Source organism: Zea mays, chromosome 3 (genome assembly GCF_902167145.1).
Source record: "Zea mays cultivar B73 chromosome 3, Zm-B73-REFERENCE-NAM-5.0, whole genome shotgun sequence".
Taxonomy (NCBI): domain Eukaryota; kingdom Viridiplantae; phylum Streptophyta; class Magnoliopsida; order Poales; family Poaceae; genus Zea; species Zea mays.
This window is the reverse complement of record NC_050098.1, coordinates 212204251-212276339: the sequence shown is the minus strand read 5'-3', so window position 1 is coordinate 212276339 and position 72089 is coordinate 212204251. Positions and strand designations below refer to the sequence as shown.

The 72089-nt window shown below is 47.2% G+C and overlaps 2 protein-coding genes across 4 annotated transcripts; one reads left to right on the top strand and one right to left on the bottom strand.

Annotated features, from left to right (window-relative positions):
- Nucleotides 1-44352: 44352 nt before the first annotated feature.
- LOC100191626 (uncharacterized) lies at nucleotides 44353-51341 on the top strand. 3 transcript variants are annotated; one of them, XM_035965616.1, is made up of 10 exons: nucleotides 44353-44772; nucleotides 44874-44951; nucleotides 46452-47120; nucleotides 47207-47309; nucleotides 48669-48769; nucleotides 48864-49038; nucleotides 49858-49961; nucleotides 50496-50596; nucleotides 50689-50835; nucleotides 50939-51341. In XM_035965616.1, coding segments are annotated over exons 1-7 (1443 nt in total). In that variant the 5' UTR covers nucleotides 44353-44457; the 3' UTR covers nucleotides 49860-49961; nucleotides 50496-50596; nucleotides 50689-50835; nucleotides 50939-51341. The 3 variants fall into 3 exon arrangements, with proteins under 3 accessions (XP_035821509.1, XP_020405022.1, NP_001130527.1); NM_001137055.3 differs by having other exon boundaries at nucleotides 44364-44772; nucleotides 49791-49961; nucleotides 50939-51259; XM_020549433.3 differs by lacking the exons at nucleotides 49858-49961; nucleotides 50496-50596; nucleotides 50689-50835; nucleotides 50939-51341 and adding an exon at nucleotides 49138-49668.
- Nucleotides 51342-55264: 3923 nt separating this feature from the next.
- On the bottom strand, nucleotides 55265-59872 carry LOC100281993 (uncharacterized). The gene is made up of 5 exons (NM_001154908.2): nucleotides 59261-59872; nucleotides 58665-58838; nucleotides 55885-55980; nucleotides 55655-55804; nucleotides 55265-55540 (listed from the first exon to the last, which is right to left on the bottom strand). Exons 1-5 carry the CDS (start codon nucleotides 59720-59722, stop codon nucleotides 55409-55411), a joined length of 1014 nt encoding a protein of 337 aa, NP_001148380.2. The 5' UTR covers nucleotides 59723-59872; the 3' UTR covers nucleotides 55265-55408.
- Nucleotides 59873-72089: the final 12217 nt, after the last annotated feature.

Genomic DNA, 72089 nt, shown 5'->3' with positions numbered 1-72089 from the left:
TTGCCCAAACCCGTACCCATCGGGTTAGTGGGTACCCACGGGTTACCCGCGGGTTTTATCTCCAATAAGCTTATTCTTTTTATAATCAATAAGTATCGCAATGATTAATGAGATCATGGTTCAAAATTTATGTAATGAACAACGAGTTCATGATTTGGTATAAAAATATTAGTAGAGAGAGAATTAAATACAAATAATAAGTTGTATAATCAAGTTACCTTGCACTAAGTTATACATCCACCACATATATAACACTAGTAATAACTATAATAGCAAGCAAACAACACTTTCACCAACTACTTATACATTCACTATTTGATAAAAATTAGGAAGTAAATAGGTAGATAACAAGTTTGTTGTTCGTTTATAAAATAAAATGACAATATGCACTAGGTTTGGCTGGGTTTAAAAAACCCACGGGTTCACGGGTTTGGGTACTATAGGAACAAACCCGTACCCATGAACCCGTCGGGTATACATTTATGCCCATTAACAAACCCATGGGTATGAAAATTTACCCAAACCCGTACCCTAATGGGGTAAAAACTCATCGGGTTTCGGGTTTCGGGTACCCATTGCCATCTCTAGGTGTACCAGGGCACTTGAAGCTGAACTCTTCACCTTCGGGTTTCCCAGGCGTAGCTCCGCTATAATTCACCGGACTGTCCGGTGCACCAGCGGAGCAACGACTATCTGCGTGCAACGGTCGACTCTGCAAAGTGAACATGGGAGTTCAGATGTCAGAGCAGCAAGTCAGAGAGGCACCGGACTGTCCGGTGTGCCACCGGACTGTCCGGTGCCACATGAGGACAAAGCCTCCAACGGTCGACCAGCTCCAACCCTAACAGATAAGATGACGTGGTGGCGCACCGGACACTGTCCGGTGCGCCCTTCGCCAGCAGACTTCACCAACGGCTAGATTTTGGTTGGTGGTTATAAATACCACCCCAACCGGCCACTTCAAAGTGTGGGAGCCCAAGCAACATTCCAAGTCGTCTAGTTGACATACTCAAGTCCTCCCAACCACATATATTCATTGATCCATCCTATACACAAGATTTAGACCACTACAACCATCACAAGTGCCACAAAAGAGAGAGCAAGCAAAAGAGAGCTACTCATTTGAGTTTAGCACTAGTGCCTTGTGAGATTCATTGAGAGATAGTGTGTGCTACATCTTTGTGTTCATTTGTGCGTGGAGTTTTGACTCCCATTGAACTTCCTCCAAAGTTTTGGAGGCTTGTAAAAGCTAGCAAGAGACACCAAAGAGTGTGGTGGTCCTTGCGGGGTCTTAAGTGATCCTTGAGAAAAAGAAGAGCTCGCCGATCTTGAGTGATCGGTGGAGAGAGGGAAAGGGTTGAAAAGACCCGTCCTTAGTGGACTCCTCAACGGGGACTAGGCCTTCGAGGGCCGAACCTCGGTAAAACAAATCACCCGTGTCTTGTGTGCTTATTGCTTGTGATTTGTTTGTCCTTTCCCTTTCTAAGTTTCTCTTGCACTACTCTTTGCTAATTATATTTGGTGTTGCTTTAAGTTAAATTCTTATTTAGTGAAGCAACACATTGCAAGAGAGAACTTGTGTTATTGCTCTTCTTTCCTAAGCCTTCTTGCTTCATTCTCATAGAATTATTAGTAGTATTGATTTATCAATTCCACATTATTTGAAAGCAATACTCTTTACAAGCAAGGACTTAGTTTTTATTCTCCGATAATTGTATATCTTGTTCTAACCACTAATCAAGGGATCTAGTTGGGGGATAAAGTTTTAACTTTCAGGTTTCGCCTATCCACCCCTCCTCTAGGCGACTTTCAATTGGTATCGGAGCTAGGCACTTCAAATTGAGTCTAACAACTCGAAGTGATGGCTCAAAGAAGATCCCAAAAGAACAAGAACACAACTCGGAAGGAGGTAACTCTTGAGATATTATTTTCCGATTGTTCTAACTATGATTCATGGTGTACTAGTGTACTAAATGCTTTTAGAACTCTAGATCCACGATTAGAACAAATTATAGACAAGAGTATCATACCCTCTGATTATGATGCTTCTGAGGAACATCAAAGATGTATACGCTTAAACCATCTAGCTCTTGACATCTTAAGTAATTCTCTTAGCGAAGAAGATTAGCATGCCTTCATTACAAATTATAATGAACATATTCCTGATGCGCATGATATTTGGACTAGGATTAAAAGTAAATTTGATGAGTCCAATTATGATAGTTCATTTTGTGCTTCTACTTCCTTTGGTCTTTGTGATACTAACCCTTGCAAGGAAGAAGAAGAAAATGACCGATGGAGACCAAACGACGAATCCACCTCTCTAGGAGGTTTGTCTTCCCATTTCGATTCCCACATGTGTTGTGTGGCTAATAAAAATGATAGCGGAAGAACAAACGAGGGTGAGGAGGAAGAAGGAAGCTCCGTGCAACTCTACGCTCGCCTAAGCCAAGAAGATAAGGTGGTCATGCTCAAACTTCTAGAAAGAGCGAAAGAGGAAAGCAAAGCTCGTCAAATGCTAGAAGATATTCTCTCCATCAAAATGCAATACGTTGACGAGTTGACTAAAGAACATGAGGAGCTAAAGTGATCTCATATTGATTTGGTCCAAAGGTATGAGACTATTTCAATTGAGCAAGATAACGCTTTACATTGTATCGCTCAATTAGTAAATAGTAATACCTTGCTTAAGGACCAAGTAGAGAAGCTAAAAGTTGAAAATCTAGCTTTTCAAGATAAATATGATATGCTCCTATGCTCTCATGAAAATCTTATGGATGATCATATCATATTAAATATTATTCATGAGGTTGTGATAGAAAACTTAAAATCCCAACAATCTCACTCTTGCACATGTATTCAAATTGAAACTACATTACCATGTGCTAATGCTTGTTGTCCGTCGACAAGCAAATCTTCCTTTGAGCTAGAATCTGCAGGAGCAAACGATGATACATATCAAAAGCTCAAAGAAGAAAATGAGAGGCTAAAAATGAGCTTGACACAACTAAAAGGGAAATGCATTGCTCAACCTTCTCAAGATAACCGTGATCACATGGTGAAGAAGCTTGAGACGGGAACAACCGTGGCATGCACTAAATCCCTTGAAGAAAATGTCAAGGACTTGAGGATTGCCAAGAGGAGGGAACAAAAGAAGAAAATCAATACCTCTTCCAAAAGCCTCAACCATGCCTCCATAAAAGGTAACATCCAAGGTAACAATCAAGTCACATTTCATACAAATAGAAATAAGAAGTGTAGTGAATGCTTTGAAAAGGAGCACTTGATTAGATCATGTCCCTATATTAAAAATGGCTTGATTATTGACAAGGATGATAAACTTTGTTTTAAATGTTCAAAGAAGGGACACTTTATTAAATCTTGTCCCTATTTGAGACAAAAAGGCATAGGGCTAGAAAAGAAAATATTTGCTAACCATGTAGCAAGCAAGAAAACAGGAAGGAAGAAATCTTCAAGACTTGAAGATCGCCTTTGCTACATATGCCGAAAGAAGGGACATCAATGCAAGGATTGTCCCATTGGTAACTATTCCACTCCTAGCTTGTCAATTAATTCTCATGTAACTAGGCAACCCAAAATTGCAACTTGTGCTAGAAAGGTAATAAGTTTACCAAGCGCTAACACAAAGGATTTTTTGGATCCTATATCTTTGTTTACTAACCATAATGGACCCATCAAGCGATGGGTACCAAAACATGCTTGACAAGCTTTGTAGGAGAAGGAGATGGTATGAAGCTTTGGGATGCTTGAGAGAGTCAACTCAATTTTTATTAACTCAAGCTATCAATCTTTAATGATCTATATCCAAGATTGACCCGAGGTTATTTTGAATTGTTATATCTTAACTCATATCATCTCGAGGAAAATGTTGATGTTGTAGGAAATAAAGAATCATCCTATGCCGAAAAGTCAAGGCCTACAACTTGGAGGAAAGTCAAAGGATGATAACATTTATGCTTTTAAGTGCAAGTATTTTAGAATATCATTTCTTATGTGTCTTGTGTAGTCACATAGAAAAAATGAAGCACTTCAAATATCTTTAAATTATATCACCATTCTTTGAGGAAATTCCTCTCATATGGTAGATTGTATATTCATCATTTCTATACCACAGCAATCTACATGCTTTAAAATTGTTGTAAGTTCCTCATGGCATGCCTTTCTCGGATTATCTTATTATTGCCATGTTCTAGATATAGAGAGTTATTCCATGTTCTTAAAATAATAAGGTGTCAAGCAAGGAATTCAAATCCTTATGACACTTATAAAAGGAAAATTCTCTCTATAAATAGAAATCGTGAGACTAATGTGTTTATCTAAATAACCTAAGTAGTCTCACATCTAGAGAATGAGTTCCTATTTGGAGATGCGTAATCTAACATAAAAGGAAAAATCAATCCAATAGTTTATGTTGTTTTGCTTCTTGCTTCTTATATTGGATATGATTCTTCTCCATATTCGCTCTCCATGTTATGAATTAGATTTATTCCCATAACCTTAAAGAACTAACTATGCTTGTTTTATAAGTTAAAACTGAGCACACTTCAAGGAATAATCTAGTTTATATTATAAAGTTTCCATGCTTTAGTAATCCACTTTTCATTCCTTATCAAATGATTACACAAGGGAAACTAGTGCTTGTGTTGCTATTAACATTTCTCTTGAGTTTACTTATGAAAATCTACAAGAGAGTAAGTGCAAGTTTAAAGCCACAAGCCTCAAAAGGTACTCTTCACCCAAAGGAAGAAAGGTAAAAGCAAAGGTATGGGAACTCATCTCCTTAATCAAATATAGTTCCCATCAATGATTGTTTACTCTAATTATCATTCTTGAAGAATAGATTCTTTATTTGACTAAATTTGTCTAGATGTGCATTCAATCACATTCTCAAAATGCACCTGTCCACTAGAATCTATTTCATGCCTTTGTTGTACATATTCTCATATTGATGTGCTTTTAAATGATGATCAATAAATTCAATATGAAGAAGTAAATTTCCTGTGATTGATCAAAATGTTTAGAGAGTGCACATTTCTTTTGATGTGCACTAATGTTAAGAAATTTACATCATGTCTATGTGACTTATGGATGATGAATTGTTCTTATTTTCTATCTAAATAAACCATCATTCATCATTTACTCCTTTGTGCTATTAACATCTCTCTTGAGTATTTTCAATAAGTTTGGAAGGAAAAAGAGTCGACTATAAAGGGAGGACACTCAAATGAAAAAGGAAGACATCAAGAGCAACAACACCTACTTGGATATGAGATCTCCACAACATTCAATGGTGTGGTTGTACGCATTCTAAATCTTTTCATTATGAGAATACTAGGCAAAAATTGTTTATTGCAAATCTTTTAAGCCTTGGTCGAGATAAATAGTGCTTCTCCCTATTTGCCTTTAAAAGTGAGTGCATCCACCCATTTCCTTCATTCTTGATGCATATCTCTAGGGGGAGCCTATTTCTATATCTTGATTATATTGAGACTAGCACGTTATCTTAGTAATCTCATATAGTCTCATGTATGAGAACAAGTTTCTCATAAGGAATGCTACTTCATTTCAATCCAACTTGGTAAAATAATGTCACCTTTATCAAGGATTGTAATTGTCTATATTAAAGTAGCATATTTATTGGATTCTCCTATTTTTGAGCTTGTTTGAAAATCTAATGCCTATGTTGTTCTTTTGATCGCATCTGTTGTTTGATCATTGAATAACTTCAATTATCACTTATGCTTCTTAGTGCCTCATGTAATTTTTCAATCGACATCTATCTTGATATGCACTAAGTTAAAAGGAGAATTCATGATATATTTATGCAATTTGTGATCTACTTGATATCTAAAGATAATGACTTAGAAAAGGATCACTAGTTGTAGAACTTTCTCTTGTGCAAAATATTTCCATATATTGTCTTAAGTATAGGTCTTAAGCAACTAAGACTACAGACAAAGCACAATGAAGAGAGCATCTGTATGCGAAGGTACAAAAGGGTAAAACAACTCCTCAATCTCATTCATACATGTACCTAAATTTTCCTACATTCCTTGCATATCTTGTATAAAATGAAGAGAAAGCATGTTCATGCATTAACCCTGCTTCATACCTAGTTTAACTTCTCAAACATTCATTCGTGCATCTTTGTTTAAACTGGGTGAAGTAATTTTATTGTCAAAGAGCTTAAAACTTAACCTTGTAACGAGGATAAGTTGCCTTTGTTCCAAAGGTGGATGATCCTTAAGCCTCTTTGAAATCCTTAAGGGTAAATACTTGAGATATTCACAGCATGCTTTCATAAGTGCATCAATTGTCATGTGCATCACACTTATACTATGACACAATGCACTTCATATCCTCTATGATATAGACATGATCTCATTAACCTAATTATGTGCACTTGGCGTTTAAGACCAAAATTTGTATTCCTCTCAAAGCACATATTTAGGGGGAGCAATCTATATTATATAGAATTGTTTAAAGCTTAATTGACATATCTTTTTAATCATGTCTCTTCCCTTTGGTACATTTGCATATTTCTTATCTCTCTTTGTGCCAAGGCTAAGACTAATATGTTTTCATGAGCACCTCATGTATCAAGTCTTAGATTGAAAGGGAAATGGAGTATTCGGCAAAGACATCGCTTCCACTCAACGCATTTCTTCCTTGCCGGTATTCCGCCATTCCTCCAAATTTGGTATAATCTTCACTCATATATTGTTTGCCAAAGAGGGAGAGAAAGTAAAAAGGGCTTATATTTCACTCAAAGTATCCGTTTTTGGCGATTCATGCCAAAGGGGGAGAAAGTATTAGCCCAAAGCAAAAGGACCGCACCACCACCTAAATTTAAAGTAATAGTTTTCAAATTGGTATCTTATTGTGTTCAAAAGGGGGAGAAAGTAGTATTTTGAAAACTAATATCTTAAAACCCTCTTGAACACTAAGAGGAGGATTTTATTGAGGGGGAGTTTTGTTTAGTCAAAGGAAAAGCATTTGAAACAGGGGGGGAATTTCAAATCTTGAAAATGCTTCTCAAAATATTATTCATTTACCTTTGACTATTTGAAAAAGGACTTTGAGAAGAATTTACAAGAGAATTTGCAAAAACAAAACTTGTGGTGCAAACGTGGTCCAAAATGTTAAAATTATAAAGAAACCATCGATGCATATCTTATGAATTTCTATTGGCTCAATTCTAAGTAACCTTTGCACTTACATTATGCAAACTAGTTCAATTATGCACTTCTATACTTGCTTTGGTTTGTGTTGGCATCAATCACCAAAAAGGGGGAGATTGAAAGGGAATTAGGCTTACATCTATTTCCTAATTGATTTTGGTGGTTGAATTGCCCAACACAAATAATTGGACTAGCTAGTTTGTTCTAGTCTATAAGTTCTACAGGTGCCAAAGATTCACAATAAGCCAATAAAAAGACCAAGAAAGGGTTCAAACAAAGAGAGCAAAAGGCAACCCAAAGGCACCCTGGTCTGGCGCACCGGACAGTGTCCAGTGCACCACCGGACAGTGTCCGGTGTACCAGGGCACTTGAAGCTGAACTCTTCACCTTCGAGTTTCCCAGGCGCAGCTCCGCTATAATTCACCGGACTGTCCGGTGCACCAGCGGAGCAACGACTATCTGCGAGCAACGGTCAACTCTGCAAAGTGAACAGGGGAGTTCAGATGTCAGAGCAGCAAGTCAGAGGGGCACCAGACTGTCTGGTGTGCCACCGGACTATCCGGTGCCACATGAGGACAAAGCCTCCAACGGTCGACCAGCTCCAACCCTAACGGATAAGATGACGTGGCGGCGCACCGGACACTGTCCGGTGGCGCACCGGACTGTCCGGTGCACCCTTCGCCAGCAGACTTCACCAACGGCTAGATTTTGGTTTGTGGCTATAAATACCACCCCAACCGGCCACTTCAAAGTGTGGGAGCCCAAGCAACATTCCAAGTCATCTAGTTGACATACTCAAGTCCTCCCAACCACATATATTCATTGATCCATCCTATACACAAGATTTAGACCACTACAAACCATCACAAGTGCCACAAAAGAGAGAGCAAACAAAAGAGAGCTACTCATTTGAGTTTAGCACTAGTGCCTTGTGAGATTCATTGAGAGATAGTGTGTGCTACATCTTTGTGTTCATTTGTGCGTGGAGTTTTGACTCCCATTGAACTTCCTCCAAAGTTTTGGAGGCTTGTAAAAGCTAGCAAGAGACACCAAAGAGTGTGGTGGTCCTTGCGGGGTCTTAAGTGATCCTTGATAAGAAGAAGAGCTCGCCGATCTTGAGTGATCGGTGGAGAGAGGGAAAGGGTTGAAAAAGACCCGTCCTTAGTGGACTCCTCAACGGGGACTAGGCCTTCAGGGCCGAACCTCGGTAAAACAAATCACCCGTGTCTTGTGTGCTTATTGCTTGTGATTTGTTTGTCCTTTCCCTTTCTAAGTTTCTCTTGCACTACTCTTTGCTAATTATATTTGGTGTTGCTTTAAGTTAAATTCTTATTTAGTGAAGCAACACATTGCAAGAGAGAACTTGTGTTATTGCTCTTCTTGCCTAAGCCTTCTTGCTTCATTCTCATAGACTTATTAGTAGTATTGATTTATGAATTCCGCATTATTTGAAAGCAATACTCTTTACAAGCAAGGACTTAGTTTTTATTCTTCGATAATTGTATATCTTGTTCTAACCACTAATCAAGGGATCTAGTTGGGGGATAAAGTTTTAATTTTTAGGTTTCACCTATCCACCCCCCTCTAGGCGACTTTCAGTACTCCAACACGATACATGATCAATGGCCAAAAGATGATGACATGGCATTGGGATAGATTCTAGATGGTGAATTGTTCTATGTTTTGCATTGATTCCGAAAGAAATTTTGAAGGAGCCCAGTTGGGATGGAAATCTTATCTCCTTTTTTGTGCATTCTATCCATCAATTATGGTGTGGTATATTCCTGGAGTCCGAAGTGGAGTTGGAGTCGAGTTGGTCTTGGACTCCTATGTCCTATGTGATGTATATGTCCTACCTGGTCCTCTTTGATTTGTTAGACTTTTCTGTCTTTTTTTGGTACACGATAAGGTTTGCAATCAATAAAATGTTTGATCCACCAACTGTGAGGTTAGAAAAATAATTTACTTGGAAAGAGTGCACCTGAATATTCAATTGATGCGCTCATGCACTTATAACCATACGTTGCAATGTATCAAAGGAAATGATGTCCTCCTCATCACCATCCTCTTGAAGTGGAATCATGCTCGATTCAAGCTCATCTTCCTTACCTAACTCTGGTTTAAAATCTAAAATACCAAAGGTGGGACTAATCCCAAAATCTAGGGGAACTCAAGTTTATATGCATTATCATTGACCTTTTCAAGAATTTTAAAAGGTTTTGTAGCACATGGCATGAGTTAGGGCTTTCTCAAATCAAGAAACATATATTTCCTTAAATAAACACATGCCAAATTGAAAGGGAATTAGGCTTATACCTATTTCCTAATTAATTTTGGTGGTTGAATTGCCCAACACAAATAATTGGACTAACTAGTTTGCTCTAGTCTGTAAGTTATACAGGTGCCAAAGGTTCACACTTAGCCAATAAAAAGACCAAGAATTGGGTTCAACAAAGAGAGCAACGGATAACCGAAGGCAGCCCTGGTCTGGCGCACCGGACTGTCCGGTGCACCAGGGACTTTACGCTGAACTCCTCACCTTCGGGAAAATCCAGAGGCGCTCCGCTATAATTCACCGGACTGTCCGGTGCTACACCGGACAGTGTTCGGTGCCCCAAGACTCAGCGTCTCTGAACTCGCCAGCTTCGGGAATTCGCTCCGCTTTAATTCACCGGACATGTCTGGTGTACACCGGACTGTCCGGTGAGCCAGCGGAGCAACGTCTACTTCGCGCCAACGGTCGCCTGCAGAAGCATTAAATGCGCGCCAGAGCGCGCAGAAGTCAGGCACGCGCGAAGTGGCGCACCAGACACTCTACAGTACATGTCCGGTGTGCCATCGGACATCCAGGCGGGCCTAGTAGTTAGAGCTCCAAAGGTCGGAACCCAACGGCCTGGTGACGTGGCTAGGCGCACCGGACATTGTCCGGTGTGCACCGGACTGTCCGGTGCACCATGCGACAGACAGCCCCACCAAACGGCTAGTTTGGTGGTTGGGGTTATAAATACCCCCAACCACCCCACATTCAAGTCATCCAAGTTTTCCTACTTCAACCACTTACAAGAGCTCTAGCATTCAATTCTAGACACACCCAAGTGATCAAATCCTCTCCAAATTCCACACAACGCCTTAGTGATTAGTGAGAGAGATTTGCTTGTGTTCTTTCAAGCTCTTGCGCTTGGATTGCTTTCTTCTTTGATTATTTCTTGCGATCAACTCAATTATAACCAAGGCAAGAGGCACCAATTGTGTGGTGGCCCTTGCGGGGAAGTTTTGTTCCCGTTTAATTGAGAAGAAGAAGCTCACTTGGTCCGAGGGACCGTTTGAGAGAGGGAAAGGGTTGAAAGAGACCCGGTCTTTGTGACCACCTCAACGGGGAGTAGGTTTGCGAGAACCGAACCTCGGTAAAACAAATCCGCGTGTCACACTCCTTATTCGCTTGCGATTTGTTTTGCACCCTCTCTCGCGGACTTAATTATATTTCTAACGCTAACCCGGCTTGTAGTTGTGATTAACTTTGTAAATTTCAGTTTCGCCCTATTCACACCCCCCCTCTAGGCGACTTTCAATTGGTGTCAAAGCCCGGTGCTTCATTAGAGCCTAACCGCTAGAAGTGATGTCGGGAGAACACGCCAAGAAGGAGATGGAGACCGGCGACAAGCCCGCTACAAGCCACGGGAAAGCTTCATCGGGAGAGTCCCGCAACAAAGGGAAGGGGAAGGAGAAGAAACCCTCTTCCCACAAGTCGCATCGGAGTGGGGACAAGAAAAAGAAGATGAGGAAGGTGGTCTACTACGAGACCGACACCTCATCACCATCTACCTCCGGCTCCGACGCGCCCTCCGTAACTTCTAAGCGCCATTAGCGCAAGAAGTTTAGTAAGATCCCCTTACACTATCCTCGTACTTCTAGACATACTCCATTACTTTCCGTTCCATTAGGCAAACCGCCAACCTTTGACAGTGAAGATTATGCTAGGTGGAGTGATTTAATGAAATTTCATCTAACCTCACTCCACAAAAGTATATGGAATGTTGTTGAGTTTGGAGCACGGGTACCATCCGTAGGAGATGAGGATTATGATGAGGACGAGGTGGCCCAAATCGAGCACTTCGACTCCCAAGCCACAACCATACTCCTCGCCTCTCTAAGTAGGGAGGAGTACAACAAGGTACAAGGATTAAAAAGCGCCAAGGAAGTTTGGGACGTGCTCAAGACCGCGCACGAGGGTGATGAACTCACCAAGATCACCAAGCGGGAAACGATCGAGGGGGAGCTCGGTCGCTTCCGTCTACGCCAAGGGGAGGAGCCACAAGACATGTACAACCGGCTCAAAACCTTGGTGAATCAAGTGCGCAACCTCGGGAGCAAAAAGTGGGATGACCACGAGGTGGTTAAGGTTATTCTAAGATCTCTTATTTTCCTTAACCCTACTCAAGTCCAATTAATTCGTGGCAATCCAAGATATACACTAATGACTCCCGAGGAAGTAATCGGGAATTTTGTGAGCTTTGAATTTATGATCAAGGGCTCACGAAAGATTAATGAGCTTGACGGCCCCTCCACGTCTGAAGCACAACCGGTCGCATTTAAGGCGACGGAGGAGAAGAAGGAGGAGTCTACACCGAGTAGAACACCCATCGACGCCTCCAAGCTCGACAACGAGGAAATGGCGCTTGTCATCAAAAGCTTCCGCCAAATCCTCAAACAAAGGAGGTGGAAAGACTACAAACCCCGCTCCAAGAAAGTATGCTACAAATGTGGTAAGCCCGGTCATTTTATTGCAAAATGTCCACTATCTAGTGACAGTGACAGGGGCGATGACAAGAAGGGGAGAAGAAAGGAGAAGAAAAGATACTACAAGAAGAAGGGCGGCGATGCCCATGTTTGTCGCGAGTGGGACTCCGACGAAAGCTCTAGCGACTCCTCCGACGACGAGGACGCCGCCAACATCGTCGTCACCAAGGGACTTCTCTTCCCCAACATCGGCCACAAGTGCCTCATGGCAAAGGACGGCAAAAAGAAAAAGGTTAAATCCAAATCCTCCACTAGATATGAGTCCTCTAGTGATGATAATGCTAGCGATGAGGAAGATAACTTGCGTACCCTTTTTGCCAACCTAAACATGCAACAAAAAGAAAAGTTAAATGAATTAATTAGTGCCATCCATGAGAAGGATGACCTCTTGGACACCCAAGAGGACTTCCTAATCAAGGAAAACAAAAAGCATGTTAAGGTTAAAAATGCTTATGCTCTAGAAGTTGAAAAATGTGAAAAATTATCTAGTGAGCTAAGTACTTGCCATGAGACTATAGACAACCTTAGAAATGAGAATGCTAATTTGTTAGCTAAGGTTGATTCTATTGCTTGTAATGTTTCAATTCCCAATCTTAGAAATGATAATAATGATTTGCTTGCTAGGATTGAAGAATTGAACATATCTCTTGCTAGCCTTAGAGATGAAAATGAAAAATTGCTTGCTAAGGCTAAAGATTTTGATATTTGCAATACTACCATTTCCGACCTTAGAAGAAAAAATGATATATTGCATGCTAAGGTTGTAGAATTAAAATCTTGCAAACCATCTACATCTACCGTTGAGCACACTACTATTTGCACTAGATGTAGAGATGTTGATATTAATGCTATACATGATCATATGGCTTTAATTAAACAACAAAATGATCATATAGCTAAACTAGATGCAAAAATTGTCGAGCATGAAATTGAAAATGAAAATTTTAAATTTGCTCGTAGTATGCTTTATAGTGGGAGACGCCCTGGCATTAAGGATGGCATTGGCTTCCAACAGGGAGGCAATGTCAAACTTAATGCCCCTCCTAAGAAATTGTCTAATTTTGTTAAGGGCAAGGCTCCCATGCCTCAAGATAACGAGGGTTACATTTTGTACCCTGCTGGTTATCCTGAGAGCAAAATTAGGAGAATTCACTCTAGGAAGTCTCACTCTGGCCCTAATCACGCTTTTATGTATAAGGGTGAGACATCTAGTTCTAGGCAACCAACCCGTGCTAAGTTGCCTAAGAAGAAAACTTCTAGTGCATCAAATGATCATAGCATTTCATTTAAAACTTTTGATGCATCTTATGTTTTAACTAACAAATCCGGCAAGGTAGTTGCCAAGTATGTTGGGGGCAAGCACAAGGGGTCAAAGACTTGTGTTTGGGTACCCAAAGTTCTTGTATCTAATGCCAAAGGACCCAAAACCATTTGGGTACCTAAAGTCAAGAACTAAACATGTTTTGTAGGTTTATGCATCCGGGGGCTCAAGTTGGATCATCGACAGCGGGTGCACAAACAACATGACAGGGAGAAGAAAATGTTCTCCTCCTATGAGAAAAACCAAGATCCCCAACGAGCTATCACATTCGGGGATGGAAATCAAGGTTTGGTCAAAGGATTGGGTAAAATTGCTATATCACCTGACCATTCCATTTCAAATGTTTTTCTTGTAGATTCATTAGATTACAATTTGCTTTCTGTATCTCAATTATGTCAAATGGGCTACAACTGTCTATTTACTGATATAGGTGTCACTGTCTTTAGAAGAAGTGATGATTCAATAGCATTTAAGGGAGTGTTAGAGGGTCAGCTATACTTGGTAGATTTTGATAGAGCTGAACTCGACACTTGCTTAATTGCTAAGACTAACATGGGTTGGCTCTAGCACCGCCGACTAGCCCATGTTGGGATGAAGAATCTTCATAAGCTTCTAAAGGGAGAGCACATTTTAGGATTAACAAATGTTCATTTTGAGAAAGACAGGATTTGTAGCGCATGCCAAGCAGGGAAGCAAGTTGGTGCTCACCATCCACACAAGAACATCATGACGACCGACAGGCCACTGGAGCTACTACACATGGATCTATTCGGCCCGATTGCTTACATAAGCATCGGCGGGAGTAAGTATTGTCTAGTTATTGTGGATGATTATTCTCGCTTCACTTGGGTGTTCTTTTTGCAGGAAAAATCTCACACCCAAGAGACCTTAAAGGGATTCTTGAGACGGGCTCAAAATGAGTTCGGCTTAAGGATCAAGAAAATTAGAAGCGACAACGGGACGGAGTTCAAGAACTCTCAAATTGAAGGCTTCCTTGAGGAGGAGGGCATCAAGCATGAGTTCTCTTCTCCCTACACCCCTCAACAAAATGGTGTAGTGGAGAGGAAGAATAGAACTCTATTGGACATGGCAAGAACCATGCTTGATGAGTACAAGACTTCGGATCGGTTTTGGGCCGAGGCGGTCAACACCGCTTGCTACACCATCAACCGGTTGTATCTACACTGAATCCTCAAGAAGACATCATATGAACTCCTTACCGGTAAAAAGCCCAACATTTCATATTTTAGAGTCTTTGGTAGCAAATGCTTTATTCTTGTTAAAAGAGGTAGAAAATCTAAATTTGCTTCTAAGACTGTAGAAGGCTTTTTACTAGGATATGATTCAAACACAAGGGCATATAGAGTCTTTAACAAGTCCTCCGGACAAGTTGAAGTTTCTTGTGACGTTGTGTTTGATGAGACTAACGGCTCTCAAGTAGAGCAAGTTGATCTTGATGAGATAGGTGATGAAGAGACTCCATGCATCGCGCTAAGGAACATGTCCATTGGGGATGTGTGTCCTAAGGAATCCGAAGAGCCTCCAAATGCACAAGATCAACCATCCTCCTCCACGCAAGCATCTCCACCAACTCAAAATGAGGATGAGGCTCAAGTTGATGAAGAGGAAGATCAAAGAGATGAGCCACCTCAAGATGACAGCAATGATCAAGGGGGAGATGCAAATGAGGATGAGGAACCAAGGCCGCCACACCCAAGAGTCCACCAAGCAATCCAACGAGATCACCCCGTCGACACCATCCTCGGCGACATTCATAAGGGGGTAACAACTAGATTTCGTGTTGCACATTTTTGTGAGCATTACTCTTTTGTTTCCTCTATTGAGCCACACAGGGTAGAGGAAGCACTACAATATTCGGATTGGGTGGTGGCGATGCAAGAGGAGCTCAACAACTTCATTAGGAATGAGGTATGGCATTTAGTTCCACGTCCTAATCAAAATGTTGTAGGAACCAAATGGGTCTTCCGCAACAAGCAAGACGAGCATGGTGTGGTGACAAGGAACAAAGCTCGACTTGTGGCCAAAGGATACTCCCAAGTCGAAGGTTTGGATTTCGGTGAAACCTATGCACCCGTAGCTAGGCTTGAGTCAATTCGTATTTTATTGGCCTATGCTACTTACCATGGCTTCAAGCTTTATCAAATGGACGTGAAGAGTGCCTTCCTCAATGGACCAATCAAGGAAGAGGTCTATGTTGAGCAACCTCCCGGCTTTGAAGATAGTGAGTACCCTAACCATGTTTATAAACTCTCTAAGGCGCTTTATGGGCTCAAGCAAGCCCCAAGAGCATGGTGTGAATGCCTTAGAGATTTCCTTATAGATAATGGCTTCAAAGTCAGAAAGGCCGATCCTACTTTATTCACTAAAACTCTTGAAAATGACTTGTTTGTATGCCAAATTTATGTTCATGATATTATTTTGGGTCTACTAACGAGTCTACATGTGAAGAATTTAGTAGGATCATGACACAAAAATTCGAGATGTCAATGATGGGGGAGTTGAAGTACTTCTTAGGATTCCAAGTGAAGCAACTCCAAGAAGGCACCTTCCTAAGCCAAACGAAGTATACTCAAGATATTCTAAGCAAGTTTGGGATGAAGGATGCGAAACCCATCAAAACACCCATGGGAACCAATGGGCATCTCGACCTCAACAAGGGAGGTAAATCCGTCGATCAAAAGGTATACCGGTCGATGATAGGCTCTTTGCTATATTTATGTGCATCTCGACCGGATATTATGCTTTCCGTATGCATGTGTGCAAGATTCCAAGCCGACCCTAAGGAAGCTCACCTTACGGCCATAAAACGAATCTTGAGATATTTAGTTTATACTCCTAAGTTTGGGCTTTGGTATCCTAGGGGATGCACTTTTGATTTAGTTGGTTATTCGGATGCCGATTGGGCGGGGTGTAAATTAATAGAAAGAGCACATCGGGGACTTGCCAGTTCTTGGGAAGATCCTTGGTGTCTTGGGCTTCAAAGAAGCAAAATTCCGTAGCTCTTTCTACCGCCGAAGCCGAGTACATTGCCGCAGGCCATTGTTGCGCGCAACTACTTTGGATGAGGCAAACCCTTAGGGACTACGGTTACAAACTAACCAAAGTTCCTCTTCTATGTGATAATGAGAGTGCAATCCGCATGGCGGATAATCCCGTTGAGCATAGCCGCACTAAACACATAGCCATTCGGTATCATTTTCTAAGGGATCACCAACAAAAGGGAGATATCGAGATTTCATATATTAACACTAAAGATCAATTAGCCGATATCTTTACCAAGCCTCTTGATGAACAAACCTTTAACAAACTTAGGCATGAGCTAAATATTCTTGATTCTAGGAACTTCTTTTGTTGATCTGCACTCATAGCTCATTCATATACCTTTGATCATGTCTCTTTCGTATGCTATGACTAATGTGTTTTCAAGTCTATTTCAAACCAAGCCATAGGTATATTGAAAGGAAATTGGAGTCTTCGGCGAAGACAAAGGCTTCCACTCCGTAACTCATCCTTCGCCGTCGCTCTGGGCAAACTCTCGATCTTTAGGGAGAGAGAGCCTAAGTCCAAAGCAAAAGGATTCCGTCTTTGGTGTAATCTTCACTCATATGTTTTTATTTGCCAAAGGGGAGAAAATTGTTTAAAGAGGGCTCTAATGATTCCGTTTTTGGCGATTCATGCCAAAGGGGGAGAGAGCATGAGCCCAAAGCAAAAGGACCGCACCACCACCTAATTTTAAAATGATTTTCAATTGGAAATTTCAAATTGGTATCTTATTGATGTTTCAAAGGGGAAGAAAGTAGTATTTCAAAATTGATATATCAAAACATCAAAACCCTCTTGAACACTAAGAGGAGGATCTCATTTAGGGGGAGTTTTGTTTAGTCAAAGGAAAAGCATTTGAAAGAGGGGGAGAAAATTTCAAATCTTGAAAATGCTTCGAAAAATCTTATTCATTTACCTTTGACTATTTGCAAAAGAACTTTGAAAAGGATTTACAAAAGAATTTGCAAAAACAAAACATGTGGTGCAAGCGTGGTCCAAAATGTCAGAAATAAAAGAAACAATCCATGCATATATTATAAGTATTTATATTGGCTCAATTCCAAGCAACCTTTGCACTTACATTATGCAAGCTAGTTCAATTATGTACTTATATACTTTCTTTGGTTTGTGTTGGCATCAATCACCAAAAAGGGGGAGATTGAAAGGGAATTAGGCTTATACCTATTTCCTAATTAATTTTGGTGGTTGAATTGCCCAACACAAATAATTGGACTAACTAGTTTGCTCTAGTCTGTAAGTTATTGTCGGGGACCATAATTAGGGGTACCCTCAAGACTCCTAATTCTCAGCTGGTAACCCCCATCAGCATAAAGCTGCAAAGGCCTGATGGGTGCGATTAAGTCAGGGATCAGTCCATTCGAGCGACTCGATCATGCCTCGCCCGAGCCTAGCCTCGGACAAGGGCAGCCGACCCCGGAGGATTTCCGTCTCGCCCGAGGCCCCCTCCAACGGCGGACACATCTCCGGCTCGCCCGAGGCCCTGCCTTCGCTAAGAAGCAACCCTGACTAAATCGCCGCACCGACCGATCGAATCGCAGGAGCATTTAACGCAAAGGTGGTCTGACACCTTTATCCTAACGCACGCCCCCGGCAGAGCCGAAGTGACCGCCGTCACTTCACCGCTCCACTGACCGACCTGACAGAAGGACAGCGCCGCCTGCGCCACTCCGACTGCAGTGCCACTCGACAGAGTGAGACTGACAGGCAGTCAGGCCCTGCCAAAGGCACCATAGGAAGCTCCGCTCCGCCCGACCTAGGGCTCGGACTCGGGCTAAGTCCCGGAAGACGGCGAACTCTGCTCCGCCCGACCCAGGGCTCGGACTCGGGCTAAGTCCCGGAAGACGGCGAACTCCACTCCGCCCGACCCAGGGCTCGGACTCGGGCTAAGTCCCGGAAGACGGCGAACTTCGCTCCGCCCGACCCAGGGCTCGGACTCGGGCTAAGTCCCGGAAGACGACGAACTTCGCTCCGCCCGACCCCAGGGCTCGGACTCGGGCTCAGCCCCAGAAGACGACGAACTCCGCTCCGCCCGACCCCAGGGCTCGGACTCGGGCTCAGCCCCAGAAGACGACGAACTCCGCTTCGCCCGACCCCAGGGCTCGGGCTCCGCCCTGGCCTCTGCCGAACGACCTCCGCCTCGCCCGACCCAGGGGCTCGGACTCGGCCTCGGCCACGGAAGACAGGCTCGACCTCGGCTTCGGAGGAGCCTCCACGTCGCCCAACCTAGGGCGCAGGCCAGCCACGTCAACAGGAAGCGCCATCATCACCCTACCTCGAGCTGACTCGGGCCGCAGAGAACAAGACCGGTGTCCCATCTGGCTAGCTCCGCCAGATAGGCAATGATGGCGCCCCACAAGCTCTGTGACGACGGCGGCTCTCAGCTCTCTTACGGAAGCAGGAGGACGTCAGCAAGGACTCAACCGCTCCGACAGCTGTCCCTCCGCCAGGCTCCGTCGCTCCTCCGACGGCCACGACATCACACCAGCTGGGTGCCAAGATCTCTCCGGCTGCCACATCGGCATGTACTTAGGGCGCTAGCTCTCCCCCGCTAGACACGTAGCACTCTGCTACACCCCCATTGTACACCTGGATCCTCTCCTTACGCCTATAAAAGGAAGGACCAGGGCCCTCTTAGAGAGGGTTGGCCGCGCGGGGACGAGGACGGGGCAGGCGCTCTCTTGGGGCCGCTCGCTTCCCTCACCGCGGGACCTGGGCGCGGGACGAACACGAAGGCCGCGGGATTTCCACCTCTCTCAGGCCCATCTCCGGCCGCCTCACTTCCCCCCTTCGCGCTCGCCCACGCGCTCAACCCATCTGGGCTGGGGCACGCAGCGACATTCACTCGTCGGCTTAGGGACCCCCCGGTCTCGAAACGCCGACAGTTGGCGCGCCAGGTAGGGGCCTGCTGCGTGTTGACGAACAGCTTACCGTCAAGCTCCAGATGGGCAGTCTCCAGCAACCTCTCTGACCCGGGACGGTGCTCCGTTTCGGGAGTCTTGAGTTCATGTCCTTCGACGGCAGCTACGACATGATACTCCTTCCACCGCCGCGCGACAACGACAATGGCGGCCGACAGCCCGCCCGCCAGCGGCGGAATCGACAACGTCTTCCCCGCGTGGCGGAAGAACAACATTCGAGTTCGCCCCGTCCTCTCCCCCGCCAACGGAGGAGGAGGCGGGGCAACCAAGGCCAAGCGGGAGGCTGCGCCTCGTCGGCTGTCGAGCGAGTCGACGTCCCCGGCGCTCCAACGGGGGGCGCGTCGGGCGTCGACCTCGCGTTTGAGACGAAGGCGAGCGCCACCTCCCCGCGACACGCCAATCCCGAGCAAGCGGACGACGCCAGTGCGCTCGCGGAGAGCTTGTAGGACGTCGCCCTCGTACCCGAGACGGCGGTGCAATCAGTCCCCGACGTGACTATGTCGCTGCTCGTCGACCGAAAGGTACCGACCGATTCCCATCCCACGTCATTTGGACTCAGCCACAACCCGCCTAGCGACCTTGCTTTGGCGGGCGCTCTCGTAGAGGCGAGTTCAAACCCTCTAGGGTTTCGCATGCGGTCGCCTTGGGACCGGCTGATAGACGTCTCGACCTACGGGCCCTTTGGGTCCGAGGAAGATGACGACCCCAACATCTGTTGGGATTTCTCTAGATTTGGCAACCCCAGTGCCATGCGGGACTTCATGACCACATGTGACTACTGCCTCTCCGACTGTTCCGACGGTAGCCGCAGCCTCGACGACGAGGACTGCGGCCCAAGCCGCGAATGTTTCCACGTCGAGCTAGGGGATCCCTCCGAAGGCAACCATCTCGGCATGCCGGAGGACGGTGATCTCCCTAGGCCGGTGCCTCGCGCTGACATCCCGCGGGAGCTAGCTGTGGTCCCCGTTCCGGCGGGGGGTCACGACCCACAGCTCGAGCAAGTCCGCGGGGCGCAGGCCAGGCTCGACGAGGGAGCAGGAGCGCTTGAGCCGATCCGCCGGGACGTCGGGCAGGTATGGGCGGGCCAACCCCCGGCCGGAGAAATACGTCACCTGCCCCAAGGTTTCTAGCACCGCGTCGCCAACGACGTCAGGGTCAGGCCGCCACCCGCATCCAGTGGGGTCGGTCAGAACCTGGCTGCCGCAGCGATGCTTCTCCGCGCGATGCCGGAGCCATCAACCACCGAGGGTCGGCGAATCCAGGGAGAGCTCAAGAATCTCCTGGAAGGCGCTGCGGTCCGACGGGCCGAGAGCTCTGCCTCTCGAAGGCAGGGATACCCCTCGGAACCTCATGCCGCGACTTCCCGATTCATGCGGGAAGCCTCGGTCTACACCGGGCGCACGCGCAACACCGCGCCTGCGGCCCCGGGCCACCTCGGCAACGAGCACCATCATCGCGACCGTCGGGCCCATCTCGACGAGAGGGTGCGCCGAGGTTACCACCCCAGGCGTGGGGGACGCTACGACAGCGGGGAGGACCGGAGTCCCTCACCCGAACCACCCGGTCCGCAGGCCTTCAGCCGGGCCATCCGACGGGCACCGTTCCCGAACCGGTTCCGACCCCCGACTACTATCACAAAGTACTCGGGGGAAACGAGACCGGAACTGTAGCTCGCGGACTACCGCCTGGCCTGCCAACTGGGTGGAACGGATGACGACAACCTCATCATCCGCAACCTCCCCCTGTTCCTCTCCGACACCGCTCGCGCCTGGTTGGAGCACCTGCCTCCGGGGCAGATCTCCAACTGGGATGACCTGGTCCAAGCCTTCGCCGGCAATTTCCAAGGCACGTACGTGCGCCCCAGGAATTCCTGGGACCTCCGAAGCTGCCGACAGCAGCCGGGAGAGTCTCTCTGGGACTACATCCGGCGATTCTCGAAGCAGCGCACCGAGCTGCCCAACATCACCGACTCGGATGTTATCGGCGCGTTCCTTGCCGGCACCACATGCCGCGACCTGGTGAGTAAGTTGGGTCGCAAGACCCCCACAAGGGCGAGCGAGCTGATGGACATCGCCACCAAGTTCGCCTCTGGCCAGGAGGCGGTCGAGGCTATCTTCCGAAAGGACAAGCAGCCCCAGGGCCGCCCATCGGAAGATGCTCCCGAGGCGTCAACTCCGTGCGGCGCCAAGAAGAAAGGCAAGAAGAAGTCGCAAGCGAAACGCGACGCCGCCGACGCGGACCTTGTCGCCGCCGCCGAGTACAAGAACCCTCGGAAGCCCCCCGGAGGTGCCAACCTCTTCGACAAGATGCTCAAGGAGCCGTGTCCCTATCATCAGGGGCCCGTCAAGCACACCCTTGAGGAGTGCGTCATGCTTCGGCGCCACTTCCACAGGGCCGGGCCACCCGCGGAGGGTGGCAGGGCCCGCGACGACGACAAGAAGGAAGATCACCAAGCAGGAGAGTTCCCCGAGGTCCGCGACTGCTTCATGATCTACGGTGGGCATGCGGCGAATGCCTCGGCTCGGCATCGCAAGCAAGAGCGCCGGGAGGTCGGCTCGATGAAGGTGGCGGCACCAGTCTACCTAGACTGGTCTGACAAGCCCATCACCTTCGACCAAGCTGACCACCCCGACCACGTGCCGAGCCCGGGGAAATACCCGCTCGTCGTCGACCCCGTCGTCGGCGACGTCAGGCTCACCAAGGTCCTTATGGACGGGGGCAGCTGCCTCAACATCATCTACGCCGAGACCCTCAGGCTCCTGCGCGTCGATCTGTCCTCCGTCCGAGCAGGCGCTGCGCCCTTCCACGGGATCATTCCCGGGAAGCGCGTCCAGCCCCTCGGACGACTCGACCTCCCCGTCTGCTTCGGAACGCTCTCCAACTTCCGAAGGGAGACTCTGACGTTCGAGGTGGTCGGGTTCCGAGGAACCTACCACGCGGTACTGGGGAGGCCATGCTACGCGAAGTTCATGGCCGTCCCCGCAACTACACCTACCTGAAGCTCAAGATGTCGGGCCCCAACGGGGTCATCACCGTCGGCCCCACGTACAAACACGCGTTCGAATACGACGTGGAGTGCGTGGAGTACGCCGAGGCCCTCGCCGAGTCCGAGGCCCTCATCGCCGACCTGGAAAGCCTCTCAAAAGAGGTGCCCGACGTGAAGCGCCATGCCGGCAACTTCGAGCCAGTGGAGACGGTCAAGGTCGTCCCTCTCAACCCCAGTGGCGACACCTCCAAGCAGATCCGGATCGGTTCCGGGCTCGACCCCAAATAGGAAGCAGTGCTCGTCGACTTTCTCCGCGCAAACGCCGACGTCTTTGCGTGGAGTCCCTCGGACATGCCCGACATACCGAGGGATGTCGCCGAGCACTCGCTGGATATTCGGGCTGGAGCCCGACCCGTCAAGCAGCCTCTGCGCCGATTCGACGAGGAGAAGCACAGAGTGATAGGCGAGGAGATCCACAAGCTAATGGCAGCAGGGTTCATCAAAGAGGTATTCCATCCCGAATGGCTTGCCAACCCTGTGCTTGTGAGAAAGAAAGGGGGGAAATGGCGGATGTGTGTAGACTACACTGGTCTCAACAAAGCATGTCCGAAGGTTCCCTACCCTCTGCCTCGCATCGATCAAATCGTGGATTCCACTGCTGGGTGCGAAACCCTGTCTTTCCTCGACGCCTACTCAGGGTATCACCAAATCAGGATGAAAGAGTCCGACCAGCTCGCGACTTCTTTCATCACGCCCTTCGGCATGTACTGCTATGTCACCATGCCGTTCGGTTTGAGGAATGCGGGCGCGACGTATCAGCGGTGCATGAACCATGTGTTCGGCGAACACATCGGTCGCACGGTCGAGGCCTACATCGATGACATCGTAGTCAAGACAAGGAAAGCTTCCGACCTCCTCTCCGACCTTGAAGTGACATTCCGATGTCTCAAAGCGAAAGGCGTCAAGCTCAATCCCGAGAAGTGTGTCTTCGGGGTGCCCCGGGGCATGCTCTTGGGGTTCATCGTCTCCGAGCGGGGCATCGAAGCTAACCCGGAGAAGATCGCAGCCATCACCAGCATGGGTCCCATCAAGGACTTAAAAGGCGTACAGAGGGTCATGGGATGTCTCGCAGCTCTGAGCCGCTTCATCTCACGCCTCGGCGAAAGAGGTCTGCCTCTGTACCGCCTCTTAAGGAAGGTCGAGTGTTTCGCTTGGACCCCTGAGGCCGAGGAAGCTCTCGGGAACCTGAAGGCGCTCCTCACAAAGGCGCCTATCTTGGTGCCTCCAACTGATGGAGAAGCCCTCTTGGTCTACGTCGCCGCGACCACTCAGGTGGTTAGCGCCGCGATTGTGGTCGAGAGGCAAGAAGAGGGGCATGCATTGCCCGTTCAGAGGCCAGTTTACTTCGTCAGCGAGGTACTGTCCGAGACCAAGATCCGCTACCCACAAGTCCAGAAGCTGCTGTACACAGTGATCCTGACGAGGCGGAAGCTGCGACACTACTTCGAGTCTCATCCGGTAACTGTGGTGTCATCCTTCCCCCTGGGGGAGATCATCCAGTGCCGAGAGGCCTCGGGCAGGATTGCAAAGTGGGCGGTGGAAATCATGGGCGAGACAATCTCGTTCGCCCCTCGGAAGGCCATCAAGTCCCAAGTATTGGCGGACTTCGTAGCCGAATGGGTCGACACCCAGCTGCCGACGGCTCCGATCCAACCGGAGCTCTGGACCATGTTTTTCGACGGGTCGCTGATGAAGACGGGAGCCGGCGCGGGCCTACTCTTCATCTCGCCACTCGGGAAACACCTACGCTATGTGCTACGCCTCCATTTCCCGGCGTCCAACAATGTGGTTGAGTACGAGGCTCTGGTCAACGGGTTGTGGATCGCCCTCGAGCTAGGGGTCAGGCGCCTCGACGCCCGCGGCGACTCGCAGCTCGTCATCGACCAAGTCATGAAGAACTCCCACTGCCGCGACCCGAAGATGGAGGCCTACTGCGATGAGGTTCGGCGCCTGGAAGACAAGCTCTACGGGCTCGAGCTTAACCACATCGCTCGGCGCTACAACGAGACTGCGGACGAGCTGGCAAAAATAGTCTCGGGGCGAACAACGGTTCCCCCGGACGTCTTCTCCCGGGATCTGCATCAACCCTCCGTCAAGATCGACGACTCGCCCGAGCCTGAGGCGCCCTCGGTCCAGCCCGAGGTACCCTCGGCGCAGCCCGAGGCACCCTCAGCTCGGCCCGAGGCACCCTCGGTTCAGCCCGAGGTACCCTCGGCCACCGAGGGCGAGGCATTGCACGTCGAGGAGGAGCGGAGCGGGGCCACGCCTGATCGGAATTGGCAGACCCCGTACCTACAATATCTCCGCCAAGGAGAGCTACCCCTCGACCGAGCCGAGGCTCGGCGGGTAGCGCGACGCGCCAAGTCGTTCGTCTTGCTGGGCGATGAGAAGGAGCTCTACCACCGCAGCCCCTCGGGCATCCTCCAGCGATGCATCTCCATCGCCGAAGGTCAGGAACTCCTGCAAGAGATACACTCGGAGGCTTGCGGCCATCATGCAGCGCCTCGAGCCCTTGTCGGGAATGCTTTCCGGCAAGGCTTCTACTGGCCAACCGCGGTGGCTGACGCCACTAGAATTGTCCGCACCTGCGAAGGGTGTCAATTCTATGCGAAGCAGACCCACCTGCCCGCTCAGGCTCTGCAGACGATACCCATCACCTAGCCTTTTGCCGTGTGGGGTCTGGACCTCGTCGGCCCTTTGCAGAGGGCACCCGGGGGCTACACGCACCTGCTGGTCGCCATCGACAAATTCTCCAAGTGGGTTGAGGTCCGACCTCTGAACAGCATCAGGTCCGAGCAGGCGGTGACGTTCTTCACCAACATCATCCATCGCTTCGGGGTCCCGAACTCCATCATCACCGACAACGGCACCCAGTTCACCGGCAGAAAGTTCTTGGACTTCTGCGAAGATCACCACATCCGGGTGGACTGGGCCGCCGTGGCTCATCCCATGTCGAATGGGCAAGTAGAGCGTGCCAACGGCATGATTCTACAAGGGCTCAAGCCTCGGATTTACAACGACCTCAACAAGTTCGGCAAGCGATGGATGAAGGAACTCCCCTCGGTGGTCTGGAGCCTGAGGACAACGCCGAGCCGAGTCACGGGTTTCACGCCGTTCTTCCTGGTCTACGGGGCCGAGGCCGTCTTGCCCACTGACCTGGAATACGGCTCCCCGAGGATGAGGGCCTACAGCGATCAAAGCAACCAAGCTAGCCGAGAAGACTCGCTGGACCAGCTGGAAGAGGCTCGGGACAAGGCCTTACTACACTCGGCGCGGTACCAGCAGTCCCTGCGACGCTACCACGCCCGAGGGGTCCGACCCCGAGACCTCCAGGTGGGCGACCTGGTGCTTCGGCTGCGGCAAGACGCCCGAGGGAGGCACAAGCTCACGCCCCCCTGGGAGGGGCCATTCATCATCGCCAAAGTTCTGAAGCCCGGAACGTACAAGCTGGCCAACAGTCAAGGCGAGGTCTACGGCAACGCTTGGAATATCCAACAGCTACGTCGCTTCTACCCTTAAGATATTTTCAAGTTGTTCATATACCTCGCACCCACGCAAAGTTTAGTCATCAAGGAAGGGTCGGCCTCGCCTCGGCAAAGCCCGACCCTCCCTCGGGGGCTAAAAGGGGGGGAACCCCCTCTGCGTTGAAATTTCCTCGAAAAAAGATCTCTTCTGCCAGAATATCTTTCGTGCTTGCTGACTACTTCGAAAAGTGGATCCTAAAAACGACGGAGTACACGTAAGCAGCCAAGGCTGACCGAGCCGAGGGACTCCTACGCTACCGCGACTCGAGGCGACCCAGCGCGCGACCCAGCAGCGCCATCCTGGCGCGGCGGTCAATGCGACCGAAAGTGGGTCGGCAGTAATGACGGTGGCAGGCGGGCGGGAGCAGCGGTCACGTCGTCAGCCAAGCTCACGTCCCATCCGGGGGCAGCAAGAGAACCTCCTCTCACGACGTGAAGACAACGCGCCCGTGATCCGTTCCTCGAACGGCTCTCGCACGCGCAACGACCGCCCTGCCAACAACTCGCCCCGTCGCATTAACTCCGCGGCGGGACAGACGGCGCTTCTGGCAGGAGGAGCGGGCGACGCTTCGCCTTCGCCGTAATAACCGCGCCAAAAAAGGTACGCCGCGTCGTTCGATTTCGTATCCTTTTCCGTTTTTCCTCTTTCTCTACCTCTTGCAACAGGGACCGGGAAAGGGGGATACCCCGAAAAGGATCCTTCCCCGTGAAGGAACCAGGCTCCGAGCCTCCTTACTGATCAGAGGTTCGAAGGCTGGCCCCCCGAAGGGTTTCAACAGCCGCCTCAGATCGCGTGGGCCCTACACCCACTACTGGTCAGAGGTTCGAAGGCCGGCCCCCCGAAGGGTTCCACGGCCGCCTCAGGCTACCCGGGCTCCGCGCCCATTATTGATCAGGGGTTCGAAGGCTGGCCCCCGAAGGGTTCACAGCCGCCTCAGACGCCGAGCGAGGGATGACCAGGGGTACGTTCGATACATAACCAAGGCTCGGACTGCGCTCCCGAGGTACCCTAGGACATTTCCGAGACCAGCGGGAACGATCTTGTAACGGAATCCCATCAGAGGGAGGCATCGAGCCCTCGGACCCCGTCGCCAGGGGACCGGGTCCGGCAGATCACCCGCAGGTACTTTTGGGCGTGCCTCTGGGCCCCTAGCCGACCCCTAACGAACGGGGCACGGACGTCCACTCGGATTACCCGCTTGCAGCTCACCGGAGACACCATGTTCGGCGCCCATCGAGGGTAACATGGCGCTTTCCCCCCTCCTCCTTGCGGAAAGGCGACGCAGGGGCGTATGTAAAAAAGCCGAGTCTGTCCCTGATCGCCCTCTCGCCCTGTGCAGAGGCTCGGGGGCTGCTCTCGCAAACCCGGCTCCGGCCGAACCGTTGACAGCGTCAACATACCAGCCCGAGAACTTGGGCCCCGACCGTACACCCGGGCTACGGCCAGTTCGCATGAGGGAACGACCAGACTAGCCGAAGCATTACGCAAGGCATTAAGACCTCGAAGGAGTGAAACCACTCCTCCGAGGCCTCGGGGGCTACACCCGGCGGGTGCGCTCGCGCGCACCCACCGGAACAAAATGCAACCGAGAAAGGTTGGTCCCCTTGCAAAAAAGTGCGACGAAAGCCTCCAAGCGAGTGCTAACACTCCCTTCGAGGCTCGGGGGCTACTGTCGGGGACCATAATTAGGGGTACCCTCAAGACTCCTAATTCTCAGCTGGTAACCCCCATCAGCATAAAGCTGCAAAGGCCTGATGGGTGCGATTAAGTCAGGGATCAGTCCATTCGAGCGACTCGATCATGCCTCGCCCGAGCCTAGCCTCGGACAAGGGCAGCCGACCCCGGAGGATTTCCGTCTCGCCCGAGGCCCCCTCCAACGGCGGACACATCTCCGGCTCGCCCGAGGCCCTGCCTTCGCTAAGAAGCAACCCTGACTAAATCGCCGCACCGACCGACCGAATCGCAGGAGCATTTAACGCAAAGGTGGCCTGACACCTTTATCCTGACGCACGCCCCCCGGCAGAGCCGAAGTGACCGCCGTCACTTCGCCACTCCACTGACCGGCCTGACAGAAGGACAGCGCCGCCTGCGCCACTCTGACTGCAGTGCCACTCGACAGAGTGAGACTGACAGGCAGTCAGGCCCTGCCAAAGGCACCATAGGAAGCTCCGCTCCGCCCGACCCAGGGCTCAGACTCGGGCTAAGTCCCGAAAGACGGCGAACTCCGCTCCGCCCGACCCAGGGCTCGGACTCGGGCTAAGTCCCGGAAGACGGCGAACTCCGCTCCGCCCGACCCAGGGCTCGGACTCGGGCTAAGTCCCGGAAGACGGCGAACTCCGCTCCGCCCGACCCAGGGCTCGGACTCGGGCTAAGTCCCGGAAGACGGCGAACTCCGCTCCGCCCGACCCCAGGGCTCGGACTCGGGCTCAGCCCCAGAAGACGACGAACTCCGCTCCGCCCGACCCCAGGGCTCGGACTCGAGCTCAGCCCCAGAAGACGACGAACTCCGCTTCGCCCGACCCCAGGGCTCGGGCTCCGCCCTGGCCTCTGCCGAACGACCTCCGCCTCGCCCGACCCAGGGGCTCGGACTCGGCCTCGGCCACGGAAGACAGACTCGACCTCGGCTTTGGAGGAGCCTCCACGTCGCCCAACCTAGGGCGCAGGCCAGCCACGTCAACAGGAAGCGCCATCATCACCCTACCTCGAGCTGACTCGGGCCGCAGAGAACAAGACTGGTGTCCCATCTGGCTAGCTCCGCCAGATAGGCAATGATGGCGCCCCGCAAGCTCTGTGACGACGGCGGCTCTCAGCTCTCTTACGGAAGCAGGAGGACGTCAGCAAGGACTCAACCGCTCCGACAGCTGTCCCTCCGCCAGGCTCCGTCGCTCCTCCGACGGCCACAACATCACACCAGCTGGGTGCCAAGATCTCTCCGGCTGCCACATCGGCATGTACTTAGGGCGCTGGCTCTCCCCCGCTAGACACGTAGCACTCTGCTACACCCCCATTGTACACCTGGATCCTCTCCTTACGCCTATAAAAGGAAGGACCAGGGCCCTCTTAGAGAGGGTTGGCCGCGCGGGGACGAGGACGGGGCAGGCGCTCTCTTGGGGCCGCTCGCTTCCCTCACCCGCGTGGACGCTTGTAACCCCCTACTGCAAGCGCACCCGACCTGGGCGCGGGACGAACACGAAGGCCGCGGGATTTCCACCTCTCTCACGCCCATCTCCGGCCGCCTCACTTCCCCCCTTCGCGCTCGCCCACGCGCTCGACCCATCTGGGCTGGGGCACGCAGCGACATTCACTCGTCGGCTTAGGGACCCCCCGGTCTCGAAACGCCGACAGTTATACAGGTGCCAAAGGTTCACACTTAGCCAATAAAAAAACCAAGAATTGGGTTCAACAAAGAGAGCAAGAGATAACCGAAAGCAGCCCTGGTCTGGCGCACCGGACTGTCCGGTGCACCACTGGACATTGTCCGGTGCACCAGGGGACTTCACGCTGAACTCCTCACCTTCGGGAAAATCCAGAGGCGCTCCGCTATAATTCACCGGACTGTCCGGTGCTACACCGGACAGTGTCCGGTGCCCCAAGACTCAGCGTCTCTGAACTCACCAGCTTCGGGAATTTGCTCCGCTATAATTCACCGGACATGTCCGGTGTACACCGGACTGTCCGGTGAGCCAGCTGAGCAACGACTACTTCGCGCCAACGGTCACCTGCAGAAGCATTAAATGCGCGCCAGAGCGCGCAGAAGTCAGGCACGCGCGAAGTGGCGCACCGGACACTCTACAGTACATGTCCGGTGTGCCACCGGACATCCAGGCAGGCCTAGCAGTCAGAGCTCCAACGGTCGGAACCCAACGGCCTGGTGACGTGGCTAGGCGCACCGGACACTGTCCGGTGTGCACCGGACTGTCCGGTGCACCATGCGACAGACAGCCCCACCAAACGGCTAGTTTGGTGGTTGGGGTTATAAATACCCCCAACCACCCCACATTCAAGTCATCCAAGTTTTCCTACTTCAACCACTTACAAGAGCTCTAGCATTCAATTCTAGACACACCCAAGTGATCAAATCCTCTCCAAATTCCACACAACGCCTTAGTGATTAGTGAGAGAGATTTGCTTGTGTTCTTTCGAGCTCTTGCGCTTGGATTGCTTTCTTCTTTGATTCTTTCTTGCGATCAACTCAATTGTAACCAAGGCAAGAGGCACCAATTGTGTGGTGGCCCTTGCGGGGAAGTTTTGTTCCCGTTTGATTGAGAAGAAGAAGCTCACTCGGTCCGAGGGACCGTTTGAGAGAGGGAAAGGGTTGAAAGAGACCCGGTCTTTGTGACCACCTCAACGGGGAGTAGGTTTGCGAGAACCGAACCTCGGTAAAACAAATCCGCGTGTCACACTCCTTATTCGCTTGCGATTTGTTTTGCACCCTCTTTCGCGGACTTAATTATATTTCTAACGCTAACCCGGCTTGTAGTTGTGAGTAACTTTGTAAATTTCAGTTTCGCCCTATTCACCCCCCTCTAGGCGACTTTCACAAATCACTTCGTTCTAATTTAACTTCTTACCTTTAATACTAGCAATTCTATACTTTGCATTCGTCTTTTTTATGTTTAACTTAGTTAAAGGGAAATGTGTCATAGGGTCATTTCTATCTGTTTTGGTGATTAAGTGCTCAACACACCATCTTGGACTAAGTATGAGCATAGGTCCATTCAAGGCAAATTGTAGAGAACAAGTCCAAAAGAGCTCAACAAGGAGCCAAATGTGCAACTATGGGTAAAATGGTAAAATCAACAGGTTTGGATATTTAGATAAGTTGCACATGTCCATTACATTATGTCTTGCACCTTGGTTTGGCTATTAACACCTTTCTGCAAAAAAATGACTTTTGGACTTAGTTTTGGGCACATTGCAAATCCTGGTGAAACTATGGGGAAAAGGTATATTTCCTACACTTAGTCAATTGGATTAAGTGCTAACTATGCTTGTCTAAGTCGTAGGAAAGCTACCCGATAAGATAAAAAGAAGTTGGAAAATTTTGGCTCAAGAAAGCCATTGCTGGGCAAGTCTGGGACTCACCGGACGGTCTGGTGGTCGTACAGATAATGTCCTTGGTCTCAAGAATTTTATTATAAAATTCTCCAGACAGTTCGGTGTGCACCAGTGTCACACCCGGTTTTTAGAAGGCAAACCGAATGCGAACCATGTACGTGCCAGGATCAGTTATTCACGTACACAGCAGTTACATAATATGGACATCATCACACAGTGCTCAAAATAGTATTAAAAGGGGAAATAATAGTCGATTACATCATACGTCTGAGACGTCCATATAGTTCTTACAATAAATCAAAGTGCGGAAAAGAAACGTAGATAACGCGGCCTTCACAGGCAGCCGACTGGGGGTTGCCGCTAACCCACACCTAGAACTCGTCGTAATCTTGGAACTCCTGGAAGTCTCCTTCCACAGCTTCATCTTCGCCTGAGCAGTGGTTGCAATGCTGACAACCTGGGGGGGGGGGGGGGTTTGGTGTGTAGAGCAAGGGTGAGTACACATCAACATACTCAGCAAGTATCCTGTTTGGCTGTAGTGGACTAGCTTTATGTGGGGATAAGTCAAGCAGTTGCTTTTAGTTGGTCAGGTTATTACTTACTAGTAGAAAGCCAGGTTTTAACATTAACCCAAGTTATTAGCCCAATGTATCCTTTCCAAACGGAAAGAATACCACTTACCAGCACCATAATCATAACCAGATTCAACAGTCTCATAACCACCTGTACCACAATATCTCTGATCAAGTACCACTAATCATTGGAGCTCCCTTGGCCGCTCATAACCGCGAGCACGGCTGATATATCAGTTTCATAACACTCTGCAGAGGTTGTGCACTTTACCCACAAGCCGTGATTCCCATTCTGCCCGGAGATCATGACTCTCCATTGATCACTACCAAGGTGATCCAGCAGGGCATCACTACGAAGCCTTTACAAAGATTCCCCGGGGCTGTAGCCACCCGTTAGGTTTCCTAAATGCACCGCACTCCTCCCCAAGGGGCGAACCCAAACTTGGCAGAGCGAGCCGCATACACCGAGCCCCATTGACGGCACGACGGCTAAGTGAACTACACCCCGGATCCTCTAATTATTCAGCTAAGGGCACCCCATTCCACCCTCATGGTTGCACTGTTTTCCCGGGCGGTCATCCATAGAACAGGTCCTTACGGAGAGGCACTCGAGAAACCGCTCGAGTCCCCTTGAAAACCACAAGTATAATCATAAAGAAGAGCGGGAAAACAGCGTATCATAGATAATCACATCATGTTCATTGATTAGAGTTGAGCAATAGCATCAGACTAAGTAGTAATAATCCGACCCAAATAGGTAAACAAGGACATGGATAACAAAAGCTAGTCAATCCTTAGGTATAAATGTGTAAAGCGGGAGGTGAATTAAAGAATGAATAGGACATAGATAGGTCAAAGGACACTTGCCTTCACCAAACGACTGCTGCTCAGGGGCTTCTCCTGCGAATTCCTCGGGCTCTTCGACCGGATCGTTCTCTATGCGAGCGCAAACATACATACATACATCCACATATTTAATACAAAAGAACAGTACACCATACAAGATAACAAATAAAGCGAATATGCATCAAGTATGACATTCGATAACGCATTTGTTATGGTTAGAAAGAAACGGGAAAGGTCTCGCAGGGGGGGTTAAATCTTATGCACTAATGACACAATTGGTTTTTTAACAAAAGAATTCTGTTACATATACACTAATGGAAACCTAATCACTTTTAGTTGATCAACATTGCACAGGGTAAACAATTAACTACGTGCATCAATAGCATAACGGAATTCTAAATTAAACTTCCTATTTTCCCATAGCATGAACAGTGATTAGCCTACTTAAAATACAGTAATTATGATCACAGAAAGTAAATAAAATAAAATAAAAAAAATAAAAAAAAAACAGAAGGGGGGGGGGGCGGTTGAACCGGCCCTAGGGCGGTTGAACCGGCCCTAGGCGGGGCGCGGGCGCGGGCGGCTGAACCGGCGGGGCAGGGGGCGGCGCAGGGGGCGGCCGAGCCGGGGGGGGGGGCGGCCGAACCGGCGGGCAGGGAGGCGGCGCAGGGGGCGGCCGAGCCGGGGGGCGGGGCGGCCGAACCGGCGGGCAGGGAGGCGGCGCAGGGGGCGGCCGAGCCGGGGGGCGGGGCGGCCGAACCGGCGGGCAGGGAGGCGGCCGAACCGGCCATGGGGAAAGGGGAGAGGGGATGGGGGAGGGAGGAGAGGGGGAGGGGGAGCTCACCGGGGAGGGGCGCGACGGCGAGGGGCGGCCGGCGGCAGGGGCGGCCGAGGGCGGCGGTTGGGCAGGGGGCGGCGGCGGCTTAGGGCAGGGGTAGGGGCGGCGGCTTAGGGAGAGGGAGAGAAAATGAGAGAAAATGAGAGGGAGAGGGAGAGGGTTTGGGGAAAAAGGGGAGGTGGGGGGGGGCGGTTGGGCCTATTGGGCCCAGGGGGGGGCGCGCAGGGGCGGCTGGGCCGGCCGGGGTCGGCCCACGGCGCGGGAGAGAGAAAAAAAAGGAAGAGAGAGAGAAAAGAGAAAGAAAAGAGAAAGAAAACATTTTCGAAATCCGATTCTTCTACATGAATGCATTTGCACTTTCAAAGCAATCAAAGGAAATGCAAGGTTCGGCATGGTGCATCGAGCAACATAAAGCATTTAGGGTTTTTCTTACACGGGAAATCCAAACCGAATCCCGCTAGAACTTTGGAAAAGGTCAAGGTTTAGCGAGGGAAAAAGAAAAGGAAAGGTAACGCCCGAATTTTGGCGAGTAAAGAAAAGAAAAAATTCAACTGCAAAAATTCGGGGCGTTACAAACCTATCCCCCTTAAAAGAATCTCGCCCTCGAGATTCAGGGCTGGCTAGCAAAGAGCTCCGGGTACTTGGCCATCAGATCATCTTCACGCTCCCAGGTTGCTTCTTCCTCAGAGTGGTGACTCCATCTGACTTTGCACATCCTGACGGTCTTCCTTCGGGTGACTCTATCTGCAACCTCAAGGATCTGAGCTGGCTTCTCAACGTAGGTCAAGTCCTCCTGGACTTCAAGACCTTCCACTGGCAACTGCTCTTCTGGCATACGCAAGCACTTCTTCAACTGAGACACATGAAAGACATCATGCACAGCAGACAAATTCTCTGGCAAACTGAGCTGATAAGCCACTTCTCCACGTCTTGCAAGAATCTGATACGGACCAATGTAGCGGGGTGCTAGCTTGCCTTTCACTCCGAATCTTCTGACTCCTCTGATCGGTGACGCTTTCAGATAGACAAAGTCTCCGACTTCGAAACTCAGCTCTCTTCTTCTTGTGTCTGCATAGCTTCGCTGCCTTGATTGCGCTATCTTCAGATTCTCTCGGACCATCTTGATGTTCTCTTCGGCTTCAAGCAAAATGTCTGGCCCAAACACTTGCTTCTCTCCAGGCTGATCCCATTGCAACGGAGTTCTACAACTCCTTCCATAGAGCGCCTGAAATGGTGACATCTTCAAACTGGCCTGATAACTGTTGTTATAGGAAAACTCTGCATAAGGCAATCGCTTGTCCCATCCGGACTGATCTTGCAACGCACAGGCTCTCAACATATCTTCAAGAATTTGATTGGTTCTTTCAGTCTGACCATCTGTCTGCGGGTGATAAGCTGAACTGAAATTCAGATGCGTGCCCAAGGCTTCATGCAACTGCTGCCAGAAATGAGAGGTGAACTGCGTTCCTCTGTCTGACACTATCTTCTTTGGCACACCATGAAGACAAACGATCCGAGACATATACAATTCTGCCAATACTGCATTGTTGTAGTTGGTCTTGACAGGTATGAAGTGGGCTGACTTGGTCAAGCGGTCCACTACTACCCAAATGGAATCGTAGCCGGCTCGAGTGCGAGGCAATCCGACTATGAAATCCATGCCAATTTCATCCCATTTCCACTGAGGGATCTGCAACGGTTGCAACAATCCAGCTGGTCTCTGGTGTTCTGCCTTAATTCTTCGACAACTATCGCACATAGCCACATGCTCTGCGATTTCCCTTTTCATTCCGTACCACCAGAATTTCTTCTTCAGATCCTGATACATCTTCTCACTGCCAGGGTGAATCGAATAGGCTGTCTCATGAGCTTCCTTAAGAATCAACTCCCGAATAGACTGGACATTGGGAACACACAAGCGGTCTTTGAACCATATCACGCCTTCTGCATCTTCTCGAAAGTCTTTGCCTTTGCCATCTAGAATCAATCGCCGAATCTCACTGATCTTCTCATCATTTTTCTGCGCTTCTTTGATTTCGCGCTCCAAGGTAGGCTCCAATTCAACTGTGACTCCTCGCGAATTGTTCAGAAATCCGAGACTCAACCTGTCAAACTCCTTGGCCAACTCATAAGGCATCGGGCGAGCAACCATCAGATTGACTTGACCCTTTCTGCTCAAAGCATCTGCCACTACGTTTGCTTTGCCTGGATGGTAATGAATCTCCAACTCATAGTCTTTGATCAATTCTAACCATCTTCGTTGCCTCATGTTCAATTCTGACTGAGTGAATATGTACTTCAGACTCTTGTGGTCTGTGTAAACATCGCATTTCTGTCCATACAAATAGTGCCTCCATGTCTTCAGTGCGTGAACCACTGCTGCCAACTCTAGATCATGGATTGGGTAATTCTTCTCATGAACCTTCAGCTGTCGGGACGAGTAAGCCACAACTCTTCCCTCTTGCATCAACACACATCCCAAACCTGTGTAACAAGCATCACAATACACCGAGAAGGGCTTGTGCACATCAGGCAAGACTAGGACAGGCGCTGTTGTCAACTTCTCTTTCAGCGCTTCAAAGGCCTCTTGGCATTTCTGGGTCCACTTGAACTCAACCTTGTTGCCTAGCAACGCTGTCATTGGCTTCGCAATCTTCGAAAACCCTTCAATGAATCGCCGATAATATCCGGCCATTCCAATGAAGCTCTTGATTCCTCTAGCATCTGTTGGTGCTTTCCAGTTCAGAATGTCTGCCACTTTCTTCGGATCCACAGCCAATCCTTCTTTGTTGATTATGTGACCCAAGAACAGGACTTCACTGATCCAGAACTCACACTTGCTCAACTTTGCATACAACTGGTGCTCTCGCAATCTCTGCAACACCATCCTCAAATGATCTGCATGCTCTTCTTCACTTTGAGAATAAACCAGAATGTCATCAATGAATACCACCACGAACTTATCAAGATAATCCATGAATACACTGTTCATCAAGTTCATAAAGAATGCTGGCGCATTGGTCAAACCAAAAGACATCACTGTGAACTCATATAAACCATACTTGGTAATGAATGCCGTCTTCGGAATGTCCGAAGGTCGGATCCTGAGCTGATGATAACCTGACCTCAGATCGATCTTGGAGAACACACTGGCTCCTCTCAACTGGTCGAACAGATCTTCTATTCTGGGCAAGGGATACTTGTTCTTGATCGTGACTTCATTCAAAGCTCGATAATCGATACACATCCTCTTAGTACCATCTTTCTTCTCCACAAACAAGACAGGGGCGGCCCAAGGCGAGGTGCTTGGCCGGATGTAACCTTTCTCTGACAGCTCATCAATTTGCTTCTTAAGTTCATCCAACTCTGGTCCAGATATTCTGTAAGCTCTCTTAGAGATGGGGGCGGTTCCAGGAAGAAGCTCTATAGCAAATTCAACTTTCCGCTCTGGTGGCATACCCGGTAAATCCTTTGGAAACACATCTGGGAATTCAGACACAACCTTGATACTCTCAATTGGGTCTGCTTCACTGCTATCAACAGCCATCTGATAACAACTTCCTTTCTTTGGCTCAGGCGGGACTAACTCGGTCACCACTTCCTCTCCTAGTGGGGACACTAACTTGATGGTCCTTTTATCACAACTGATAACTGCCTGATACTTATCTAGCCAATTCATCCCTAGGATGACATCTATTCCCTGAGTACCCATTACTATAAGGTTGGCGGGAAACGCTATCCCCCTTATTTCCACACTTACATTTAAACAAATGCTATCAGCTCGAATTCTACCACCGGCTGAGTCAATTTGAATGGGGGTTAACATGGTAGTAGTTGGAAGATTATGTGCTTCTACCCATGATGCAGTAATGAAAGAATGTGTTGCTCCAGTATCAAATAACACTTCTGCAATATGGGAATCGACTGGGAACATACCTACTGTCATGCCGGGGGTCTCCTGAACTGCTTCAGCTTCCAAGTGATTCAATCTTCCATGATTATAGCGCTGCTGAGAGCGATTGCCTGCTCCAGGCTGAGGCACATTCTGCTTTGCTGGGGCATTGGGGCCTGACTGCTGCTGGGCTGCCTTCTTCGGACATTGCATCACCCAGTGGCCTTGCTCTCCACAGTGGAAACATGCCCTGTTTCCAACTTGAGCTGGTGCTGCCTGACTGTTCTGCTGATTTGCTAGGGCAGGAAGACGAGGTGCTTGCTGATTCTGCTTCTGAAACTGACCTCCTGACTGATTGCTCTGACGGTTCTGGTACTGATGCTGAGGATACTGCCTTTGAAACTGCTGATACTGCTGACGCTGCTGATGCTGCTGAGGTGGACGCTGGTTCTGCCTGAACTGCTGAGGTTGATTGCCTGAGAAACGGGGACGGCTGCTGCTTCCAGGCTGGGGTCCACTGATCTTGCGCTTACGATCTTCCATCTCCTTGCGCTTCCTTTCTGTCATGATTGCTCTGTCAATCAGGTGCTGGAATGTCGGGAAGGTGTGATTCATCAGCTGATACTGCAGAGGGTCAACCAAGCCTCTCAGGAAACGGTACTGTCGCTTGGCGTCGGTATTGACATCTTCGGGAGCGTAGCGAGACAATTGCAGAAACCTGTCCCGATACTCACTGACAGACGATGACCCTTGCTTAAGGGCCAGGAACTCCTCCTTCTTCACTGTCATCAGACCTGCAGGAACATGGTACTGACGAAAGCTACCCCTGAATTCTTCCCAGGTGATGGTGTCGGGGTTGGCATGGGTGGCGAGGTAAGACTCCCACCATGACTGGGCTGCTCCTCTCAACAGACGGGGACCATACAGAACTTTCTCCCTGTCATCGCACTGAGCGGTATGCAACTCCCGCTCCACAGTGCGCAGCCAATCTTCAGCATCCATGGGGTCAGAAGAGTGAGCGAACGTTGGTGGATGACCTCTCATGAATTCAGCACGCTTATCTCTAGGCATCTGAGGCATCTGAGGCTGGGGTGGTGCTTGCTGCTGCTGCTGCTGCTGCTGCTGAATGGCGGCCAAAGTCTGACCGATGGCTTGAACTGCCTGAGTCTGCATCAGAAACATCTGCTCAATCGACATCGGGGGCGGGGGCGGCAGGTGCTGCTGCTGGGGCACCTCATCCTGCGGAGCGGCTCGCTCCTGCTGAGCACGCCTTCCTCCTCTACGCCTGTTCTCTGACATCTGCAGAACGCAACCACACATCAGAACTGATCTGGCCAAGCTTGCAGCATAAGAAAAGAGTATAGAATTCTCCAACAGCACTGAACAGATGAGCATCTTCACTGATCTCCAACACAGACCACACAGCTTCTCAGATAAAGAGGAAAGGAGAATAATGGGTTTCCCAACTATATAACTAACTTTATTGACATAGTATGTAAACCAAAATGCAGGGGATACCCACACTCTGGTGACAATCATTACAAAGATCCAAACCAAACATAGTTCATCATGACAAACATAAATGCACAGGATATAGCAAACTACCCTGTCTAACTAAAACTAACTAAGACCGAGACTAACGCTAAAACTGAAGCTTCTATGTATATATTTCGTATTAATTACAAGATCCAACTCTAACGATCTATGGTTCTAGAGTTATCTTGGTCTTGCAGGCGGGATTGCCATAAGACTGGTGTCCACGCTGAGGTGAGCGGTACGGGTGCTGAGTCCCAACGGGAGCGGGGGATCCACCGTCCAGATAACGACGTTCCGCGCGCTCAGCCCGCAGCAGGGCGATCTCAGCACGAGCCCTACTCAGCTCGTCTAATGCATGGTCCAGCTCCGTGTTTAGCACGGCGGCTAGGTTGACTGTGCTGCTCAACCTAGGATTGCCCTCACCGACAGGTGAGACAATCACGCCTCCTGTGCTGCCAGATGAACGGCGGGGGTAATACTTCAGGTCAAGACCGTCAGCTGCCCCACCGAAAACCGAGCAGTAGTGCGAAAGCGCACGCCGTGCAGCATCTTGCATGGCTGCCTCAGCTGAGTCCCGCTCAGAGATAGAATAGTGCTCTGAACAGGCCTCTGCACCCTGGAGACTGTCCTCCGGGCAGCGCACCAAGCAAGTCGCCTCCCAGCGGTCCGGGTAGACCCCGCGACTATGCTGGTAGACCACACAGCGATACTCGACGGACCAAGTATGCCGGTCAAATGCCCGACGTAGCAGGGTGTCGAGCGCATCATGGAAGTGACACCCGCGAGCAGCGTCGCGAGTGATGGGTCGAGCAACCCATCCTTCCGGCTCAGGATTAGCAGAGAAGTCGGTGTCGTGGCTCGAGCTGTCGTCGCCTCCTCCGTCGTCTGGGTCTCCTCCAGCAGCTACTCCAGAAGCTGGGGCGCCCAGGGGTGGTGCAGGGGGCGGCTCCAGAGGAAGCACAGGGGAGCAGCTCCTCACAGACTCTATCTCCTGGTGGAGCGAGAGGGAAGAGCTCCGCTGCTCCTGTCGTCGACGTTCCTGCTCCTCACGCAGGCGGTGGTGCAGTCTCTCCAAGTGGCTGGACTGTCCGGCCACGGGACGGCGAAGCGGACGCTCAGCAAGACGGGAGGGTAAGAAGGGGATGACTGACTTTCGTGCAGTGTGTCTAAGTCGAGCCATCTACAAAAGACATCGCAAGCAAAAGGGTGAGAACAGAGTTAATATGACCAGCAAGTAATGAATCATAAGTAAATGAAGGATTGGAATAAAACATGATTTTTAGCAAGGTATAGTATATAGTAGAACATAGGTTTGGTCAGTAGGACCAACTTTTGAAGGGATATCAAAGTCAAGGAAGAGACAGAGGTCTATAATCCTTAGAACGACCATTCTACTCTAGGTTAGCGGTCCTACAGTCAGCACGGCTTTGATACCACTTATGTCACACCCGGTTTTTAGAAGGCAAACCGAATGCGAACCATGTACGTGCCAGGATCAGTTATTCACGTACACAGCAGTTACATAATATGGACATCATCACACAGTGCTCAAAATAGTATTAAAAGGGGAAATAATAGTCGATTACATCATACGTCTGAGACGTCCATATAGTTCTTACAATAAATCAAAGTGCGGAAAAGAAACGTAGATAACGCGGCCTTCACAGGCAGCCGACTGGGGGTTGCCGCTAACCCACACCTAGAACTCGTCGTAATCTTGGAACTCCTGGAAGTCTCCTTCCACAGCTTCATCTTCGCCTGAGCAGTGGTTGCAATGCTGACAACCTGGGGGGGGGGGGGGGTTTGGTGTGTAGAGCAAGGGTGAGTACACATCAACATACTCAGCAAGTATCCTGTTTGGCTGTAGTGGACTAGCTTTATGTGGGGATAAGTCAAGCAGTTGCTTTTAGTTGGTCAGGTTATTACTTACTAGTAGAAAGCCAGGTTTTAACATTAACCCAAGTTATTAGCCCAATGTATCCTTTCCAAACGGAAAGAATACCACTTACCAGCACCATAATCATAACCAGATTCAACAGTCTCATAACCACCTGTACCACAATATCTCTGATCAAGTACCACTAATCATTGGAGCTCCCTTGGCCGCTCATAACCGCGAGCACGGCTGATATATCAGTTTCATAACACTCTGCAGAGGTTGTGCACTTTACCCACAAGCCGTGATTCCCATTCTGCCCGGAGATCATGACTCTCCATTGATCACTACCAAGGTGATCCAGCAGGGCATCACTACGAAGCCTTTACAAAGATTCCCCGGGGCTGTAGCCACCCGTTAGGTTTCCTAAATGCACCGCACTCCTCCCCAAGGGGCGAACCCAAACTTGGCAGAGCGAGCCGCATACACCGAGCCCCATTGACGGCACGACGGCTAAGTGAACTACACCCCGGATCCTCTAATTATTCAGCTAAGGGCACCCCATTCCACCCTCATGGTTGCACTGTTTTCCCGGGCGGTCATCCATAGAACAGGTCCTTACGGAGAGGCACTCGAGAAACCGCTCGAGTCCCCTTGAAAACCACAAGTATAATCATAAAGAAGAGCGGGAAAACAGCGTATCATAGATAATCACATCATGTTCATTGATTAGAGTTGAGCAATAGCATCAGACTAAGTAGTAATAATCCGACCCAAATAGGTAAACAAGGACATGGATAACAAAAGCTAGTCAATCCTTAGGTATAAATGTGTAAAGCGGGAGGTGAATTAAAGAATGAATAGGACATAGATAGGTCAAAGGACACTTGCCTTCACCAAACGACTGCTGCTCAGGGGCTTCTCCTGCGAATTCCTCGGGCTCTTCGACCGGATCGTTCTCTATGCGAGCGCAAACATACATACATACATCCACATATTTAATACAAAAGAACAGTACACCATACAAGATAACAAATAAAGCGAATATGCATCAAGTATGACATTCGATAACGCATTTGTTATGGTTAGAAAGAAACGGGAAAGGTCTCGCAGGGGGGGTTAAATCTTATGCACTAATGACACAATTGGTTTTTTAACAAAAGAATTCTGTTACATATACACTAATGGAAACCTAATCACTTTTAGTTGATCAACATTGCACAGGGTAAACAATTAACTACGTGCATCAATAGCATAACGGAATTCTAAATTAAACTTCCTATTTTCCCATAGCATGAACAGTGATTAGCCTACTTAAAATACAGTAATTATGATCACAGAAAGTAAATAAAATAAAATAAAAAAAATAAAAAAAAACAGAAGGGGGGGGGCGGTTGAACCGGCCCTAGGGCGGTTGAACCGGCCCTAGGCGGGGCGCGGGCGCGGGCGGCTGAACCGGCGGGGCAGGGGGCGGCGCAGGGGGCGGCCGAGCCGGGGGGGGGGCGGCCGAACCGGCGGGCAGGGAGGCGGCGCAGGGGGCGGCCGAGCCGGGGGGCGGGGCGGCCGAACCGGCGGGCAGGGAGGCGGCGCAGGGGGCGGCCGAGCCGGGGGGCGGGGCGGCCGAACCGGCGGGCAGGGAGGCGGCCGAACCGGCCATGGGGAAAGGGGAGAGGGGATGGGGGAGGGAGGAGAGGGGGAGGGGGAGCTCACCGGGGAGGGGCGCGACGGCGAGGGGCGGCCGGCGGCAGGGGCGGCCGAGGGCGGCGGTTGGGCAGGGGGCGGCGGCGGCTTAGGGCAGGGGTAGGGGCGGCGGCTTAGGGAGAGGGAGAGAAAATGAGAGAAAATGAGAGGGAGAGGGAGAGGGTTTGGGGAAAAAGGGGAGGTGGGGGGGCGGTTGGGCCTATTGGGCCCAGGGGGGGGGCGCGCAGGGGCGGCTGGGCCGGCCGGGGTCGGCCCACGGCGCGGGAGAGAGAAAAAAAAAGGAAGAGAGAGAGAAAAGAGAAAGAAAAGAGAAAGAAAACATTTTCGAAATCCGATTCTTCTACATGAATGCATTTGCACTTTCAAAGCAATCAAAGGAAATGCAAGGTTCGGCATGGTGCATCGAGCAACATAAAGCATTTAGGGTTTTTCTTACACGGGAAATCCAAACCGAATCCCGCTAGAACTTTGGAAAAGGTCAAGGTTTAGCGAGGGAAAAAGAAAAGGAAAGGTAACGCCCGAATTTTGGCGAGTAAAGAAAAGAAAAAATTCAACTGCAAAAATTCGGGGCGTTACAACCAGACAGCCTCTCCAACGGCTATTTTAACTATTTGCCTAGCGCGCTACGACTAGTTGAGGTCACCAAACAGTAAGATGTTCTCCAGTCATTCTCCTATTTAGCTCTTCCTACATACTATAACTCAACAATTTGTTATTTTTATATCATTTTTAAAATATTAAATTTTGCAAAACTCACCCAACCAAATCACTTCCACGCTCGTAATCTCCACTAAATCCATCAAACAAATTACAGCCAGACTTAACACAACATCAAAACCAACGATACAGTTAACTGAATACCCCACTCTGCATTACCCACTCAAATCTAATGGATAATATTATTTGGATCATCCCTCATCTCTCAGCCTCTCCACGCATCCCTTCTCCCATCCTCTCCCTCACTCGTGTCGTCGTCGTCGTCGCCATCAACCTCTCCCCTCGTGTTGTCGCTGCTATCGTCGTCGTCGATCCCTCCCCTTCGCTTCCCTTCCTAAGTGTTGGGGACTTGTTCTCAAATGCTATGCTTTAAGAACAAGACAACATAAAATGTTAAATGTTAATGCCCTTCGTCCGCTGAAACATTATTTCCTCAAGGATTTAATGAACTTCGGACGAAGGTTAAAATGACACAATTACGAAGGTTGAATCTTCGTAATTGAATTCTCAGAGAATATATAAAATACTGCAAGATATAAAGCATTAAAGACAAGTAAATTATGAGTAGACAACATCATTTACATATTATATAAACTTGATATATTCAAATATAATATTTAGATATATTTATACCTATGCCTTGGCAAAGAATAATTTCCGAGTGATGCGACTACAATTACAGGAATGCCTGAACAGTAAAGGAATAATGTTCACTATTTATAGGCACATGACATAGCCTGTGAGCAATTACAATCATACCCCTCATAAAAGTTTACAACAACGACTCAAACTCTTATGGACTAAAAGGTCATTCTATCTTTAAGTCGGTTTGTAATTCCGAAGCTTCATGAACGGCACCCTTCGGCATCACGTACAGACAACTTCTTCCTGCAGGACCTTCGACGACGAAGCATGATCCCAACACTAAGATCGTAACATTAACATAGGTTATATACTAGTTGTTATTAGGTTAGGGATTAGTGTGAGGCCTAGGATTGGAAACGAGGTGAGCCTCAGTTCGTCTCGCGAGCCACACCCTGATAAATATTATTACATTATAAAATAATTAATAATATATAAGTGGAATATAAAATCATCATTCAATATCACGAGTAATCTAAATTATGAAATATTATAAATTCATCATCAAAAGCTAAGAAATAACCCTATTATCTATAGAATTATCCAATATTCATTGTTATTTTGCAGATTAATTAATTTGACAACTAATTGGCTTAAGCTCGACTTGCCCCTCCGCCGAACTAAAAAAAAATAGATTTTAGACTCGCCAGAGACTCACGAGCCATTCTAAACCATTCAAGTTCGAGCGGACTCGCGGGACTCTAGTTTTTTTTTCAGCCTAGTGGTGCCACTGGTTGATCGAACAAATATACTCGGTTCACCGAGCACAAGGAATCGGGCACGGACCAAAACGGGTGAGGATTGAGGAAAGGATGGGGACGACACACGCACACCAGAACTCAGGGTCTCAACCGCCGAGGCCGATCGAGCGAGGCAGACCGACACCATGTGGCTGCCGCACGCGTCCGACCTCCGCGCCTTCCTCGCGGCTGCTGCCGTCGCGCATCTCTCCTCCTCCAGGGCCTCCCGCGCCTCCCCGTGCGCGACCCCGCCACCTCCGCGGTTCCGCGCGTTCGCCTCCTCCCGCGCGTCGCCGCCGCCCTCGCCCTCGCAAACGGGATCAATCGCCTCTGCCGCCGCAGCAGCATGCGAGCATGTGGCGGAGAAGCCCGCTACATGCACGGCCGACGAGCTGCACTACGCGCCCGTACCGGGCACCGAGTGGCGGCTCGCGCTATGGCGGTACCTTCCGCCGCCTGAGGTGATGAGTTAATATAGATGACTGCTTATATGGGAATGTGATTGGTGGTGCTTCGCTTGTTTTTTTGTTGCTGATTCTGTGTGGTGGTTTCGTTTGCACAGGCGCCAAAGAGGAATCACCCGCTGATGCTGCTGTCTGGAGTGGCCACGAACGCCATTGGGTTCGACCTGTCGCCTGGGGTGAGTGAGGCAGTGAGCTAGTTCATAATGACGCTATTGTCTACTGGTGTGGTGTCTCCATAAACTACCCTGCAAATAGTGTGTAGTATGTAGTTGTTCTCTGTGAACAAAATTTGACATGTCATGAATTATGAGTCGCTGCGAATCAGGACACTACTCATAGAGAAACTGGCTTTGTTTAGTGCTCCAAATGCAGAATCTGCTGCTGTTCCAAAAAAAAAGGAAAATCAAATAAGGAACAGGTAGAACTTCTTAGTTCTGAATTCAGAAGTAGCTTAGTTCTGAGCAAACAAAATTCTAATGGAAATACATCGGTAGCACGTGCAATGGGCAAAGAGAGATCAACCAACCAGATAGTGACACGACTTCAAAATGATAAAAGTTCATATATATTCCCTCAATTCCAAATTATAATTCACTTTGACTTTATCCTAAGTCAAACTTTTCAAATTTTGGCCAAGTTATTAGAAAAATATATCAAATTCTACAATTTTGAACAGATTCTCTGTCAAAACATATTTCATGAAGAATCTAATAAAGCTAATTTGATGTTCTAGATGTTGGTGATTTTTTCTATAAACTTGATGAAAACTAAAGAATGTGCTACTTAGGACAAAACCAAAGTGAATTATAATTTGGAAGGGGGTAGAATGGAATTTAGTGATAACAAGAAATATGTAGCATACTGAACTTTAATGAGAAAAAATGAGTATTTCTGTAACTGATATAATTATTGCTGGAGTTTGGATGCTACTGGCAAAACTTTTCCCTTGTGAAATATAAACTTGCCAGCTACTCCCTCCATCCACAAATGTTGGTCGTTCTCACATTTGGAGGAGCCAAACATTTTTAACTTTGACCACATTTATATAATAAAATATTAATATTTATATTACATAATTAGTATCATTAGATAGATCTTTGATTCTATTTTTGTAGTAAAGTTATTTGAAGATATAAATATTGCTAATATATTCTATAAATCTAGTTAAACTTTATGAATATCATAGCGACAAACATTTGTGGACGGAGGGAGTATATAGCAGCGCTGAAAATTAACCTTAAACGACAACATGCTAGTTAGTTTCTTTTGTGCACTATCTTAATGTCCTAGTGGCTGCCCATGTATGATGTTATTGCTTTTCTACAAGCAGGAAATGAATTATTTATAATAATTTTAATTTCTGTATAATAAATTAACAATGGTATTCTTATTGTGATTTCTTAATTCTGGCTTTGGTTGCTTTCTGGTTACATGTTACACTCAAGAACAGAAATTATGAATTACTTACTCCCTCCGTTCTAAATTATACTAGGTTGTTTTGGCTTCTCTAGAAACATAGTATATTATCAACCCATGCACATAAAAAAGACAAAACGACCTATAATATGGGATGGACTAACTGTTTTCTTTGTATTGTTATTATTGTTCACGGTTATAGTTTTCTTGTTATGGCTTCCCTTTGACCCCTGATGGTAGTTGATATGAAATGCTGTCAGGCATCATTTGCTCGTCATATGTCCATGCAAGGATTTGATACATGGATTGTTGAAGTGCGTGGTGCTGGCCTAAGCACGCGTGAATCAGAACTAGCTGCAACTAACACCAAGTCTGACATCACTCCTGATCCTAATTTTGATGAAAGTTCTACAACAAAAGCAAGTATTGCTGTTCCTGCTGAGAATATGTCCAGTTCTCAACCTCAAATTTCTGAAGTTCCAGTAATAACAGATAAGAACATGGTAGGAACAAGTATATCAGAAGAACCACAGCTGGTGACAAAGTTGTCAAATGCTTTGGCACAATTGGGTGAAACATTCTCAGGTTATGTAAAAGATAGCCGGCTGAAAAACATAGCTGACAGTTTTTTTGATCGAGTGTCAGAACTTGCTCCTGCTGCCTCCGTAGCTAGCCTTGAGGAGGTTTCACAAAGGATTTTAGGTTTGTTGGAATTGCCACAGACATCAGTGATATCTGATCAAATTAGCAATTTAAGCCAGCGCCTTGTGAAGATTCTGGGGGAAAACCAACGAAGTGTTTCCCCTAAGCTGTTTGGCTGGCAAGAACGGCTCTCGGCAACCATAGAAGACCTACAGAAACAGTTGGAGCTTATTATAAGCTATGATTGGGACTTTGACCATTATCTGGAGGAGGATGTACCTGCTGCGGTTTGTAGGCATTCTTTCATGTATACTACTCAAATGGTACATTGGAAACACCTTTAAGAAGCGTGCAATATTTTCTGTTTGTTCAGATGGATTACATAAGAAAACAGAGTGTACCAAAGGATGGGAAATTGCTTGCTATTGGTCATTCCATGGGAGGAATCTTATTGTATGCAATGGTTTCAAAGTGTGGTATGTTTTGTTGACATGTCTCCTTTTCTCCTCGTACATATCTAGCCGTGCTGGTGAAGTTTTTCTTTTACTTGAAAGGAAGGTATGTCGTCAACTAGTAAGGCTGTAGTGTAAGTGTAACAAATCAAGCAATACCTTTGGTAGCTGTGGATATTATCACAAACACATAAATTACTGCAAATTTTATTCATCTTGATACCAAGATCTGGAACTTCAAAAAACTTCCCCTGGTCTCATCATGTTTGACCATTGCGTACTGCATGCAAATATTAAGTACAAATCCAAATTCCAAAGTCATGTGATCAGAATATATTGTGATTATCCTGTCTGGCATGTTATTTTCACTTCTCCTAGGATAACAATGGTTCTCCTCATCTACTGCAATTATCTCTACCACGTGACATCCTGATCTATCAAAATGGCTTCTGCACAACCCCTCAGCCTATCACAAATGCAAAAAAAAGCAGTAAAGCACCATTCGTGCTAAATCTTTGTCCATTTTTTTTCTCCTGATGCTGTTTCCTCATAACATTAATATCATGTTACTGGAGTTATTAAAATGATGAATTATCATCATTCATTTCATTTCTTGTACGCCCTTCCCAGTTCATTAGTTACCTCTGCTCCCTGACACCCAGGGGATTAGCAATGTTAATTAATGTTGACTCTCAAAAATCTTTAGAATATCCTCTCCCTGTCCCTCATACTGTACAGAAGTTGCTCCCTTCTAGATTAATGCCATATGTAAAATGAGCACTGGGTTGGTAATTTCTTTCTTCAAAACCATAGCAGAGAACCATTTGTTGGTAGGTTTGGTTTTCTTTCTCTGAAACCATAGCAGAGAACTATTTGTTGGTACATCTTTGAAAGTGGCTGAGGCATTACTGATAGCTTGCTGGACGTTTGCATACTTAAATTTGTCAGGAATCATCCTTGTTTAAATAGCTTCCACTTGAATTCTCATGGTCTTTTAATTCCTGGCTCTGTTAGTTTCAACAAAAAATACCTAGCATAAGAATACCATTTGAATCAAAGGACCATGTCATCACTCTATGATCTGAAGCCAGTAGTTACCTTGAGGCTTGGGCACAATGTGTCAGTTTAAATAGTAATCTATCATATTCACATATGAAATGTGACTAGTTCTGTGCAGAGACCAAATGACATCTTTCATCATTGACAATTTGACAGCACACCATCAGTTATGTTTTCTTTTTTTCGTGGTTCCATCTCCATTCCTTTTTTACATCAGATGTCAGTGTAATTGGTAGCTCGTCTCTTTTTGATATTTGTTCTGCTCAGGTTGTTTAAAATTCTTACCATTATATGGAACTAATTTATCGGGTTGTGCTTTATAAGGATCCAAAGGGGCTGAGCCAGAGCTGGCAGCAATTGTTACATTGGCTTCATCAGTTGACTACACAACATCCAATTCCTCACTCAAGTTGCTATTGCCGTTTGTAAGTTAACCATCAAACAGCTTTGCGCCCCCCCCCCCCCCCCCCCCCCCCCGCGCGTCATATGTGTAACCTAATGTTCAATATTTTCTATCAGGCTGATCCAGCTGAGATGTTGCGTGTTCCTGCTATCCCACTAGGAGCATTACTGTCTACTACCTATCCTATATCCTCTCGAGCACCATATATTCTGTCTCTGCTTCGGTCTCAAATTTCAGCCAAAGAAATGATGGACCCTGAATTGCTTTCAAAGCTTATCTTGAATAACTTTTGTAAGTAAATGCATATTTTGCTGTTTGGTATTGAAACTGTCAAGTACTTGTTTGTATTTAAGGGCTCCTGTTGTCCTGCATGAATGGGGTTTATGGAAGGGATAAACCGAGGCAAAGCCTTCCCATGCAAATGCGGAGAGGCTGCTTCAAATTCGTGACCTGGTGACTCATTGGGACCGCTCTCAACTGAAATATAGCCTTGAATTGTTTCACGTGAAGGTTTTCTGACTCGTTTGTTATGTCCATGGAACAAATGAACATACACATGTCATATCGGTATTACTAATATCATTTTTGCTAAGAACTTGCATAGGTAATGACGGTTAGATCTCCTGCCGGTTCAAGAGAAAAAAAAAGAATCTGCATAGGCTACCAATATAAGCCATGTGGCTCCTTTTAACAATACCAGAGTATCATGCGAACATGTTCATTGTATTTTGTATGCATCTCCTATACAATTTGTTTTGTTGTAACTTGTAAGTAGTTCCCAGATATAAGAGGTCAGATGCTATTTGATGTTTGTCCTTATGCTTTAGTTCTCAACTATTTATGGACATTTGAAGGAATATCTAATCTTGTTCTGTAATAGTAAATTTCATTGTTGCCACCTAAAAATGGTAAACTTCAAAACAGACACATGGTTCACTTGTGCTGTTATGTAACCTTATTCATTTATGTTCTTAACAATTTCCTGTCACAACTTTGTGTATGGTGTGTGTGGGTGGGTTGGGGGGGGGGGTCATGGCATACAGGCACAGTACCCGCAAAGGTTTTGTTACAGCTTACGACCGCTTTCCGTGATGGCGGATTGCGCAACAGGACTGGCACATTTTTCTTCAAAGAGCATCTGAACAAAATCAAGGTCCCAGTGCTTGCCCTTGCTGGAGACGAGGATCTGATTTGTCCCCCAGAAGCTGTTTATGGTTTGGCAACAAGCTCCATTTCTCCTTTGTTCTTTTGCAATAAGGAATCCTCCTTTTTATAGCACTAAACACATTAAGTCCGTTTGGATGCACTATCCACCTTTATTCATGTCTGTTGGAGTGGATTAGGGTGGAACTTGGTTTAGTTTTCACCCCAATCCACACGTGGATTGAGGTAGATACAAGTGCATTCAAACAAGCCCTAAAGTGTGAGTGGTAATTTCAACCAAAAGAATATGCAGCTTTGTTCTAGTGCCTGATCTAGTGCAATGATCAGTGTCATTAAAATTCATTGCCTAATTGGGATTAGCCTACAAACTGGCAGCCTAGGACTAAGGCACTACAATGTTAGCTCATAGCACAGTTTCAAAAACCACAATGGGTGGTGGCTTTAGCCAAATGCCTGGTGCTTATAAATTTTGTCCTTGATATTCTTCCTGAATTCCTCAGCATTTGGTTACATACAAGGTTGCATTTGGTTTGCTTTTTCGGAAGTTGTAACCAAAAAACCTTAATTTTTGTTTGCTTGTGCAGAAACTGTGAAGCTAATTCCTCAGCATTTGGTTACATACAAGGTTTTTGGAGGACCCGAAGGCCCTCACTATGCCCATTATGACTTAGTTGGGGGGAGAAAGGTATGTCGACAATAGTGATTAATCAGAGCTAGGAGTCTACCTTTGGTTTCTTGTACTCATCTTCACATTACGGTTATTTATACTATGCGCAGGCTGTCCATGAAGTATACCCATGTATAATAAAGTTCCTGTTTCAACATGACGAAGTGTCTTCATGAGTCTTTGCCATTCATGTCTGTAATTACAATGTTCAAGACCACGTCGAAATACATAGTAAAATTCCCAGACTGGAACTAAAGGTAGGATTTCTTTTTTTCCCCATTCGCACACCGGATTTGGTTACCTTGGTTTCTGCCATTAGATGATTGTTTAACTCACAGATTGTTGTCATTCTTATCTTAGTCCCATAGGCCATATCATTAGAAGCACAGGGGAGACTAATCTTGCTGGTTGCTGGCACCTCGCCGACCCCGTATGAAACCTTAAGAACCGATGTACGTACGTATGTAATTGAATTTGAGGTTGCAAATGTAGTTTCAACTACTTTTGAAGGGTTCGTGAGTGGCGTGGTCACATGCACGTTTCAGCCGGTTGACTGTATGAGATGAATGCAGTGTAGCTGTAGTTGCACGGCGGCTCTCAGCGGCAACGGTTGTGGACAAGAACTCGTGTCTATGTTGCAGTTCCACAACCAAAGACAGGCGCACTGCACAGATCTCCACCAGACTAGACAACTTTCATGGCGTTGTTTCTGAAAGTATTATATCGTATAAATTAAATAAAATACGAGTCAAGTTAGGATTTATGGCTTTTCCTTCGTAGTATAAAACGGCTTAGGCTTTTTAGGTGCTTTTTCGGAAGTTGTTTTTTTTTAAAAAAAACGTTGTTTAGTAGAGCTCTTGTTTTTTTATTGGGAAAAGGTAGAGCCGAAGCGCTGTCAAACAGCTGGCGTTGGTATTGATCCACTCTACCCAGGAGCTAACTTTACTCTAAGTGTCTTTTATTCATAAAATGTAACGTAAATGATAACAAATAATAATTCACACTAGATTACCAGTGGTAATAAATTTGAATAATAAATTTCTAGTGTAATATTTGATACGGTTGAACTTAAACAAATATAGTTTAATGTTATCGGTTACTATGTGAACCAATTCTAGAGTTTTTGAGGTATTTGACAAGAAGATTGCAACGAGCTCTAGAAATGAGTGTTTTTTTAAACATACCCACCCTTGGTTTTGGTATTTATATGTTTATGGTAGATAACGAGTCGAATATAATTATTTTTTACCAATACAAATTCTTGAATATAACATTATCTCAAGAATATGCACCATAAACATTGCCAATGTTCAAGAGTTCCTTCATCTAACGAGGTTACAGGCAACGTCGACGTAACATCGTGTCAAACAACTAGAAATCAGAAAGCTACTGCTATACTTCTATTAACAGTACAAATCCTATATATAAATATAGAACCGGAAAAATGCATAGGTTTGAAGTGGACACCAATTTACTAGATGGAAACCCAACGAGGAGTCCCACCCTATGACCTCTAGATGAGTTGGTTAGATGATCTGGGTAGCATTTCTTGTGTCCAGAGTTCGACTCCCTATAGAAGCGAATTTCAGGTTGTGGTTAAAAAATCATCTCGCTTGTCTCATGACAAAGCACAGGTCTAAAGCCTGGTCCATGTCGCAATTGCTCTCACATGGACTACGATGCCACTATATATGAGTGAGATAGGAGTTTGGGGGGAGGGGTTAATCGACCTATATGAGAAGATCTTAATACAGTGCCTAGGGGTCGTCTTATCCCCACATGCCGAGATTTTTTGCAGCTTGAATTAGAGGATGTGATGTAATTTTACTTTTGTAATGAATATTGGACAATGAACTAAACTTGAACTCTATCTAGAGCCGGTTCTACCTTTTTCCTTTCTAACCAAAGAGTTTTTTTTAACAAAGCAGCCATTCCACAACTCTAGTAACTTAATAGAAACATTAAGTTTTATTTTGGTCAAATTTGTTTGTCTTGTCTTTTATTATTTTTTATTAGATCTATTTTAAATTTCAGGGTCTAATATGAATTTTGGATTTTTTATATTTTTTGTCAAAATTTGAATTTTAGCCTTTATAATTTTGGGTCGTTCGAAACGAGAATGATACAATTAAACAAGAATGTGTTGTGGCATGGTCCAGCCCACAATAATTGTGGGTCATGCTGGCTCGAAATCAAACGTGTTAAACCTTTTCTGACTTAGGCCATGTACAACTATACTTAAGACTATAGATGGTTAAATGTGTCGCACGACACTGGCACATGCATTATAAAACACGACACTATCGAGCATGATTAATAATCGTGTTGTGTCTCTAAATGTGCTCAAACATGAAACATCCGTTTAGACACAAGACTATGTCTAATCAGGCAGGCTGCAGCATGGGCAGCAGGGTGCTGCTCTTGCCTGGCTCGTGACGAGAGGCGACCGAGAGAGCCCACTAGGTGACTCTGCTCTCGCCCGCGCTAGAGCGTGCACCCGATCGATAGGCAGGCGTGGGCGAGACAGAGGTGGCGTGATCCGATTAGTCCACGTGGACACATCAGCACCACGTGTGCTAGTCGTTGCAACTAGCCGTTTTGGATCGTTTGGAGTCTTTTTTTTGTTTTTGCAAAAATCACGAATTTCATCCCCAATTCATCTATAAATACCCCTACCTAGGTGGAGCTCATTCGACACACAATTTCATCTCATTTCTCACCTATAAACTCCTCTGTATTCACACAATGTTGGGTTGGTCTCTAGATTTCAACACCTTAACGGGTCTCTTGCAGTCCAACGGATCACAAACCCCTTCGTTTGACGAGCCTTCTCCACTGCCCCGTTGCTCCGATGTTTCGACTTCAGTCCCCCATGCACTATTTCTAGCTATGTGTCCAGCACCATACCCTTATCCCTATCACTTGCATACATACCCGCCGCCTTCATATGGTCAACCTCTAACTTTCCAAGCTGGAATTCAAGCTTCTTTCTCGGTATATTCGTATGCCCCCTCCTTTTGTGTGATAGGGCAAAGACGACTGCGCGAAAGACAAAGACGAAGGGGAAAGGGAAAGAAGCCACAAACACGGATCAACAAGTGAAGCATTTAAAATGAAGAGCTTGTGAGGTGGATTAGTGAAGGCTAAGCTCTTGAAGCAATGAAACATTCTAAAAGGCCGATCAACTAGGGATATGGACCCCGTTGAAAGACGTATCCATGCCAACATCATAAAGATGGTCGAAAAAGAACTTGGTCTAGTAGATGACGAAGAAGAGGAACTGAAACCGGAACATAAAGAGGAGGAAGATGAGGACAAGATCGAGGACTCCGATTAGATTTATGTATTTTTAATCATCATGTAAATTTATTTTAATTATTATGAAATTTTTGTTTTATAATTTAATAAAAAATATTATGTTGTGTGATTTCTGAGCGTTGAAATAAATATGCGTGAATTACTTAATTCTGAAATAAAAAAGATGATATAGCTATAGGTTGAGGCTATATAGCCTGTTGAAGGCTATGCACTAGAACAATATGGGCGTGAGCGGAGTCGAGAGCTGACGTGATAGGGACGAGAGAGAGATAGTACATTGGAACCAACCTCATGTTGTGGCAGCAATATATGACACTATTTCACTATTTCGCTTTAACAAATATGGTTTCAAAAACAGGAATATTCATATCAATATAGACCAAATTTGTCATATTTAAAACAATAACAAATCACAATTCATAACTGCAATCGTATCTATACACCACTTAGGCATGTTTGTTTGAACTTCTAGGCAACTTCTTAGCATGAAAAGCTGGAGTACCGAAACAAACAGATAGCTTTCTGGTTTAGCTTCCAAAAAGGAGAAGCACAAAAGAAGGAGTTTATATAGAACGCTAAGAGCATCTCCAATAGTCTTTCTAGATTTCACTCTCTAGATTAGCATTTAGAGTCATTTATATTAAAATCACTTTTTATTCAATCTCTAATAGTCTTTCTATATTTTGTTTGCGCTCTAGAGAGTCATTCGCGTTTTCTATATTTGGATAGCGAGACCAGAATAGAAGATGACTATATTTGGATAGTCATTTAGACAAGCTATTGGAAGGTATTTTTGTATAAAAATCTTTATTCATATAGAGAGCCTCTTGGAGTTGCTTAAAAAAGCCTGGTGTTTTGGATTTTCTATGCTTTCTAAGTTTAGAAAGCTAATAACATAAAAAGTTACCATTTTTTCAGATCAAAAGCTCAACAACTTTCCAGAAAAACTTCAAAGGTTAGCTCAAACAAGATCTTAGTAGTGCCAGCCCATCATGCTAGGATGATAGCATACCCATCATGCTAGGATGACATCTTAGACACGACCATGAACCTCGTGGCGTGTCAACACGAACACTATATAAACCAATGTCATGACAAGTCATCAAGAGCCAACCGATTTGGTACAGCCTAGAAGCTATATAGTGCTAGAGCCAAAGCATTATGAGTCGTGCCTAGTGCCAACCTATTTGGTACAGCCCACTTGGTAATCTGTAGCTAAGACCATGGAATCTAAATAGGTTAAAGACCACAAAATCTAAATAGAGCCTAGATACATTATGAAAGAGGTTCATCCTATCTGTTACTGCAAAACCTTTTCCTAATCACTCTAAGATAAGAGGGTATCAAGTCTGTAGTTTGCTGGAACATGACCAAAACATGGCATTTTCTTTCTGCAAGATGAAACAAATGGATTGTGTTCATACAATAATAATATATATAACGGACTGTACAGGACAACAGAATTTGCTGTTTTCACCGAGATCTACAGACAGCGTGACTGGAGTTTGGATTTCAATTCTTGCTGACGGCAGTCTTGCAAACTGGGCAAATGTTCTTCTGCGAGAGCCACTGCTTGATGCAGTACACATGGTAGCTATGGCCACAGTCTAGCCTTCCCATCTCTTCATTTGTTTCAAATTCTTCCTGCAACGTACAGTATAAATTAGACTAGTTTTAAGACTGAACCACAGTCCACAGGGTACTAACATAAAGAGGTTCCATGGAATCATGTTTAAAGAAATGGAAGTATGGGCATACTTGGCAAATGCTGCATTTTCTTTCCATTTCTGTTGCGAACCGTAAGGAACTGAAGGATGGGTGCTTGACCTTCCGAAGGTTGCGAGTAATCTCGTCGTCACGTAACCCTGTGTTGACATATCCAATTTTGTCTCCAAGCTCGAGCAACTCCTGCGAAGCAAAGTGTCTGATCATTGACTGATGGCAGCGGACAAACACAGATACAAATTAAGAGCCAAGGGGGTACATACCTCGTATGTCATGTTATCAACGTCAAGGCGCCAATCCTGGTAGCGGTCATACATGTTCATTCCTCCCAGTAACACTCTTGTCTGAAACATCCTTATCTGCAAATACAAGGAAAAACGAGGAATAAGAAACTGCTGGGAATTTCAAGTGATTTGACAAATGACAACTGAATGTGATGGCTAAGGAGCAGATTACATCATTATTATCCACTTTAGCTAGTAAGCATTGTAGAAAGAATGACTAAGACCCCGTTTGGTTTGAGAGACTAAAGATTAATCCCTTCATTTTAGTCTCATTTAGTCTCTAAATTACACGGTGGGACTCAATCACTCAAACAAGGACTAAACTGCTTTAGTCTCTAGTCCTTTAAGGGATGACTAAAAGGAACTAAACCATATTAATTCCATTTTTGCCCCTCATTTATTTTAGTTGCACTAATTGCGGGAGAATGATTCATTCAATGTGTTATGAATACTTTTAGTCCTTATAACCAAACAGTGTAGGGACTAAACTTTAGTCCCCTAACTAAACTTCAGTCACTGAACTAAAGAAATCAAACAGACCCTAAGGGGGTGTTTGGTTGCTAGGGATTAATTTTTAGTCTCTCATTTTTAGTCCATTTTAGTCCCTAAATTGCCAAACACAGGGCTAAAAGAAGGATTATCTCTATTTTATTCCCTTTGTTTGGTAATTAAGGGACTAAAAATTAGTCGCTAGAAACCAAACACCGCCTAAGCATTATACACCAAACACCGCCTAAGCATTATACCCTTCGCAATCAAGCATGACTTCCATTTGTATTAAGTGCAGGCTGAAGTTCAAGAGTGGCATAACCTGCCGACTGAACATATGCAAGACATTTTAATGGCAGGACAGAAAATTTCATATCAATACTTTCGATTCAAGTTAGTCTGTAATACTATATCTTAGTAGGTTCCTAAAGTAGAAATATGCAGGAAACGGTAATATTTATGGTGCAGAAAGTGGGCTACGGACAAATTTAAGAAGATCACTTGGGGGGTTAAATTATCATGGTATTGACATTTTTTTGATAAGGGGTTCCCCATTTCTATTATTATCATGGTATTGACATATTTCACACAATGTGGTTTCTAGAAAACTGCAACTATTGCAGCATCTATTTATCAACGTCAGGGTACTATGTCCACTCTACAATATGCTCTCATGGTCAATCAAAGGCAGAGACAGTACGAAATATGGCACCAAGGACCATTGTTTGTAAAAAAAAAAGACTACAAGATCCATTAAAGAACACAAAAGCGCTAGTGGGCAAAGCGACTGTAGACCAATTCATTTTCAGATATCTACTCTATAATAGCCATCTGTTAATCAGGTTAGGAAATAGCACCCAAGTAGATTAACAGTGTGTTCAAATATCTGTTAACTGGAGCCTGTACAGACCGACAATGATTGTGGATCTTGATATTGAATGATTTTAGGTAGAGGCCATCAGTAGGCAGGTGCGTACATAGAAGAAATGACTCCGGATCTTATGACTGAAGTAACAGTTAAATGATATCAAGCATAAAAGATCCCCTCCCCCCCTCCAAGCAGGCAGAAAACAATAGTAAATCCAGCAAGGCAGGCTTGGCACTGATCATAAATGGTCACCTGCTAGCATCACCCATTAGTCAATGAAACCAGCATGTCTGTTTCTTCCTTGAACATATTGTATGATCCACCCGAACAGTATGCCAAAAGAGAATCGAGCTATGATTGTCAGGCGTTCCACTACTGCCCCCATTGCCCAAGAGCACAATAAAGAACAAACCTCTACGTGACATTTTGTCCAGCTCAGTAAGGAGAATTCTGTATTCGTACTTGTCATTGGCGTTGGAATGTACAAGACCAAACCTCACTTTGGTTGGGAGGTCTCTTTCAATGGCCACACTGGTCTTGGTTTGATTCCTTCACCAACTGTGGTTATCCTAAGACTTAAATCAGCAATACCTCTACATGACATTAAAGTATTAAACTGGACCCTAGGCACAGCCGCAAAGAAGAACAGTGAAGCACCCATGTTGTGAAATACTGACACTACCTTTGCTGCCCAAGTGCAACTCTGGCATAGACCTAAGTTAAACTATCTCATCTTTGTCAAATTCCTATAAAAACGACAAATAATTATACCACCAAATAGTAAGCATCAATAGATTCATCGTTGCATAATTTTCTATAAATTTGGTCAAAATTTTAAAGTATTAAACTGGACCCTAGGCACAGCCGCACAGAAGAACAGTGAAGCACCCATGCTATAGTTGCATTCTTTTTGGGATAAATGCAGTAAGCAGCTAATCTATCTATCTGGCTATAAAACCTCTCTGTGTGTAGTCAATTTCGGTTGCTACGCACCTCCATTGTTGACACCCTAATATAGGTGCTCATGACAATACCGACGAGTCACGGCTGCAACCACCGGTAATCATTGTGCCTGTTAAGGCACCGGTTGAGTTAACAATCTCCACGAAAGCCGCCATCTCACGTCACGTTTAGCGCACGAAAGGAGCAAGTCAACCACTTCCAACTCCCACCCAGTCGCCCGCCCAGAGGCGTTACCAAACAGCGTACCAGTCGGTTACCACGCACGCATCACACGCAGAAACATGTCAGGCGAGCGATCACGCGTTTAACGACCCTGCCCTACACACCAACAGCTGGAGTCCGCAGGCCATGGATCGATGCGGTTGATGTGTGTAAGCAAGCGAGATGGCGAAGAGCAACCGTCTGTCTCTTTGCAATGCAATGCAATGGTATGCCGTACCTCTTCCTCGAGTCCTCCGGGGGAGTGGCGCCACCCGCGCATCCGGCGGAGGCGGCCGGAGGGGATGAGATCGGCGCCGAATAAGGGGGCATCGAGGTGCGGCGGCGGCGGCGAGTCCATGAAGGACGAGGATATCTGCTCCTGCACGGTCACCCTCCGGGACAAGCACGGCCTCTGTTCAGGTGAGAGAGAGCTCATCAATACAGCAGAACATGGCAAAGATTCCACTTGCGTAACATTATAGAATATTAAAATAAAGGAGTTCACGCGGCCAGAGAACAACGAACAGCCAATCGCATTGATCTTTGAACAATATTGACGACCGTCCGTAACCACGGTTGTTAGGATTAATTAGGAGATTGATGGCATTAATCAAATTTTGAAGGGGACCAGAAATGCTGTGAACCTGACACAAAGCACGCAAGATGGCAGAAGGGAAAAATATATAATTATTTGTTTAAAAAATAGAACGATCGCCAGCCAGAGTGAACGAACGAATCAGCCAGAGTGAAATCCTTTCAAAACGAACGAAATCTGAGCACGAACAGATCGAAAGCAAGTGGCAGGCAGCAGAAGCGAGGAAGCCGTGGACAGACCTCTCTGTGGGACCTGTCCCCCTCGGCGCCGCGGCCGCCCCTCCCCACCATCTGGTGGCGCGCCACCACGCAGTTCACGGAGGACGCCTCCGCCGCGAAGGGTATGCCGGGTGCGCACCACACGTCGGCGCCGATCCCACCGGTGACGAAGCCTCCTCCTCCGCCCCCGCCACGCTCCTTCCTCCTGTCCCTCCCCCTCCTGCGCCGCCGACCTTGCCAGTCCGCCGACGACCGCACGGCCGCCGCCGCCGCGGCCTCCCCGGGCGCGTACGCCTGCGACGCGGACGCCGACGTGCAGCCCAGGCCGCGCAGCGCCGCCGTGGCGAACCCCTTCCGCCTCCCCTCCTCAGGCGCCGGCGCCGGCGGCGGAGGCGAGGACGAGGAGGCCTCGCCGCGGGGATGCAGCAGGAGGCGCCGGATCCCCCGCCGGCGCTCTACCGTGGGCGAGCGGTCCCCTGACATGTCGCGCAGGGGGAGGGGCGTGCCTAGGCGTAGGCGAGGCCTCGGCTCCCCTTCCCTGGCTTGCTCGTTGGGCCCGGAGGCGGTGAGGGGGCGTCAGTAATGGTGGCAGTATGGCGGAATCGACGCCCGGAGGGCTCTCTCTGTCTTCGTGTGCGTGGGGTGGGGTGGAAGACCAGGGTGAAGTAGGGTCGTCCAGTGGAGTCGCAGCCCGAGGCAGGCAGGCAGGCAACGAGATGGATGGAGAGGTGGTAAATTCTTGTCCCGGATTTGGTGCGGCGCTGGATTTGAGGCGATGGGAACATGTTCTGCACTTTAAAAAATCCGAGCTCACAGGTAAAATGCTTTAAAAATGAAGTGGCTGTGTATGTATGCGGACTTGCGGAGTACTGTACGAGCACCAGCTGTATATCTGTATTTTTACTAGCAGGAGTAAGTACAGTCCTTTGAAACCCGATAACGTCCGCTCAGTACTACTACACTACACATGCGAGCGAGAATCCGAGCAATCGGGCTCTGCATTTATCACGCAGCAGCGAGACGGTCACGGTACTCCACGTCCACAAGCATCTAAAGGACCATGTGTGCCCATTCATGGTTCCGTGTGGGGTTGGTGAATCTGAATGAGAGTGAGGGAGAGCGAGGAGGGCGAGGGCCAGTACACTAGTACAGTGGTAACGATCGATCTCTGCCTCTTTTGGCTCGGTGACGACGCACTGTGCTGTGCTGTCAGCACACCGGCACCGGCACCGGGGTTTTGAGTATCCTGCATCCCAAGTCCAAAATATGGGCGGCAGCGGCACCGGTCGCAACAAGCCGCTCCGCACAATCGTCCTCCGCCTTGGATCCTGCCATGCTGCCAGCATAGTAAAGGACATGCATGCAGCATTAACAGTGTGAACTGCTCTGCTCCCCTCCCAGTCAGTCAAAGGGAACAAACAAATGCTCAGCTGGCAAGTTGCTCCTTTTTCGTCCCCGTCTCTCCTCTGTTTTTTTATAGGAGTATGCAATTATACTACTATTGCATGCCGAGACAAGACGAGGTCCCCGTTAACAGGAGAATCTGTACGTTTCCTACCCGAAACAAATCTCCGGTCTGCAAATCTGATGAGTCATCCATCCATCCTTCTGCGTCCTGTTCTATTCAGCGGCGCGCCAGCCATGGCCATGCTCATCACCATTCGGACATGGGACGACGAAAGTCCAACGGCGGAGCGCCCTTCTCCAGGTGAAATATATTCTTTTGCTTTTTGCTGTCGCTAGCGGACGCGCACGCTACAGACGAGTCGACGCCTCGACGGACGCTTTTGGCAGGGAGCCAGGCAGGCACCCCATGCCAGTGCCAGAGCCATATGCTGGCAGATGCAGCGCGAGAGAGATGCCCAAGTCCAACCGGTCAGCCCCGGTGCATGCAGAAAGCACGGATGCAGCATTGCAGCTGCGCTGTTGGCCGTGGGCATGCATAGGGGGGAGAGGGAGAGGGAAAGGAGACGGACAACATTTTGTTGGTCCAGACCTAGGTTGACACAGTTCCAGACTATGCAAGTAATCTAATGAAGTGCAATTCACCATATAATCTGAATGTGTTGTCGCTGCAAGCCGCTATTTTCATCATTTTAGATGATAGTCACCTTGACAGATTTTGGAATGAGTTTTAAGATACTCCTTTTGTGATAGCTTCAGTGCGATTAGTGCGCTAAAGAACCCTATGTCCATCCAGTGTCATTCCCCATGGCTATTCGGTGTCATTCCTGCGATCCTCCTCGTGTCGTCACATCATTTGTTCCTTTATTCCCTGACTTCGGATGCTTTCCGTTGTCCACGAGCTAGCCACGGCGTAGTTTACACACCCTCATGATCTCCAGCGTGAGCGCTTTCCTAACCTCTGCTGCGAGTTCATACATACCGAAGTCCGAAGCCATTGCTACACGAGTGAACGTCCACTGACCAACAGGAGCCCCGTCGCTTGCCTTGCCTTTACCATGCATGCGCCTTTAATTTCAGAATGGACGAGAAGACGACAAATGAGGACTTTCATCGCTCCATGTCCATGCTGATGTGTGTCCTTACCCTGCTAATAATGCTTCTCATTGCGTACGTACTTCTATATCAAACAAAAAACATGACAGTGTCTGTTTGCTTTCAGCTGCCTTTTTTTTAGAATTTTCTTCCTAATATAGAAGAATATCTATATATCGCTCATCAACTACCTGTTTTTATGACAAAGCAAATGCAAACAAGCGAGCTAAAAAGAGTAAGTGTCCAAGACACATCTAAATGCAACTTTCTTGTCTAATCTGGGACACGACATCGCAATTAAGACTAAAGGCTTATTTGTTTCCATCATATTATATAAGCTGGATTATGGTGAAAGGTTAGGAGGGTAGAATGTCATTTTAGGACTATATAGATTAAGATAACTTATTTTAGCTTATTTGTGGTCCAAAATTGATATTTTATTCTTTCATCATAATTCAGCTTATATAATTTATGAGGGAAATAAAATTTATCGATAGACGTCTTTTCTCTACCGTCTGCTGTTTCAAACTATACACGTTATGTCGTGGTGTATCGGTATCATTTTGTATGCTTACCTATTCGTGGCGATAGTCTAATAGCTGATGGAGTGATTGTTGGGGTTGATCACGCTGCCTAACCACCAACAAGTACCAGTGTCCAGTGCTGCCATTTATGGGTAGCGGAGGGCTCTTTTCAGCTATCACTCACGTCACGTCCCGTTAGGTGCATCTATCCATCCATCTACTGAAACATCATCCCTAAATAAACACCGCGACGATGTAGGGCGTCGTCTGCCACGTGTCATTCCATACAAGGACCTCATTTGCCTCTTCCTGCAAGCAAGCTAGAGAGATCATTCCATGCAAAACTTATCGTTTTCCTAGTAAAATCAAAAGCGCAACAAAAGGCTAGCCATGCATCCCACAAGAAACTGACAGATGCTTGCTGTGAGCTCGAGGATATGGAATGAAGATGAGCATCAGATCAGAATCGAATAGCAGGCGTAGATCGATAGACCGGCGCCGGTAGCTAGGGTTGAGCTTTCCACGGGGCATCTCTCCGTTTCGTGCTGGACGGGCGACCAACCGGGCCGGTTCTGGAGGGGGGGCAAGTGGAGCGGTCGCACCGGACCTTCGATTTTAGAAGGGCCCCCAAGTAGTGTACATGTATATATAGTCTTATGTGTTGGATCCGGCCTGTTAAAGTTACAATAGATCTGTTTTTTAATTGTTTAACTAACCAAAACTGTTGTTTAACTAACCAAATGAATTTATATCCAAATATTTCAATCGCTTATCAGATATTATTTACTGTGCCTGTGACTATAGCATCGGCTGAGAGAAGTTTTTCAAAGTTAAAATTGTTGAAGAACTATTTAAGGTCAACAATGTCTCAAGATCGACTCAACAGATTGGCTACTTTATGTATTGAGAAAAAATTATTAAACGAGGTTGATAGCAACACTATTATCAATGAATTCGCATCAAGAAATGTTAGAAGAAATTTTTGAGGTAATATATACAAAGATTTAAAGTTATTTTGATATATTAGAGACTTTTATCATTCAAAAATTTGTTATGTACTTAGAAAAAAATTGAATATATATATAGCCTTAAAGGCCCTAATTTTTTTTGTTTCGCCCCGGGTCCATGAAACCTCAGGACCGGCCCTGCAACCGGCCGGAGGGGGGCACGAGACGGTGGATTAGCAAGCGACCCTGTGGACAGGGGACAACGCTGTCTCGGACTCTCGGTCTCTCAGCCTCTCAGGCTGGCCGCAGCGGATAGCGCTGAGCAGCCCCTCCCCTTCGTAGCAGCTATAGCTCTCCTCTCTGACCCCGCTGATAGTCGCCTAGAGGGGGGGTGAATAGGGCGAAACTGAAATTTTACAAATAAACACAACTACAAGCCGGGTTAGCGTTAGAAATATTAAACGAATCCGTGAGAGAGGTCGTAAAACAAATCGCAAGCAAATAAAGAGTGTGACACACGGATTTGTTTTACCGAGGTTCGGTTCTTGCAAACCTACTCCCCGTTGAGGAGGCCACAAAGGCCGGGTCTCTTTCAACCCTTCCCTCTCTCAAACGATCCCGCAGATCGAGTGAGCTTTCTCTTCTCAATCACTTGGAACACAAGGTTCCCACAAGGACCACCACAAGTTTGGTGTCTCTTGCCTCAATTACAAGTGAGCTTGATCACAATGAAAGAATCAAGAAATAAGAAAGCAATCCAAGCGCAAGAGCTCGAAAGAACACAAGCAAATCACTCTCTCTAGTCACTATGGCGTTGTGTGGAATTTGGAGAGGATTTGATCTCTTTGGTGTGTCTAGAATTGAATACTAGAGCTCTTGTAGTAGTTGGGAAGTGGAAAACTTGGATGCAATGAATGGTGGGGTGGTTGGGGTATTTATAGCCCCAACCACCAAAAGTGGCCGTTGGGAGGCTGTCTGCTCGATGGCGCACCGGACAGTCCGGTGCACACCGGACATGTCCGGTGCCCCCGCCACGTCATCAATGCCGTTGGATTCTGACCGTTGGAGTTCTGACTTGTGGGTCCGCCTTGATGTCCGGTGCACACCGGACATGTACTGTTTACTGTCCGGTGTGCCAGTATGGGCACGCCTGACTTCTGCGCGCGCTGCTCGCGCATTTAATGCACCGCAGAGAGCCGTTGGCGCGGAGATAGCCGTTGCTCCGGAGTTGCACCGGACAGTCTGGTGCACACCGGACATGTCCGGTGAATTATAGCGCGAGTGCCTCTGGAAATTCCCGAAGGTGGCGAGTTTGAGTTGGAGTCCTCTTGTGCACCGGACATGTCCGGTGGTGCACCGGACACTGTCCGGTGGCACACCGGACAGTCCGGTGCGCCAGACCAGAGGTGCCTTCGGTTGGCCCCTTTGCTCCTTTGTTGAATCCAAAACTGATCTTTTTATTGGCTGAGTGTGAACCTTTTACACCTGTATAATCTATACACTTGGGCAAACTAGTTAGTCCAATTATTTGTGTTGGGCAATTCAACCACCAAAATTATTTAGGAACTAGGTGTAAGCCTAATTCCCTTTCACCCGCAGCGCTACCTCTACACGCTACTCTAAGCGCCGGCACTTTTCTCTCTCCCCATCAATCCAGGAGTTCATTCCCTACGGCACTGTGCTGTGACTTTACGAGTAATTGTTAGTAGATAAAAAATTAATAATATATATAGAAAATAAAATTTTATAGTTGTAGTGGGATATAGAGGATATTTAGAGGAACCGCTGCGGGAGATGAAAAAATAGGAGGTGAAATGTTAATTATGTGACGTAAAAAAGTAATATATGGAGAAAAAATTAGGGAGAACCGCTGCGTCCTATTAGAGCATCTCCAACAACGTGACCTATAAAAATGCCTTATAATTTAAAAATAAGTAAATTTTATAGAATTTAGGGCACCAACAAAACACCCCGCTCCAACAGTAAAGCTCCAAATCTAGATTATAGGGCAGCCCACTACGGTGTAGTATATTTGAGGCACTTGAGAGGGTGCCCTATAGTTTTTTGACAAAATTTGTTGAATTGAGGCACTGTTGAAGTGGTTTTTCCTGTGTAGAGCCCTATATTTCAATTTGAGGCACTAGTTTAAGGCATTGTTGGAGATGCTCTTAGCTGCTTAATTATGTGCGCTTCGAAATTTCGAATTCGCAGCGACATATTATTTGGAAGCATTTGTCGTTGGTTTGTAGCATCGGCGGATCTGCTAAAAATAATTTGCTAGCGACCTAGCTAGCGTATCATCACATCCGCACCGGATTGAAACAATCGTGATGATGATGATGCTGGTGGACGAGAGTACGGAGCCGGAGATATTTCGTTTTACTTAAGTAAACGACAAAAAAAAGGCTGTGATCGGGCACGTTTAAATGATCAGATCAGAGAGGCCGATCGATTGGCGACAGCGAAATAAATCATCTCCCAAAAAAAATAGTCATAAAAATACAAGCCAGTCCAGCGCAACATGATACCTTGCCTGCAACATCCATATCGGATTATCATCAAACGTACAGCAGGCACTGCACGCAGGGAGGGAAAGAAAGGAACATAAATATTAGGAAGAGCATGCGACTGAAGGAGAGGGAAAAAAACTCTATCTATCTCAAACCCGTTGCGATCACGCATGTTTACATATATAATAATACGCGTATATTATTGGGTCACGACAAGAGAGGTCGACAGCGACGAATGCCGCTTTGCTCTCTCCGATCCACAGATGTTTTTGTCGTACAAATTTGCATTAGAACAGTGACTGAAGACGTGTGTAGGTGTACACCAAATAAAGCTCCGTCAGGCCACGGCGTTGCTTCGTTCCTCTTTTTTTTCCCATGTGATGAGCTTATTGATATCTTTACTTACTACTGGACAAAAGGTGGACAGTGCTTGCCAAACTTTTACTGCATGGGCCTAGTCATGACTTCCAAAGATGAGGCATAACACACGGAATGATTAAAGACGGTCGAGGTGCTCCACACATTTTTTTTTCTTAATTTTATTTTTTAATAATATTTCTAAAAATAATATGAATTTTCTCGACTACTTCGTCCGCCGCACTAATTTCTCTGGCACGGCAAAACTGCGACGACATGTCATCCTGCCTGACAGAACAACCGTGCCACCATGGCTGGTCAGCTGCACGCTGATCTAGTGACGTGGCAGGTATACTGGCGTGTCCGCTGTGGCGCCAACCCGCGACGCTGCGACGAGATATCTGACATCCGACGGAAGTTGTCAACCTATATTAAATAGAAAGTCCATTATTTTTTCAACCTGCAAGTCCAAAACTCCGGTTTGAGTTGTATAAGTTACAATCCCTCTAAACCACTTTAATATAAAAGTACCCTTAGATCTTGTTCGGTTACGCTATTCCAGATTAACTTAACCGAACAAGCCCTTAGATAGTGCAGATATATCCACACCAATACTTAAGTTTGATCTAGCTTCGCTATCGTTCATCATGCGCCGTGCTCCTTGACAAAATGATGGGGGTTCGTAATTATGCGTTTACATGCCTCCTCTGCTTGCAAGACATCTTTGAGAGCCTCCGAAACCCTTTTCGCGCATACTGTCTGCTTTTTTCAGCAATTGTGATATGCCATGCCCAAAAGAAAACATGTATTATTCCGTGTGAAGTGTAGGCACAGTACAGTGCTGGTGGCATCGGCACTAGGTTTCGGGTTCAAATGGAAAATTGTTTATTTTCTCTGTCTCTATGTATATAAACCCATCTGCCTTGCTACTCCTAGCATGTCCTTTTACAGAGGTAGCGACCAAACATCCATGCATTCATGCGCATGCATGTTGCAGGCAGCCTATGGTCGAGTCGAGCTCGAGCAGCACGAAAGCACCCCATGTGTACTTTCAATCAAAAAAAGGGGAGAAACTTGCCACTGTTTGCGCTCTGTGACTGGAGAAAGCAGGAACGGCCGCTCTGTCCGTGTCCGCATCTACTTGTTCACTTCCTGCCAAGAAAAAAAAACGGTGCATGCCAGCCGTGGGAGGCAGCCGCGACTGGCGCACGGCTCGAAAACCCATGCTGCCGCCTGAGCCGCGGCAGCGCGCGGCGGCCAAGCCGGCCACAGGTGACAGGCCACATTGCTTGAGCACCGATTGAGTTGTTGTGCCGGTGTGTGCGCCCGGCGTGTTGGGCCGTTGCAGGCTGGCAAGTAGCATATCACCTTACCCCCGCCGTTCTGGTTCACGCCGCAGCCTTTTTCGATTTTTTCTTTCGAGTGCTCGTCGTGTAGGGCGGCCCGCGATGCCGAGGAGATGCTGATGGATCAAGGCATTCACTATTCAGCCCGTTTCGATCGGTGTGTTCGGTCGGCTTGGAATGGAAGGCCTAGAGAGCCCCCCCGCACGGAGAAATTTTCGGATGCACGCCTCCAGCCCCTAGCCGGCAGGCTGCCAAGTCCAGAGGTAAGTTCAATTTTAGGGTTTGTTTGGGAATGAGAGTAACATAGGAGATTGATGGAACTAAAATTTCTTGATATTTAAAATTAAATAGTAAGAGCATTTAATTCTCTTCATTATCCTTCTTGTCAAACAAGCCTTTATATTGCCAGACTAATTCCCGCATAACGACGATTTTGACTAGCTGTGGCAGGGGCGAATCTAGGGGGGTTTATCGGGGTCAGCCGACCCCGATAAATTTTATAAATCCTTTAGTAAAATACTGTTAAAGTTTATAAAAAATTATATGATATAGCAAAGCTGCTCTTGATGACCCCGATCATATTATCGGCTAGATTCGCTACTGAGCTGCGGATTTAAACACGTAGAGTCTATATAGATTGAGATAAAAACGAATACACCTTTATATGTTTCTTTAGTTTCTTTCTTTTCTTCGTTATGCCTTCATTTTATTTGTTGAACCTAGTCTTTAATTTATTTGATTTTATTATGTTTTCAATGATATTCGAATATTCATTCCGTGAACTTAGATCATTTTTGTATAAAGATATATCATTTTCGCATAAAGATAGAATATTTTTCTCATAAAGTTGCAACATTGTGTTTTTCCTCAACATTTTGCTTTTCTTTTGTGGCTCGAGCATTCCAATATATTTGCTTTGTTGATCCAGTAGTTTCCGAGCTGAAAAAGGGACCCTGGTTCACTACCGGAATCCAAGGCTTTGCCGAGTGTTGTATTCTTTGCCGAGTGCCTTTTGTCGGGCACTCGGCAAAGAAGGCTTTGCCGAGTGCTGCACTCGGTAAAGTTAGACTCTCGGCAACGAGACTCTTTACCGAGTGCTGGACACTCGGCACAGGACGACACTCGGCAAAGACTAGTTTGCCGAGTGTTAAACACTCGGCAAAGGGGGCTCTCGGTAAAGGGCCGTCAACGGCCGTCCCAAAGCCGACGGTCGTCAGTCTTTGCCGAGAGCCAACGGCTGGCACTCGGCAAAGAGGCTTCTTTGCCGAGTGTCACACATCTAGCACTCGGCAAAGAACTCTTTGCCGAGTGTCATCTCTAGACACTCGGCAAAGTATATTTTTTATTTTTTTGATTTTGTCTCCTAAACTTTTTGTGGTATGTTCCTACACTATGTAGACCTACATGTATCATTTGTGGACAATTATAACAGAGTTTCAATCGTTAGTAGATTTAGTTCGTTTATTTGAATTTCTTCGGAAAATTCAAATTTGAACTGCAGGTCACTCGAAACTTGGAAAACCGTGCATGAAAAAATGATATTCATGGTACTTAGCATAAGTTACGACCGATTTCAGAAGCGTACCGGAAACTTCGAGCAACATGCTCACTAAACATGGCCGTGAACTTGGCATCCACATGTTTAAAAATTGTATAAAATACAAACAAAGTCAGAAAATCATGAAACTTGTCCCCGTGTCATGATATCATATGTATAGGCTGTGATAAAAATTTTAGAATATTTAGAGAAAGTTGTGAGACACTATGTGTAGAAACCTAAGAGGACAAGTTTCTCACAACTTTCTCCAAATATTCTAAATTTTTTATCACAGCCTATACATATGATATCATGACACGGGGACAAGTTTCATGATTTTCTGACTTTGTTTGTGTTTTATACAATTTTTAAACATGTGGATGCCAAGTTCACGGCCATGTTTAGTGAGCATGTTGCTCGAAGTTTCCTGTACGCTTCTGAAATCGGTCGTAACTTATGCTAAGTACCATGAATATCATTTTTTCATGCACGGTTTTCCAAGTTTCGAGTGACCTGCAGTTCAAATTTGAATTTTCCGAAGAAATTCAAATAAACGAACTAAATCTACTAGATATTGCAAACACTGTTATAATTGTCCCAAAATGATACATGTAGGTCTATATAGTTTAGAAACATACCACAAAAGTTTGGTGCTGAAAACAAAAAAAATACAAATGTACTTTGCCGAGTGTCGAATGGTTGACACTCGGCAAAGAAGTGGAAAGTAATCTTTGCCGAGAGCCCCTGGATGGCACTCGGCAAAGAAGGCGCCTTTGCCGAGTGCCGCCGATCTGGCACTCGGCAAACCATATTTTAAAAATAAAAAAAATCTTTGCCGAGTGCCGCATCGCGGGCACTCGGCAAAGAACATAAACTTAGCCAAAACCGACGGCTTCTCCTTCTCTCTCTCACTCACGCTCACTCGCTGCACGCCGCCGACGCCCACGCTCGCCGCCGACCCCGCGCCCGCGCCCACCCTCGCCGCCGGCCACGCGCCGCCCCCGGCCCTGCGCCCGCTCGCCCGCGCCGCCCGCTCGCCGCGCACCCGCGCGCCGCTCGTGCTCACCGCGTGCTTGCTGCGCCGCCGACGACCGCCGACGACCCCGCGCCGACGACCTCCACGCCGTCGACCGCTCACGACCTCCACGTCGTCACGCCCGTTCACCGTCGTGCACCGTCCACGCCGAGAAAATAGGTATAAACTAATTTTCAAATTTTAGTTGCTAAATATTGTCAAATAAATGTATATGTGTGGTTGTGTATTGTGTATTGTGAAATAGAATTAGGTTTTTTGTGTGTGATTGTGTATTGTGAAATAGAGTTAGGTTTTTAGTCCTCACTTTGCATGCATTAGGCAAGTCTTCTAATTGTTTATGTGGTTATTTAGGCATTAATGTATATGTGTGGATATGTATATGTGTGGATGTCAGCCATCGTGCTGCTACTTATATTTACAGGCTTTGAAAACCTCCCCGTGCAGGGGAGGTGTTGCCGGTTTTTTTTGTTGATAGGCTTTGGTTAAATATGTTATAGGATGGAGGACCGTGAGTGGATCTACACGGGCCGTAGAGGAAGGAACGATGTCACTACTGAATGGATTAGAAAGACCGATGATTTCGTGGAACGGGCATATGGCGAAGCTGCTAAAGGAGCGAGTCTAGTCCCATGCCCGTGCAGCAAATGTGACAACCGGAAAAGAAAACCAAAGAAGACCATGGTAGAACATATTTGGAAGAATGGATTTACGCCGGGCTATACTCGGTGGATATTTCATGGTGAAGCGCATCGTACGAGAGAGAAGGTGCTGAGACAACGTGTCGAGGATTATGACGCGGATGCGGGGGTAGCGGATATGTTGAACGACTATCAGGAGGCACAGTACACGGGAGGATGTATGGATGACAAGCCAGAGCCGACTGCAAAGGCGTTCTACGACATGTTCGACGCGGCACAGAAGCCCCTTCACGGCCAGACAAAGGTTTCTCAACTGGATGCCATTGGACGTGTAATGGCGTTCAAGTCACAGTACAACATGAGTAGAGACGCATTCGATGGCTTGTTGACGGTTATTGGGAGTCTGCTTCCGGATAATCACGTTCTGCCAAAGAGCATGTACGAGGCACAGAAACTACTTCGTGCACTCAAGATGACGTATGAGCAGATTCATGCTTCTCCGAAGGGCTACGTGCTATTTAGGAAAGAATACGCGAAGGCAAAGTACTGTCCCAAGTGTAATTCGTCTAGGTTTATGGAGGTAGACTCTGGTGATGGACAGAAGAGGCAGCTCGACATCCCCTTGACAATCCTACGACACCTTCCGTTCATACCGAGGATCCAGCGTCTGTACATGACAGAGGAATCCGCGAAACAGATGACATGGCACAAAAATGGAAAACGATACAATCCAGACAAGATGGTGCACACATCAGATGGTGAAGCATGGAAACACTTTGATGACATTCACCGTGAGAAAGCCGAAGAGGCTCGTAATGTACGTGTTGCGTTGGCCACAGATGGGTTCAATCCCTATGGAATGAGCGCTGCCCCGTACACATGTTGGCCCGTGTTTGTTATCCCAATCAATCTCCCCCTGGTGTGTGCTTTCAAAGGCAGAATATATTCGTGTCGTTGATAATTCCCGGACACCCGGGGAACAAAATGGGCGTGTACATGGAGCCTTTGATCGATGAATTGGTACGTGCCTGGGAGGAAGGGGTATGGACGTATGACCGAGCTACGAAGACAAACTTCAGAATGCATGTTTGGTACCAGTACTCCATGCATGACTTACCGGCGTATGGGCTATTCTGTGCCTGGTGTGTTCACGGTAAGTTCCCATGCCCAGTTTGCAAGGAAGCTCTCAGGTTCATTTGGTTGAAAAAGGGTGGCAAATATTCGTCCTTCGATAAACATCGACAATTTCTTCCTGATGACCATCCATTCCGCCTAGACATCAAGAACTTTACGAAAGGTGTCGTAGTGACAGACCGCCCACCTGCAACAATGACTGGTGCCGAAATTCGTCAACAGATAGATGGCCTCGTGGCCAATACAAAAGGTGGTTTTGTGGGATATGGTGAGCAGCATATGTGGACACATAAGTCTGGCTTGACTCGGCTCCCCTATTATG

Coding starts and splice junctions, on each gene's coding strand:
- LOC100191626 (NM_001137055.3), top strand. CDS start 44,458: ATGTGGCTGCCGCACGCGTCCGACCTCCGCGCCTTCCTCGCGGCTGCT. Junction 48,770..48,863: donor TCAAGTTGCTATTGCCGTTT/GTAAGTTAACCA, acceptor ATTTTCTATCAG/GCTGATCCAGCTGAGATGTT. Junction 49,962..50,495: donor TCCCCCAGAAGCTGTTTATG/GTTTGGCAACAA, acceptor TTGCTTGTGCAG/AAACTGTGAAGCTAATTCCT.
- LOC100281993 (NM_001154908.2), bottom strand. CDS start 59,722: ATGTCAGGGGACCGCTCGCCCACGGTAGAGCGCCGGCGGGGGATCCGG. Junction 55,805..55,884: donor TTGATAACATGACATACGAG/GTATGTACCCCC, acceptor TTTGCTTCGCAG/GAGTTGCTCGAGCTTGGAGA. Junction 55,541..55,654: donor GAAAATGCAGCATTTGCCAA/GTATGCCCATAC, acceptor TGTACGTTGCAG/GAAGAATTTGAAACAAATGA.